General features: G+C 32.3%; 6 protein-coding genes across 10 annotated transcripts; 3 read left to right on the forward strand and 3 right to left on the reverse strand.

Moving 5' to 3' along the window:
* The first annotated feature begins 16,038 nt into the window (after positions 1-16,038).
* Positions 16,039-17,700, forward strand: LOC106775268. Its single transcript, XM_014662370.2, has 2 exons — positions 16,039-17,013; positions 17,212-17,700. The coding sequence occupies exon 1, from the start codon at positions 16,274-16,276 to the stop codon at positions 16,973-16,975; it is 702 nt and encodes a 233-aa protein (XP_014517856.1). The 5' UTR covers positions 16,039-16,273; the 3' UTR covers positions 16,976-17,013; positions 17,212-17,700.
* A 670-nt stretch (positions 17,701-18,370) lies between these two features.
* Positions 18,371-29,110, reverse strand: LOC106775118 (THO complex subunit 3). Its single transcript, XM_014662178.2, has 11 exons — positions 28,900-29,110; positions 28,641-28,736; positions 27,761-27,890; positions 27,329-27,420; positions 27,063-27,131; positions 22,915-22,972; positions 22,707-22,806; positions 22,420-22,506; positions 22,235-22,313; positions 18,621-18,753; positions 18,371-18,538 (listed from the first exon to the last, which is right to left on the reverse strand). Exons 1-11 carry the CDS (start codon positions 28,960-28,962, stop codon positions 18,504-18,506), a joined length of 942 nt encoding a protein of 313 aa, XP_014517664.1. The 5' UTR covers positions 28,963-29,110; the 3' UTR covers positions 18,371-18,503.
* A 4,217-nt stretch (positions 29,111-33,327) lies between these two features.
* LOC106774760 lies at positions 33,328-36,243 on the forward strand. The gene is made up of 6 exons (XM_022787240.1): positions 33,328-33,543; positions 33,656-33,727; positions 33,783-33,788; positions 33,899-34,081; positions 35,259-35,527; positions 35,973-36,243. The coding sequence occupies exons 1-6, from the start codon at positions 33,328-33,330 to the stop codon at positions 36,241-36,243; spliced, it is 1,017 nt and encodes a 338-aa protein (XP_022642961.1).
* Positions 36,244-37,750: 1,507 nt separating this feature from the next.
* Positions 37,751-38,664, reverse strand: LOC106775518. Its single transcript, XM_014662660.2, has 2 exons — positions 38,277-38,664; positions 37,751-38,071 (listed from the first exon to the last, which is right to left on the reverse strand). Exons 1-2 carry the CDS (start codon positions 38,563-38,565, stop codon positions 37,908-37,910), a joined length of 453 nt encoding a protein of 150 aa, XP_014518146.1. The 5' UTR covers positions 38,566-38,664; the 3' UTR covers positions 37,751-37,907.
* An 8,931-nt stretch (positions 38,665-47,595) lies between these two features.
* Positions 47,596-52,260, forward strand: LOC106774554. The gene is made up of 5 exons (XM_014661586.2): positions 47,596-47,746; positions 48,347-48,661; positions 49,954-50,155; positions 51,545-51,773; positions 51,909-52,260. The coding sequence occupies exons 1-5, from the start codon at positions 47,660-47,662 to the stop codon at positions 52,144-52,146; spliced, it is 1,071 nt and encodes a 356-aa protein (XP_014517072.1). The 5' UTR covers positions 47,596-47,659; the 3' UTR covers positions 52,147-52,260.
* A 1,068-nt stretch (positions 52,261-53,328) lies between these two features.
* On the reverse strand, positions 53,329-57,744 carry LOC106776012 (nuclear transcription factor Y subunit A-1). 5 transcript variants are annotated; one of them, XM_022786666.1, is made up of 8 exons: positions 57,513-57,744; positions 56,463-56,751; positions 56,026-56,138; positions 55,774-55,845; positions 55,355-55,519; positions 55,118-55,162; positions 54,099-54,219; positions 53,329-53,996 (listed from the first exon to the last, which is right to left on the reverse strand). In XM_022786666.1, exons 2-8 carry the CDS (start codon positions 56,737-56,739, stop codon positions 53,830-53,832), a joined length of 960 nt encoding a protein of 319 aa, XP_022642387.1. In that variant the 5' UTR covers positions 56,740-56,751; positions 57,513-57,744; the 3' UTR covers positions 53,329-53,829. The 5 variants fall into 5 exon arrangements, with proteins under 5 accessions (XP_022642387.1, XP_022642386.1, XP_022642384.1 ...); XM_022786665.1 differs by having other exon boundaries at positions 53,329-53,583; positions 53,853-54,219; positions 57,513-57,743; XM_022786663.1 differs by having other exon boundaries at positions 53,329-54,219; positions 57,513-57,742.
* Between the last annotated feature and the right edge of the window lie 6,935 nt (positions 57,745-64,679).

Here is a 64,679-nt window from a genome sequence, read left to right on the forward strand (position 1 = left end):
TATGTAATTTCACTAATGTCCAACCAAACATACTTAACCTATTATTAAAACGAAATTAAACACAACAGAATGAACTTCAAACATTAAACACGAAACAATAACTAAAATTGGAACGAAAATTGCAGAAGCAAATGGGGAAAACGAAAGTGAACTGCAAAACGAAATTGAACCTAAAATGAGTGTTGTGAACATAAACGAAAATTGAAACAAAATCGGAATGTCAAAGAACATCAAATAGAAACGAAATTCAATAGCAAAACAAAAATGAACTTGAAATGGATTGCAATGAAATTAGAAAACGAATTTAATACATAGAAAAGAAAGAAAACGAAAGTAAACCTAAACCCCCAAAAGGGGAGGAGAGGCTAGAAAACGTTTAAGAACTCCAAAATTAAGAAGAAAAAAAAAAGACGAAAGTGAGGAGAGGAAGAGAGTTTGAAATCTGATTCAAGGGTTTTAAAAGCCCCTTTTACAATTGGGTGTTTCATCCTACACCGAGGTGTAAGATGAAACACCCTTTACAATTTTGACCTTCATATGGACTTCTCCTATATGTGCCCAAAAAATGAGCCCAATTAAATTACAAACGGAAATTAAAAACAAATGTTGATGTGAAATAAAATAAATGATGTGACAGCGTTCTTGAAGTTCAAATATATAATTCCAAAATTATCCTGCAAATAATAATTGAAATAATTAAATTCAAATAATTAAAATTAATTAAAATAAAAATTACTAGTAAATTAAGTACAAATAGTAAAAATAAAAAAATAATTGATAATTAAATACAATTTGAAACGAAAAAGCCAAATAAATAATACAAAATAATGATTCATGAGTTAGGAACCAAATTGAAATCAAATACTTTTTAATTCAAAAATATTATTTAATTTTAAAAGTATTTCACTTTCGTTCTACTCATAAATTAATTTATATGCATAAAGAATCACATCAATATAATCTAATTTTTAGTTAAAAACTATGGTGTACTTTTCTATCTATTTTTACTAGATCTAATGAAATTTTCTGGCACACTCTTTAAACTTGAACCGTGTATCATGTACACAAATCCTACCCAAATATTCCCTCCCTATACCCTGAATTCATCCAATTCTCATTCTTTCACCTCTCAAATAATCACGTGCTGTAATCCAAAAACACATAAAAGAATATGAACAAACTATATTTTTTGCTTACATGGCACACAATTGTACTCATTACTAAACAATTTGGTTGCGACAGAATAAAAAAAAACATTTCAAAACGAATACTAACGTTGGATTCTTTCTTTATTAGATATGAATATGATCCTAAAGTTGAGGGGGATGAATACGATGTTGCTGCGTAGGTTTTCGTCTACAAAAGGTTGTTCTGTTTTTTATTTAATCTAAAAAAAAAGTACCTTTTTTGGGTCTAAAATGTAAACTACGTGGACGTCCCAAAAGAAAGTCAAAATGGTTAACCCACTTAACAAAGAGAAATTGAAATGGTTCCAAATGATTTTATAATTAATGTGCTGATAACATCGAGTCAATGGTGTTGATATAAAAGTGTGTATAAGGGAATACGAATACTTTTAGGTGCTTGGTTTGGATAAAGAAAAATCAGGTGTGTCTTTGAATACATTTAATTTAGCTCACATTAAGTTTAATTATGTTACACTTGTTTTGCTTTCTAAATTCATTAAAAAAACAAAAACCTCCTTTCAAAGTTTATGAACAAAAATTAAATATGTTTTTAGTTTCTTAACTTGTGAAAATTAGAATTAGTCCATTTTAGAAACTTTTATCAATTTAGTTTCTCATTTTTAGAATTATATGGATTTAATCTTTTTAATCAAATTTTATGAAGCTTATTTAAAGTTTTAAATGCGTTTCAAGATAGTATTTGAGTTATTTATATGGTTTAATACATTTTATGAGTTATTTATATGAAGGAATTGCCAATAATGTGATGAAGGAAGGTGAAGAGACACGACAGTGAAATGATAGTAAAAGGATGAATGCGAGAAAAAAAAGAATATTTTTTAAATTTTAAAATAATTAAATTCTGCGTGTCTGTCACATATCTTATATTTGCAAAGTCACTAGCCTACCTCAATGTAATTTTAACAATGTTATAACAAAATTAACGATAAAGTTTCAATTGATTTAATTTAAAAAATAGGAACTTAATTGAGATTAAAAAAAGTAAAAAAAAAAATCTATTTAAGACAATTATGCACAAATATAAACATCCAAAATTATTAAACTTTTTTTAACCTAGCTACTCAAGTGGATGTTGCATGGTTTACTCACGTGAAGGTTATCAATCACACCACATGAGATAAAAAAGAAGTACTTTTGCATTATAACCATTTGAAGAGTATAAAAAATAAATGTTGTGGAAAGCAATTTTATAATGATGGAATAAATACAGCTATGGATGAACGAAAAGCCAATATATGCCATCTATCTATTCATCTACAAATTTTATTTAATTATAAATAACCAACTACCTCCACATTTTGGTATCCATCTCTAAAAGTTTGAGAGGTTGAAAACTCATCACACCTTTATTTAATTAAATAAACATTAATACACCATAACCTTTTTCACTACTCATAAAAGAATAATATAGGGCTTCTTTAATAAAAGGGAATTATCTTTCATCAACCAAACTTTAAAAGATCTATATAATCATATAATATTAATATTTTTTTACTGAGAGAGGAGATCTACAATTGTTTATATTATAAATTAGGCTTAAATCTTTAATCGGTCCCTATGTTAAGAGAGAATTTTCAGTTTAGTAATCGGTTTTAAAAGTGTATACATTGGGTTTCCATGTTTTGCAATTTGTATCAATTTAGTCCTTTTTGAACCATCAATTTGGATTGAAAATTGCAAGTGGACAAGTCATTTTGAGTTGCAGCATGTTTATTAACTGTTTGAACGTTTGGACACCTTCCAATTGCAGTTACAAATTTGTTTGAAGTCATTTTGAGTTGCAGCATGTTTATTAACTGTTTGAACGTTTGGACACCTTCCAATTGCTGTTACAAACTTGTTTGAAGTGTCATTAATTCACTAAATTGACACAAATTGCAAAACATGGAGACTCAATGTATACACTTTTAAAAGCGGGTACTAAACTAAAAATTCCCTAAATTCCCTCCTAACATGAGGACTGATTAAGAATTTACTATTAAGGATTTAAGCCTATAAATTAATAATATGTATTACATTCCTTCGTATGACTTTCTTTTTAGTATAAAAACTAAACATTTGAAATAAGAGATTAAATATTTAAAATTTTCAACAGATTAAATAAGTTTATTCTGTTTTTGTCAATCTCTTGGTATTTGTAAAGTGGATTGTTCTTTGTTTGAAGTAATAGAAAGTGTGTATTTTCCTTTGAACCTAATTTATTTTGTATTTGAAGTGATATGAACCGTAATAAAAATTCCATGTGTCAGAAATCTCAATCACTTTTGTTAGTGTTGATAGGTAAACTATATTTGAAAAGACTTGAATGTTGCTAGCAGTCCATCAAAGGTAACATAAACTGTATGAATGACACATGATTAAAAAAATCCCTTCTCCTTTTTCATCACACTTTAATATATCAAGCAATTGTTCGTTCATCATGGGATGCCTCCATTAACAAACTTGCATAACTTTTGTACCAAAAGTGAAGCCTCATCATGTCCCCTACATATAGATTTACGTAAACTAATGTGCGACACAGATTTAAAGAGGACGAAGATGTTCCAATAAAATAAAATAAAATAAAAAGTGGTGAAGAACCCATGCAATAACATTAACATACACGTATTTTATTTTTCCATTTTTGTCATGGAACAAATAAAAGGACATGCAGAGTGAACACGATGAAATATGTATATTCTCTCATTTATGGCTATTGTTCTGTTCTTCTGTAATTTCATCCTTAGTTAAAGTCATGCTAGATAGCTAGGTTTAGTGCTTTGATTACAATGGATGGACAAGGACTAAAGGGGTGTCATACATCGTACACGGTTCATCATCAAGTTTTTAATTTTATTATAATATAAAGTTTTAATTGGTCAATGAGATGCTTACTTTATAAAACAAATATATGATGTTTATTATTTGTTGGAAGTCTCACGTCGACTAGTCAATTTAGTATATATAAATAAGTTTAAACTTCACTTTACAAACTGATTTTATAAAATTGAATTAGACTTAAAGTTCATTTTTAACATGGTATCAAAATCATCGTCACTTAAAGTCCACTTTTAACACTATTCTTGGTGTTTATAATAATTAAAAATTAAAATTGTACTAAAAGTGTTTCACGGTAACACAAAAATATTGTTACAGTTCAATCATTCTAGTGGCTAGCTACTATTAAGCTATTAACCCATTTTTATGCTTTAGCTACCTCAACTTAATTAGTTTTATGGCCTCAAAATTGGTAAACATTCAATGCCGGATTTGGTTTTTCTTTTTTGGTGTATTTTTAGTAATGCCTCTTTACGGTAGTTTGGCCTTCATCGGAAAGATATATTTTGGAAAATGAATTGAGTCTAAATTAATTTTGCAAAACAGATATAAGAAAATTTATTCCTATATATTATAATTTTGTTATATATAGTTTGTTTAAAGTTTTTTCTTCAAAGAATTTAACTTAAAGAATGTATTAATTGTATTAATATATGTTTTCCTATAATTTAATTGGATTAAAGAGGGTGAAGTTACTGATTCGATATTTAACTGTTTAATTATTGGAATTTTTTTCGGTACAATATCATTTGTTGGTAGAGTTCTATAATGGGGATGAAATTGTTAGAAAGTAAAAAAATAATTATATATACATGAGTATTTTTCATTATATATATTTACCAGTGAAGAAGCTCGTGTGTAAAAAATAATGTAGTAACATTTTTATAAATAAGTTATAGCAATTCATGTCATATTTTATAGTGTTTGACATAAATGATTTGTTTTACATCGGATAATAAGATGTCTCATATAAATTTCTTTTTATACATTATATTTAGAGTTTTCATTCTTAGTGTTTTTTACAGTGTAAAAATAATAAAAATGTTCTTTTGTTTTGTTCTATGGTGACGAAATGGTAGTAATTTAGGAATTAATTACGTTGATCTTGACTTTGCTTCGTCATTGAGATTTGTTTGCTAATCTTTCCATTTTCATTTGTGACCATGATTGTTTATTGAAGAACTCAATCATGGTTTTACATCAATATCTTCTTGTTTTATTTGTTGTGTTTGTTCATGAGAATATGTTGTAGGGGTAAAAAAATTGTGTTTTTTTTTTAACTTTCATGACATTTGAAATCAAAACCAAACCTTTGTTCTCACGGATCATTTCTACCACCTATAAAAAGAACTACAATGAAATAGATATTTATGAACTTGTTTCGATTTAGGGTGTCATGTATTAAAGAAAAGATTTTTGATAAAGTTGAAGAAAAATTAGAGAAGTCAAACTTATGACAAATACAAGTTCAGTGTTACTTTAAGGGTTACTAAATACCTTGGACTATGTATAACTTAATCTTCTTCCTATGTGAACCAACCTCTATTCTAAGTTTAATTTCTCTGTTCATCAACTCTACTTTAACTTTAACAAAATCATTCATTTAATATACAATACCTTAAATTGAAATAAACTCATAATTACTCATTTCATTGTAGAGTTTTTTATTGTTACGAATGACTTTTTTTTCTTATGTGTTTTTTATGCGATGTAAACTTATGTGTCCTAGAATAACATTGAACCTAACGTTGATGTAAAATGTCCAAAATAACTTACATAAAAGGCTTTCATTGTGTTAGTGATGGTATTTTTTGAAAAAAAAAATAAGGATATTCGTTTCCTTCTTTATGTCTTTCTTCATTAAATGGTTGTTCAACATTTCTAATTCATCATATATTGATATAAAAAAGTTAATTATTGATAACTTTAGAAATGCATAACAATATTTATATACTCATTCTTGTCTAATCCAAGGATTAAGGGATTAATATGTTTTGTATAAGGTACATGTTAAAGCAAATTTTACCATAATATCATCCTAGATAATAGTAATTTTCCAAAAACACATTGAAGCAAAATATCATCCTAGATAGTAGTAATTTTCCATCCATGTCAATCACCAAATTATCCAATGCAAGCTCATTCATATTAAATACAACTTTACCATTAAATTAGCTATACTGCACATCACTTAGTTATTTTTATTTCAAAATAATGTACATATTAAATCTAAGTTTAATATGTATTTTTTTTATAGTTTTGTTTATGTGCTTAAGAAACTAAGTATAAAACATAATTTTATGTATATTAGATCATGTTAGACACAATATCTAATTTATCCCAACAAAAACAAGTTGTCTGGTTGGACAAGTGCAAACAATATTTATATTGTGCTTCATTTGACAAATGCAAAATGTTNTGCACATATTTCATCTTCTAAACTTTTGTTTGAACAAATAATGAGTATACTTGGCTTAACACAAAAGTTTGAAACATTTCGAAATACATGTCAAACTTTAATAAATGTGTTTTCAAAGAAACCACACACATTCAATGTTAAGTTGGAACATTTAATTTGTCTCGAAACTTGAAAGCATGCTTAAATGCAAGAAAAACTAGCAACAATAGAAAATCCTCACTATGAATACAAAGGATGTGCAACTACTCTTTCCTTCATTTGCTCTACATACAAAATATTTCTTTGAAGAAAGAAAGTTCATAGAAGTCTTGCAACAAGAACAACCTCAAGTTTATCTTTAAGTTTATCTTTAACCTTTGCAGTTGTAAGAGGAAACATTGTTTGTGTTCTAGAGCAACCTAAAATAGTGGAATCATCTTGTATTTGTCATTAAACATAACATATGTTTTAGTGAGTAATCAAGTGATCTTTCTTAGATTACTTTCTTTGTAAATCTTTTAGTTTTTAGCCAAGAAGGGTTGTTCTCTATAGGTTAATTAAGAGTGCTTGAGTTCTAATTAATACTTAAGGTTTTAGTTAATAATGACTACAATCTAACTAATATTTGGAGTTTTAGTTAGGAGTGGTTGATATCCAAATAATAGTTGGATTTCACATCTCTACACATCATATCCAAGATACACAATATCATTCCAATGATATAGTAATTAACACAACGTTCTACTTCCAAAAAACTCTGCGTTGAATAGACTTATAGATTTTCCTCTTGTTATATGACCTCTTAGTAGATTATGACATAAAATTGAACTCTACTCAGTCTCGCGTCTTAGGAAGTAAATCCTTCTCATATAATATGTAAATTCCTTCTATCCGCGAGACATGATCCTTTTTCATACCACCCCTCCATATTGTAGGATCCTTCATCAAATTTCACCACTTAAATATCTTTCTCTATAAGTTTGATAATTAGTAGAGTTAGGATAATGTCTTTCAGAATCATCATTCAATATACATCGTATAATCATACAATATAATCATTCAAATTTAAACAATACACACATAAACAAGCAAACACACAAACTATTCAAAGTAAAGAGTAAGGATAAAGAAAATGCATGCAAAGAAATTATCCCGGTTCACCTCCACCTAAAGCACGTCTAGTCTCATACGCAATCTGCTTAGGAAATTCCATTAATCAATACCTTTGACTAACAACGAATATCACCAACTTCGGGCTACATGAGTTTCAACCTCTATAAGTACATGAGTACAAACCTCTTCAGGCTACATTGGTTGTCAATCTCCCTAGGTATCCTTCTCAATGTCTATGAGATCAAGAACTCTCAATTACAATGAAGAATCCAAAAGTACTATCACAATAGGAGTACACAATTCAGCTCACAGATTACAACTTCACTCAATGAAAGATTTACAATATGTAAGTTCTCAACCTAATTCATTAATCACTAATGATATAACAATTTCTCAACACTTTGATCTTCTTTTAATAAGCTTTGTTATCTTCTCATATGACTTTACATCCTTTATATAATTGTTGCATTTGATAGTCGTTGAGAATTCAAATTGTAGCGCTTCATCATAATCTTCTTGATATGGAATGACTTGGTTAATTTTGTAATTTGATTTTTAGCTTGAATCTTCAATGTCATTCTTCAAGACTACATTTTTGAATTTGTTGATGCTTTTCAAGATATCTTATTTCCTTTTATGATTAAACTCACACTTGATTTTAATTATGCCATTTTTTCAATGTTCACAATTGGCTCATTAAGGAAACTTTGTACAATATGCTTATGCTTTTGAATTATTAGATTTCCAATCAAACGACTTATCAATCATATAAAACATTTTATTAATGCTTATATTACTTTATCATTTGATTTCAAAACTTTCTTCTTCCAAAAGGTAAATTATCACAAGATAATTTTCTTGAACGTTATAACTCGTACAATTAATTTTTTGTTTCAAATAATCAAATCAATATATGATCAATAAAAAAAATGAATGATTTATCATAATATCAAAATGTGTTATAATTTGTTGTACTGTTTAGTTAATCTAACACTTTAGCCGTCTAATGTTTGTCTAGTCGTCTAACATCTTATGTTACTCAAAAGCAAAGGATTGGTCTAATTCTTAAACTTGTTGAATACCAATTGAGTACTCCTCTACCACCTTGACATGTCTATTGCATAGACTCATATAATGCTAAGACTTGACCTTTACATTTGCTAAACTTCTTGCTTTCACTAAAACATATGATAAATGAATATTAATTATTATCTTGATCTTCAAATCATATTGGTCAATTATTCAACCTCATTATATTTGTCAGACTTTTATTAGTCATCTATGTTGCTTCACTTCTAACTAGAGACTTACTTGTTTGTAGAGTGGTTGTTATCATTAAAACCTTATTGGTTAACAAGGCTCATATACTTTAAAAACACATCTCTCTTTCTCTCTCTCTCACACACACACATGCGTGCACACGCACACACACACGCGTGCGCGTGCACACGCACACATACACACACACATGCACACACACACAAACACACGCGCGCGCGCGTGCACACGCACACACACACGCGTGCGCGTGCACACGCACACATACACACACACATGCACACACACACAAACACACGCGCGCGCGCGTGCACACGCACACACACACGCGTCCACACACACTGATAACTCCTTATATTTGCATATTTTTCTTTTCTTAGAAGCTTTTGTTAGTCTATTTTAGTCTTTAATTTTCTAGAATTAGAATGATTTTAGAATTTTTCCTTATTTTTGTAGTTTTGTAAAATTATAGTTAAAATTTGGTTTTTAGATGTATTTTTTTTAGTCTTTGATAATAAATAGGGAATTCGTATTTTTGGAAAATTTTGATAAAAATCTTTTTCTTTATTTTGCTTAAATAGGTTTTTAATTTTTTTCCCTCTTTGACTTTAATTGCTCTTTTTGTTCGTAGTTGGATTGAGATTCCAGGATTGGTTTTTACATTGAAAAATTGGGCTGATTTGGTTGCATATATTTTCTGTGCAGGGATGTGTTTACAATTGGGCTGCTGCTGGAAATTTGAAGCCATAAGTTTGGGCTGAAGAATATTTGGGCCGCTGATGCTGATATGGCCTGCTGCCTTGACGCTGCACATGTGTTGCTGCTACAAGCATTGATTGGGCTGACAGATTGTAAACATTATTGGGCCACTGAGAAGCAAGCCTTGGGCTGACAAGCTGCTGCCATACAATGAGAAGCTGTTGTTATGCGTTTTGGGTTGGCACCAACTTAATTGGAACGGTGTCGCTTTGGAGAAGATTGGCAACTGCAGGGGGTCTTTGTGCGTACAGATCATTTGAGAAAAACACTCTTGTGCACATTCAATTTGCAAAGTTGCTCGAGCCATTCAATTTGAAGATTCACTTTAGAGGAAGCACCCAAAGCTAGGGCAGAGGAGAGCTGAAAAGAAGGAGCTCCACTGGTGCGGTTCTCTGCCCGGAGAAGAAGACCTGACCGGCGGGAAAATAAAGAGCTGATCGAAGGGCTGATAACGCAAGCTTGGAGTAAATGAACAGTGGCCATTGGATCAAGAGTTCGAAACGTCCAAGTGAAGCAAGGTTCCCCTTTCCCATATTTTTTTCGTTTTCTTCAGACCCTATATAAAGGGGTTTTGCTTCTGCCATGTATACAGACTTACTCTTAGACCGAAACACTTTTCACGTTACAGTTCTCTCTTCTCTAGTTTAGGGTTTTATTCGCTTTTCTTAGAGTAGGGTTTGTGTTCGTGATTCTGGATTTCGTTGATGAGATTCATGGAACCGTGAGCTTCTCATTCAGTGATCTCTGGTATAATGTCTGTAATTTTCCATTTTCATATTAATAAAATTTGATTTCTTGTTTTTCTCTATTCCTGTTTGCGTTAAGATTGTTCTGTGATGTTGATGTTTGTAATGCTTTTGTTTAGAAAATACTTTGGATTCTGTATCTTTGCATTCTATAATTCCTTTTGGAATTAAATGCCTCTGTAATGAGCATTATTCATCGAGATGTCTTCTCGAGTCAGAGAAGAGTCCATTAAAGATTCATCAGTGTTATATTTTTGCTTCTTGTGTTTTGTGCACTGATTGATTAATTGAGTGAGAATTTCCACTTTAAGTTCTGAAATATGAACTAAAAAGATCCCATAGAGAGCTTAACTTTCTCGGAATGTCTTTCTGAAGAGGAATTGAGACTCTTTCATTCAATCTATTGCACATTTATCTCTGTTTGATTTTTTCTAATATCGTTAGTTTGTTTCTTTCCTTTTTACATTTTTGTTGAATTGATGTTTAGTATATTATGTAATGTTCTGATTGGTTGGATATTAAGTGTTCATTTTGATTGAAGGTCATTTAGGTTCCTTTATTTTGCTTTTAATTGAAATAGATGTAGAAAGATTTAGGATTTATTTTGTTTAGTTACTGTTAGAATTTTATGCACTGTTAAGTTCTATCTTTTCATGACTGTAGTTTAGAGTAGATTTCATTTTTTTTACATTTTATTTCTTTAATTTCCTTTTAAACAAATTTTTCTTCTTTACTATTTTCTTATCAATTTCTTGGTTTTTAATTAGATTTATTTTCCCCACCTTGCATTAGAATAGTAAATAATTAGGTAGTAAGTAATACAAGATTCTAACCAAACACTTTGTACTTAATTTTAGTTGAGTCCTTGGATTGATACTTAGGTTGTCCCTATACTACATTAGTGTTCTGATTTTAGGCGACAAAAATCAGTTTAACACACACACGTGCACACACGCACACACACACGCGTGCACACGCACACATACATACACACACGTGCACACACACACGCGCGTGCACACGCACACACACACGCGTGCACGCACACACGTGCGCGTGCACACGCACACACACATAATCAACAAGTCTTAGTAGATTGTGACATAAGTCATGGCTCACTCGACCCCACGTATCTCTCAATAGTTATGATAGAGTAAATTCTTTTTATCTACAAGACATAACCCCTTCTCATATTGTCCCTCCAGATTATAGAAACCTTCATTAACTCTTACCATTTAAATATCATTTTCTATGTGAGTTTAATAATTAGATAATTAGCAAAATTAGGATAATCTCCTTCTAAATCACCATTCAATAAATATAATTAATCATACAACACAACATAGTATTTTCTCTTTAGAAATGACTGCATTCACATCATACACATACTTTCTTTTTATCTCTCTCACACACACATATAATTAATAAAAGTTCTTTGTAAATTATGACAAACTTTGACTCTACCTAACCTCACATACTAAATGAAAGGATTTCATCAATCAATAAATTATTTTTAATCATATAAGTATTTTACAATTTTGTTTTTATGGAAATGGTAGAAGTTGATTTTCATTATTTTAAAGTTTAAAAATTAAAAATATAAAAAATAATCCAAGATTATTTGAAAACTGTTTAAAAATAACACTTAATTAATATTTTGAAAAATATAAAGTTTTCTTAAAATGAATAGTGAATATCATAAAAATAAAACCTATCAAAAGTAAATATTTAACTCTCTTTTTTTTAATAAACTTCCTATACAATAGCATAAAAGAAGGAAAAGAATATTATGTTATGTTTGTAACACAAACTTTATAATAGAAACTCAATGAGTAAATTTGTTTGAGTATTACCAATTTTTCTTGTAAAGTTTATGTAAAATATGAAATATCATAACTATTCAAATAACAAAGTATAAAAGGGACTTAAAATTTTGGAGACAAAGAAGGGGACCAATGGACCCATGAGACTAGCAATCATTTGCTTATATTTGCTACTTCATCACCTGGCTAGGGTTCTTGTCCCAATTGTGTGGTCCACATGATGAAATGGAGATGAAATGTTTTCACTTTATCTATGGCTAATATGTTTTTAAATATGGACAAATATATAAATAAAATATCATATCCACATTTTTAATGGTTTGTAAATAATTTTAATGAATATAAAAGAAAATACTATAATATTTTATAAGAATATTATTATTATTATTATTATTATTATTATTGATATAATTATATTAAAGTTATTTTAAAAAATACAGTATGAACTAACATATGAGTTTAAAAATATGAATTTTAATTATTAAATTTATATTAAAAAATATAAATGTTTATAAATGCAATGTTAATGGAAGGAAATTTCAATAATTGAAATATATAAATGAAAACTTGAGCTGCAAATTGAGAAGTGAGAAATAAATATCTAATTTAAATTAAGCAATAATAAAATAATCAATCCAAACCATATATCAAAAGATTAATATAAACATGACGCTTGAGCACCATATCAAAAGATAAAATAAAATAAAATTTTGTTCATTTCCTTATTTAAGTTGTAAATATGCTACTTAACTGACAATTCATATCGATTGGACGAAATATTCTAAATAGAAAAACGAATAACTTTATGTAATTATAATTAATGTTAATTTTCTCCTCATAATTGATAATTATTTTTAAAAACTATTTTTTTAAGAAGTGTAACAAGAAAGATTATGAACATATTTTCTAAAATTCTATTTTCAACTATTTCACTTTTCACTCAGTTAAAATTATCGAGTTTTGTTGATACGAGAATAAAACTAATCTATAATTGCATATTTAAAAACACAAAATTAAAACACAAAATTAAAATTTTTTACTCTAAATTTTAATACTAGTAATTAAATTTTAAAAATAAATAAATATAATTTTTTTAATTTTACAATGTTAATTTTTTTACGTGTTAAATAGTAAAAAAATTATATCTATTCATTTTTCATATTTGAAACTAAATTGTATCAAATTTTAGAACATGAATAAATTTCAATTTTTCGTCAAAATTTAAGAATTAAAAATTAAATATAATCCTTTAAGTTAATGATTAAATAATAAAAAGAAACTTTACAAACTTATTTTACTAGCATTTTGAAATATAATATGTTTCGTTTACGGAAGTATGAGTATCAAATCTTACTAGGAATATATAAATGTGACCCAAAAAGAAAGTAACACTAAAATGGTTGATTTATACTAATACTACTACAAGTTAGGAATATGTATGTTTATATATATATATATATATATATATATATATATATATATATATATATATATATATATATATATATATATAAATACTAATACTCTATCATCCTATTTTTCACTCTTTTGCAAACAAAAATGAAATGGCTTTTTCTTTCTACACCTAATTTTTCTTTGTTGACATGGAGGTGTAATTAGTAATCATGGGATACAGGAAGAAAAATCTGAACAAAATTTGCTTAGGGAAACTCATAATCCAAAACCAGTAAAGCCCACTTATGTTCTCATTAGTCAAATAGTCAAATGTTTTATCTACCTCTATGATTTTCTTTCCACACCTCCATTACAATGCAATAACAAAATTGATATTTAAAAATGTTGATGGTTATTGAAAAATATAATCTTAAATGTATTAAACATCTTTTGATTGTATATTATTATAAAGGAATTTATTTCAAAATAAAGATTATAAAATACATTTGAAAATTTATAATCCAAAGTCAAATTTTAACTGTTTATAATTACTTTTTTTTTATTTATAAAATAACCTTACAAAAGACTTTAAAGTATATTCTAAATTGAATTCAAAATTTGTTACGATAAAAGTATCATAAAAGTCAATAATAAGTATGTTTTCTTGACGAAGCTTTTCTGATAAATCCAATAACTCAGTGAAGATATATTATTATAAAATTCTATAACCAACATTCTATAACATAATTTAAACCTTACTCTAGAATAATAAATTTGATTACAGATTTCAGAGCGCTAATGATAATTTTAATGATAAAATATTGTTAAAATATTAATCAAAATAATTCAAAATCACTTTGTATATTTTAAATTCTTTTATTTTGAAATATACATATTTTTTTGAAATTCAATTATGATAAATTATTGGTAGCGATAGAAAAAATATGGTTGAATATAAAAATTAAGAAAATCAAAGTCAATTTGAACTAAAAAATATAGTTAACTTAACTCAAGTTACGTTTTGGTGAGTTAAAAACTTTATATTCATTCCGAGGTGAATTAGTGGGTTGATTTACTTAATATTTTGTTTTTCGTAATTTATTTTATGTATTTATTGTAGTGCAAGTAGATTAATCTAATTATTTTTTATTAGAATGAAATTAAAAGGTTATTTTCTCAAATATCATTATAAAAATATTTTAAATCATTCAAATATTATTGAATAATATTAAAATATTTAAAAAAAAATCAAATTGTAAACTTATATAATTACTTAATAGGTTTAATAGGTTCGGAGTTCTCTATATTTGGAGTTTGTTTCAATTAGGTCCTCCAATTTTGAAAGTGATCAATTAGGTTTCTAATTTTGTCAATTTGAATCAATAAAAGTCTTTCTGTTAAATGTAGTTAACGCCGTGAAGTTTTTGAACACGTGGCACGCTGACTTTTCCAGGTAACACCGTTTCAAGTGCATAAGTGGATTATAAAATTAAGGACCTAATTGATCACTTTCAAAATTGGAGGACCCAATTGAAACAAACCTCCAAATATAGGGACCTTCAAACCTATTAAACCTACTTAATAAGAAACTTATAGGAAATGGTATAAAAATTGTTATTGATGGACTATTATGGGTCAACTGGTTAAAACTTGTTGCAAGGGTAGAATTAGTATATAATAAATAAGTAGAGACTATAAAATAAATGACTAAAAATTTTATAAATTAAAACTATTTTATATTTAAGCTTCTTCTAAATGATTTATAGAATACTAATTTTGATTTGCTTTATTATTTTTTTAAAAAGTTCTTATCAAAAAATTATTTGAATATACATGTGATAATGATAATATAAATAAATGTTTTATGTATCTTAGCTTTATTGATTTCACATTTTTGTTAAATTAAATTTTAATGGTATACTTTCATTTCTTTTTCTCTTCTAAATTTTTTCCATTTTTTCGAGTCTGATATTAATTCCTTTATAAGAGAATTTGGAATTTATTTTAAGTTTGAGTATATTTTGACTATAATTTTCTCGCTAAATCCTTCTTGAATTTCTTATCTTTATTACGATCATAACAAATAAAAATAAAAAATTAATTACTGTAATAAAATGCTTTAAAAATAAATTATCAATTTTGATAAGATTATAATGATATGGCAGAAACATTTGTAAATTTTTGTCAAGATAAAAAATGAATCACCATAAAATATTTATAAAGTATTTTTTTAAATCATGATTATAATTATGAAATGAAACACTTTCAATTTTTATGTGATAACAAAAACTTGGTTAATAAATATAAGAATATAATACATATATACATATATATTTATATATAGAATAGTTACAAAATTCAATTCCCAATATTAATTTGATATATTAATTAAAGTAATTTATATGGAACTAATTTATAAGAAAATGTAAGTGAACAGAAGTATCCGTTGAGATTAACAGTACTAGACTAAGAGAATAGTGAGCCCAAAAGGAGAGAGAAAGATCTTAAAGAGAAATGTTACCGTTGGAACCTTAAATGTAACGGTTGATAACCAAAATAATATATAACGTTACATTCATTCTCACATCACACTACTTCACTTTCATCTCTCTCTTTCTCTCTCTCTCTCTCTCAACTTTTCATTCCATTCTTCTCTCTTCTCCTTGTTCAAGAACAATCTACCATCTTTGTGTTATCACATTCTTCTCTTAGTTTTAATCTGTTATCATAACAACAATGGGTGAAACAAAAGATACCCATGTTGTAGAAATCCCAGTTGAGCAAGAACATCATCTGCATCCCAAGAATGTGTTGTGTTCCATGACAAGCAACATGATTGAGGCAATAGAGGATCACCCTTTGACAGAAATCTCAGAAAGTCCCGGTCACCTTTTGCTTCTGAAGCTATGGCAAAGAGAGGAAGAACTCTTTGCAAAACGCATTGCTCATAAGGAGACAAGGATGGACACCATCAAAGCTGAACTCTTTCAACTGTCGTCTTTCTTCTTCATCTTTCATGGCTTCTTCCTAACCCTATTGTTTACTTCCTGGGCCAGGGCCCAGAAAGAGGCCCAGCAGGCCCACCACAGTGTTTGCCACAAGTGGTGGCTTCCCTCCATGTTGTCCCTCTGCAGCTCCCTTGTGTTTGTGGTTCTTGTTCAGGTGAAGGTGCACAGGTATTGGAAGGTGTGGGGAGAGTTGCAGAGGGAGAGGAGTGATGGTAGGGCTGTGACAAGGTGCATTCAGGAATTGAGGATGAAAGGGGCTAGTTTTGATCTGTCCAAGGAGCCTAACAGTGGAAAGAGGATGAAGAGTTCCAGTGTTGAGATCAAGTGGGGACCATTCACTTGGTGTTCAAAGAACTTACTCACCATTTCTCTTGTTTGCTTTACAGGTTTCATGTTTCCTGCTTCCAAGTTGGTCCTCTGTGGTTTCTGATCATGGATCTGCCTCTCCTTTCTGAGGGACTTCTTGTGGTATAATTTTTGTTTTCCTCTTTCTCTACAATAGTTTACATACAAAATCCAATCTTTTATCCAAGTCTGATTTTACATAGTCCCTCTTTCTAAAGATGGCAACTTTAGTCTTCCAATCTTCTTTTACTTGGTAAAGTTTGTTCCTTCTTTTAATTTCAACCATTATATTTTGAGGAAAATACTGTTGCATTTGTTTAGTCTTTTGCTGGGGAATGAAGCAGATTTGGTCCGATGGAACCCTTTTGAACACAGGGGAACCTCATGTTTCAATGCAAAGCTCAAATTTTGCAAGAAGAGGGGGCTGGAGCATGTGAGATGCATGCATAGATGCACATACAGGACCACCTATGGGAGACAGGAGACACATTTTTTTAGTTGATTGTTTATTTTGAGAAGGTTTCACTTGATGGTTGTGTTGCTGATTGCTGGAAGTAACACCTCTTGTGTGCTCTTCACATCTACAGTGTTGGGAACTCTATCTACAATGCAGTTACCACTGCTTGCTGCTCCAATTTTGACTCATCCTATTCATCCAAACTGCAATTTCATATTTGGAACAATCTCTTGCAAATAAATCTAGCCAAGTGTGTGTATACAAGTGATCAAATTCTTTTACATTTCATTTCAATGTAACATTGTATTATTCTTATTTCACACAACGTTATATAAACAAATTCTTTTATTCAATTTTTAGCTCATGTTAGTGTAACATTGTATTATTCTTATTTCCCAGTTATAAAAAATATTCTGTCATTCTTTTTTTGGCTCATATTCTGTCAACCTTCCCTAATAAAGCTTTTTTGGTAGGTTGGCAGATAAGAAATCAATGCCATTCTGGTGTTGTTGTTGGCAGACAAGTGCATTTGGATCCATGCAATTACAAATAATGCCATTTTTTACTGTTACCAAAACTAATCCAAACGATTAATGAATTGATAGTCCCTTTTAATGCACTTATTAAGGAGATTACCAAATTACAAATACTTAAAAGCGGGTTACCATTAGTTACAAAGATTTAAAACGTATTAAATAAATTGAAACTCTAAACTGATTTAAAGGATTTAAAACGTATTAAATGATAAATTGAAAAATAACACTAATATCTAAAAAAAAAGTACCAAGTTTTTTGTCTGAGTACTGAGAATTTTTTTGTAGCATTTTACAATTGACAATCTGGTGACGAATTAATATTTATATCATTTAATGCACACTAATTTGTTTAGTAGATTACCAGAGTGATAGGAGAATTGTATCAACAATACTTTTAACTACATTAATAACTCTTTATCCTGTGGACAATTTGGTCACAACTTCTATAACATAAATAGTTAAAAAATATTAAAATTACTAAAAAATATGAAAAACAAAATTCCTTTTTCCAACATTCATATGCCTTGGTCTAAAAATCCAATCCATTCATAAAAATCCATTTGTCCATTTCCCTTTCTTTGCATGCTCAAATACCAATAAAAATATGCCTTTAACAAATCCTAGGCATTTTCAAAACCAAAAATGCGAAAAACACCTGCAAACAAAGTACACAAAGGTTAACAGTGTCATTGTGTTTCAATTAACACTTCACAGACAAAAAAAAATAAAAATGATACCTTCATCAGCCTGATACTTGTTTTTGTCATCACCAGCATATGCAAGTAAGTTGTACTTAGGATTCCACTCAACACTGTTCATAGCGGCTCTACAAGGAATTTGATGTACTGTTCTTCCAGTTTGAACATTGGACTGTTTCATAAAGTAGCAATTAAAAACGAAAGAACAATGCATGAAAGCAGCAAGAAAGCAAGCAAGAAAGGAAGCAAGAAAGGGATAGGTTTAGCATTGCATATAGCAGAAGAAAAAAATAAGTCTGTTGGGACACTTATGTGTATAATTGCAACAGACATTATAAATAGTCTGTTTTTTTAGGTGTGGGGGGTTATGTTATTGTTTTTCCGAGCTGGGTGAAATAAGCAGCTGAGGGTGAGGTCTCTCTAAACACCTCAATTGTAATTGATTGTTGGTCTAATCTCATGGAACATTGGTACGAGATAGACAATAGAGGAATACACATACAGTTTAATACATCTGTGTAATAATACTAGTCTTATCAACTGGTATAGGGAGCCGTGATCTTGGTTCTGTGGAGGGGTGGAAGATAGGGTATGGTGAATACAACAATGGAATCAAGAATGGATGGCCTGGAAAAGATAGTTCAAGAAATGGTTCAAGATCATGGCAAGACTGAAACGAACAGCATGAGTGACTCCAGAGGTTGGAGGATATGATCACAGGTCTCACCGTAGTAGTGGAAAAGCTGTCAGATGGAGAGAAAACTTCTGACAACATTTCTGTGGAAAACGAAAGAAATTGAAGGATTAAATTGCTTTAGAAGGAAAAGAATTAAATTGGTTTCATGGGAGCATAACCTCCCTGGATTGAGGGCATAACCCCTCTCTACAAGCAATAAGTCTGACTTTACAGAATACTCGATACCCCTCACCCATACCCACTAAGTCTTCTCTCCTGTATCCTAACATTACACCCCCTCTGCCAAACAACCTTGTCCTCAAGGTTGGAAACGGACACCCCTGGCTATGCTCTTCAGTTCACATCAGGCAGCTTGGGTGGTGGCAAAATCTTTTCTTCATCGGCTCCCGACTCGTCCTCTGCCAAAATTATCACGCTTTTCTCTGCACAATGGTGACCAGGGTCGGACGGTCCACCACAATGAAAACATCACCCCTCTTTCTTTGTCTTAAGGAATACTGGGTAAGGGAGATTTCTCACCACTCTTCCTCGATTGTCGGCCCCACCGTTCGTACTCCCTTCCGCGCTACTCGCCGGTGTAACTCCATCTCTCCTTACTGGCCCATTACCCTCCATTCCGCCCGACCAATTCAGGGACTGACGTTCGGTTTCGCCTCATAGCCCCGTCCCTGTTGCGCGCAACCCCGATGGGTTCGCCTTGAACCTGTTCCAACTTCTCCCTCTCGCTCTAGTCGTTGCGTCTTCCACATCCCGCGCGATCCTCATCACAACAATCAATTCTTGCGGACCTTGAATGCACACTTGCCCCTTTATGTCTTCTCGCAATCCGGCGAGAAAATACCCTAATATTTGTTCCTCCACTACCCCGTAAGCTTGGCCCACCAGCATCATCATCTTCTCCCTCAGCATCAAAGTCAACTGGATCATCCTTTGCTTCCTCCTCTTCCTTCTTCTTCTCGGCCTCTTTAAAGGATGCCTTTTCAGCATCCTTGTGGCCCTCTCTCCGTCAGGTGGCAGCCCCACAGGTTCACAAAACACCACATCATGCTTGTCCAATAAAAACTCCATCTCCCTCTTTTGTTTGTCGATGAGGCCCAAACCATTCGGGCTGCTTTTTCTGGACTCAAATGAGCCCAATTCCCATACCATTAGCCCCGCTGCCACTTCATCCATTTTTACTAAAGCCCTGAGGCCCACCACTCTTCTTTCCAAAGTGGGGTTCCTCTGTACTGTTATCTCCATCATCGTCAACTTTCTCCAATCCACCGACACCTTCCCGAGCTTCGCTAGCCACTCCACGCCAAGGATGACCGCTACTCCTCCGTGCTCAAAAATCATACCCGTTCGGTCCCCAATCTCCCCGTTCGGCTTCATCATTTGTGGCTGAGTGAAACCTCCAGCAGACAAAGCGGACCTCTCCCCTTGTTTCCGGTCTATTTCGGTCTTAACTTCCTCCGTCTCCACCTCTTCATCCTCTGACTGCTCGGTATCTTTCAATCGGCATGGATTACAACACTCGGTCTCGGATTGTTCGGCAATCATTCCTCGTCCCTCATAAGACTCGTCCACCGTCCCCTTCCGTTCGAAAGCTGTCAACCGCTCCACGACGGTTCCGAACCTTATCACCAGAGCTTCCTTCAACCCCTCCCAAGAGCGATCCCTGGCTTTCTCCTTCCAGGCTCTGAACCAGTAGCCAGTGCTTCCCTCCATGCTCACAAACACTAATTGTACCTTCTCCTCTTCTGCTACTCCTTGAATTTCGAAGAATCGCTCCGCCCAATTGATCCAATTCAATGGATTTATCCCTTCGAACACGGGCAACTCCAGCCTCTTCCTCCAATTGAACCGCTCACCTTCTCCGCCCCTAATTTCGCCCTCGCATCTCGTACTCCTATTGGCGTTCATAGGCGCCTGACTGTCATCATACGGTTCCCCCTTTCGTCATCGCTCTCGTTCCTCCCCCAAGCATTCCCTTCTCCTTCTCTGATTCTCGTTAACAGTATGTTGATCATCTACAGACCCCGGACTGCCTTCTAATCCCTTTTTCTGGTTCCACACCTTTCCTCCAGGAACTCGTAAGAGTTCTCTGGTTTCCTGTTGCATTTCTTGCATATTTCTTTTCCATTCTGCTAGCTCCCTTTTCTGTTCGCTGATCCTCCTTTCCCAAGAATTGTCTCTTCCTTCCATGCTTCCTCCTTTTCTTGACCACTTCTTGATTCGTTCTTGACCCCTCTCCTAAAGATATCCGGCAGGTCGGACCACTTGATAGGTTCTTAATTATTGAACCTAATCGTTCTCACTCTCACAACAGTATGAACAATATAGAAGATGATGAAAGAACTGTATTATTCAGAAAAAAAATGGATCTGTACAAGGACATGGGAGCATAACCTCCCTGGATTTAGGGCATAACCCCTCTCTACAAGCAATAAGCCTGACTTTATAGAATACTCGATACCCCCTGACCCATAATCGGGTCTTATTTATACTATTTCTTCCACCTTCTATTCTAAACCCATTACCCACTAAGTCCTCTCCCCTATATCCTAACAGAATGCAAGCAAGAAAGCAAGTAAGAAAGAAACCACGAAAGAAGTAAGAAATCAAGAAAGAAAGAAAGGAAACAAGAAAGATAGGAAACAAGAAAGCAGGCAAGCAAGTAAGAAATAAAGCATGAAAGAAGCAAGAAAGAAAGCGAGAAAGCAAGAAAGAAAGCAAGCAAGAAAGAAAGAAAGCATAAAAGAAGGAAAGCAAGAACGAAAGTAAACAAGAAAGAAAGAAAGCAAGCAAGATAGAAAGCAAGAAAGATGAAAGCAAGAAAGAAAGCAAAAAAGCAAGCAAGAAAACAAGAAAGCAAGCAAGAAAGAAAGTCATGTAACTTACTATGTCTATGAACAAGTCTTCATTTGCAGAAGCATTTAAGAAAGAAACCAAGAAAGAGAGTCATGTAACTTACTATATCAATGAACAAGTCTTCACTTGCAGAAGCAATTAAATGCCCAGTATAATTGAAGCCAATTGTCCGGACAGGCCACCTAAGAAACAAGCATTCCATATTTGTCACAAAAACAATAAAAACAATCAATATAGCTTAAAGAATGAAAGCTGAATACACAAACATTAAAGCCAATGAAAACTCACTCCAGCTTTGTGAAGGTACGCACACAGAGCATCTCTGAGATGTTCCACAGGCTGACAAGGGAATCAGCACTTCCAACAGCAAAATATCTGCCATAATAACATGGCATTATTTATTTGTTATGTCCTTTTGCAGAAACTTTTTCTATGCAAAGGATACTCAATTGAAGGAAATGATGACAACAAATTAACAATTTAGAGTCAGATATATGGTTGTATATTTGTATATCTAACTTTCTAACTAAAATGAAATCAGTGAGACCAGAAATAACGAACATTTGGAAACATACCTTCCTACTGGGTCAATTGCAATGCAATAACAACCAGCTGTATGAGCCATGAGAGTGTCAAGAGGCCGAAGAGATGGGTAAGACAGTACTTCCACAGTCCCTGAGAGGGCAAGAAGTAATAATAAAAATATAAGAAAGTTCTCTACTTTATAAAAGCCAAAATTTAGATTCATGTTTTAGAAAGTACCAAGTCAGTCAATGATCTTACCATTTCCTGTTGTTAGAAAGAACATCTCCCCTGTCATGTTCCAAGCAATCTCATTTACCTAGAAAAAGAAAAGGAGAATCAACAATGAGTTCAATGGAATCAATTCTTCTTGATAGAGTTATGTTTCCCTTTGTGATAAACAGAAAGGATGTACACTTTTTAAGTATTCTGTGTATATCATAGATAGACGAGTATGAACTCCCAAAATATAAGTTTGGTGTGATTGAGAAAAATAATGATAATGAAGGAGTTAGAACTTCAGGTGAGATGAATGCAAAAAGAGAAGAACTCAAGAGCTAGGAACCAAAAAAACACAGGTAGTTCAGAAAGTGAGGGTATGTTATGGGAAGCAGAAGCATTATGGTATTCGTTTATATAGTAATCCACGCTATTTTCCATATAGGGTGAATCCTTAAAGACTTACACTTAGAGTTCTCAACTTGACTCATGATTCAAGGGCTAGCCCTAGCCCACCCTTGAAAAAACCACTTTTAGGAGGTCCCCTCAAGTAGGGGCAAAAAAAAGCTCCATTCCCCAAAGTCCCTCTCAAGTGGATTAGGATCAAGGTTAAGGTGAATTTGGCCAACTACAAGAATTTAGTTAACTCTTAAAAACAATATCATTTATGTACACATGTAAAATTATATATTTTATTAGATAGTCTAATATATTGTAATTTTATTATATTTGAATTAATACTTTTACATCATACTTATTATGTTATTAAATAAAATATATAATATATAGTTTAATACAGATATTGACTATAATCTATTTATCAATTTTATCAATTTCTTAGAGAAGAGATCTTATAGCTTTTAATAAAGAAGTATGTAATACATTGTGATACTAGAGATTGAAACTGTAAAATAATTCTCGAGGACTTGATTAATCCCTCTCATAATCTTCTATTTATAAGAATAATTGATACAAAAGTATATGATAAATAGGGTAACCCTTGACACAATATATTCACATTCTAAGGTCTGGAGACCACTAAGTTTAGGACACATCTTTTTTAATTTAGACAAATAATGATGGCCAAGTCGATCATGTAGCACTTTAGGATTAGGAGAAGCAACACATGACACCCTTGGACGAGATCCAAAATGGTATAATCCGCCAGTTTCTTATCCTTCTCCAATTTGTCTCTCCAAACTACGCTCATGTGTAACAAAAGATTTGTGATCAAAGGTTATTGAATAATTTAACATTTTGGTCAACTGGCTTAGGGAAATTAAATTAAAAGGACAATTAGTGACAAAAAGGACAGAGTTGAGATTGAGGGAGGGAGGCAAGGAAACATGACTGACTCCTTTGGAGGAAGTTTTAGATCCATTTACAAGGGTTATGAAATGAGGTTTTTCTCGAAAAGAAATAAATGAGAACAAAGAGGTATTACCAAAATTGTGATCAGAAGCACTTGAGTCAATTACCTACGAATTTTGACCTTCCATGGATTGAGAAATGCAGGTTGTTGATGTACTGGAAGATTGAGATGGTTGTGCCAAGCTGTTAGACTTTAACCTTAGATACTCTTGATATTCATCCTCGGTAAACTTAGAAGTGGAAGTTTCAGGCTTCGAAGTGGAAGTTTCAGTCTTCGAAATATTGGCGGTCATGCGCTTCCTGAGTTTGAGGTATCGAGATACAAAAAAGGCGAGTGGTCAATGTTTCCATGAGACCTCATGATTAGTCAGAAGTTGATCTCTGAGATGATCAAAATCAGGATGTAGGGCATGAAGGATCAACACCATGTAAAATTTGTCTAGTTTCTTCTTGATATCCTTTAATGGGTCCGCTTCCAAAAAATCTTGAGTTCTTCAACAGCAGATTAGGCTTCAGCCATAAAGCACACCATATCATGGTCTGCAATTTTAAGAGATTCAAACTTGTTTGCAGTGTCATAAAGACGTTGAATATTGTTGGCATAGATGCTTTGAGCTTTCTTCCAAAATGAGTGACAAATTTTGAAAGCCCTCAGAGATATAAGAAGTTTGGGTTCCACTGATTGCCATAACAGGGCACACAACTGGAAATCTATTTATTTCCACTGATCAGTTTTTTCAGCAAGCACAAGGCTTCCATCTTGCTCAAGGTGTTCATAATGCCCTTGGTCAAGGAACCACATTTCAATGGCAGCAGACCATGATAGACAATTTTTTCCATTTAGCTTCTCGGAGGTAATTGATGGACTTCCAGAGAAGGAAAAAGTACTACCAGACGCCATCTCTAAAGAAGACGAATCGCACCAGTAAGGAACAAGAAAACCCTAAGAGTTTAGATGGACGGAACTATGACGGCGGCAGCCGGCGTCGGACGGTAGCAGCACCGGATAGATGCTACGAGTCAGAAACCAGAGCGGGATCAACTTACCGCTCTTATACCAATTTGAGATTGAAACTGTGAAATAATTCTTGAGGGCTTAATTAATCCCTCTCATAATCTTCTATTTATAGTAATAAATTGATACAAGAGTACATCCTTGACACAATATAATCATGATAAATAGGAAAACCCTTGACACAAATAGGGTAAATATCCTAAGAGTGATAAAATGCCAAACACGACAAGAGAAACATGGAGTCTAACCAAAATATGAGAATATTGAATTAATTTTAATAAAATTTACACTAAAGTTTTTTTATAATTACTAAATAAATATTTATTATATACATACATACATATAAATATATATATATATATATATATATATATTGATTATTAAAGAGAAATAAATAATTGGTAGAATTTAAGTATAAATTTAAGTCATACATTAGAAAAAGAAAAAAATAAACAACATATAATAAAAAAACCATAAACTTATTATTCATAAATTCATTATTTTAAACTTTCAAATTAAGATATCTTATTTAGTTTTGATTCACATCCAGGTGAATTTTTCGCACTAAATGACTCTTATTTATACTTTAAAAATATGTTTATCAAGTCAAAGAAAATTAAACATGTTTAGCCAAGGAAGGATTTCAACATCCTACGTTGCTACTTAATTTTCCTATATAAACAAGCAACCAAGTTTGATAAAACCTTTTACAAAATTTATGTTAGTCTGATTAAAATGTTTATATATAATTCTTTGACAAATTAAAAACACTTAGATTTGCGATAAATTAGTAGTTAATTACATTTCTTCTTCTATTCAAAATGAATATCTTTTCTAAAAAGAAGGCTCATGGGCTGATCCTAGTCCATAGGTTTTTTGGAGATATTTTGATCCCGTGGGCTTTTTTTCAATGAAGGGATTTTTGTTCTTATGAGGTTTTTTTAGTCCAGCCCATGTGAATCAAGACCAAACCATGTGAGGAGGCCAAATTGACAGGTCTAACACTTGTGTGGATATAGTGAAAAAACAACAGTATGTATATTTTAAAAGACTCGTCAGGTTTCATCCGAAGCTAGGAATTGAAAGTCAAGCCCTTTATCGGACTGCAAATTTCAATTCCTATTCCTCATCATGGTTGGATGGTCTAAAAGAGAAGATAATCAGATTAACATGTAGAAACTGAATTATATTCACTTAAATGAAAAATAAGAGTACAAGGATATACTTATACACAAAATATACTAATGAGCTTCTGAGCCTAATATCAGAGTGCAGAACAACAAAGTATCATTTTTAGCAAATTTCCTTATCCTTCTTCACATCTTCAAGCTTAGTGTAGAGTTCATTCTTCAATCCTTGTCCAACACACCACTTCTCAACAGCCTTGGACCACAAAACATAAATGGATAAACCCCATACTTTCTCTGTTGCAATGGCTGGAGTAGAAGTGAAAGCAGAGAAAAGGCACTGACGGGGAAGAGGATGAACTAGACATCTTTTTAATAATAAAGGGAAGAAAAAACCTCGGTCTAAAAGCATGAAGAAACTTAACTGTATTCACTTAAAATAAAAATAAAGGGATATATTTATATAAAATATATACTAATGGGCTTATGGGCTCAATAGTTCAAGAATACACAAACCTAGCATATGTACTTTACCAATTAAACTGGTAAAGGCTAATTAAAGACAAGTTACTCATAATTTTCAAGTTCCAGCATCATTTGTTATCCTCAAAAACAGGCTTTAACAAATTGAAAGAAACAGACCCAACAACATGAATGAAGTATAAACTAGATTATACCTCATAATTGAACTTGCGCCTGTGAATTGGTTTGAACTTCCGAACATCCAGTATTGTTAATTCATCATCCTATTAAACACAAAACAAGGAATAACTTTACCACGCCAAAAAACAGCATGAGAACCATAGACATATTCAATTTAATAACTACAGATCTAATGATTCTAGAGCAAGAAACAATTCAAGCAAAACAGCCTATAGTCGGTACTGATATCCAATCACCACAAATGCATTTCAGAGCTTAAAGCAAATGGATTGTCACATACCCTGTTACCAACAGCTACATGAGTCCCATCAGGTTTGTAAGTGATGTTGATATTCTCCCCACTAAGTTCTGCCTGTTGTGAGCATTTTCCACCTGCAGAAACCAAACATCATAAACCTTTTTCCAAGCCCCCTCCCTGGTCCTCAATCAAAACGGTAAATAATCTGTTTACATCTTTTTAGACTTCCGTGGAGCTAACTCAATTAGCACTTTTTCCAGCTATTAATAAGAAAAGCATGTATCTTACCTACAGAAATATTTTCAAGTAAAAAAAAACAATTATTTGTGCATTATGGTATAGGTTTGTATTGGATCAAGAAAATATAACCATATAATGCACTATAGATCTCCCAAATTATAAAAAGCCATAATAAATCTCCTCCCTCATGATATCACAAACTAAAATAATTTGTGTATCTGAATAATCACTTACTTCGAGCATCCCACAAGCGAACAGTCTTGTCACCTGATGCAGTTGCAATCAAATCAGCATGTTTGGGGTCCCAGCATAGCTGATCCACACTATCAGTGTGACCTTTCAGTTCGATATCTTTGACCTTGCCCTACAATAAACATAATGTTTCATTTACCGAACGAGACTGGAAAAATAAACAGTTGACCTAAAGCTTTAGTAAGGATTTCCTTTCAGACTATGCATAGTTCACAATGTCATTATTGATTTGATCAAACAAGATCGAATTCTAATAGAAACATCCTCTCTGACATTACCGTCGTTTTGGATCACAGAAGGTAATCAATAGGTGGTGATCCTTTGTGCCCTCGTCCACTGATTCCAACAGAACCTAGTCCTTTCCCTGCTCTAGATACACTTCAACATTAAGTTTAACTCTTCCTTCGGCTAACATACTTCAAGGATTAACCCTTGATTAAATCTCTAAACCCAAATCCTTTAGAGGTAATCTTATCTAATCCCGAGAAAGTAAAAAGGTTCCCAAAGTAATTTCAAAGTGAAAATTATTAAACAAGATATCAACACTTGGGTATTCAATTTTTTCACAAACAGCACACCTACTACATTTCTTTGTAAGCACTAACTTATTCTTTCTCCAATCAAATGACAGCATCTCTACGTGAATAATGACAATTTTATTCCGTAGCCCTCAAGCCATAATCAGGTATAACAACTTACAACTAGGTCCGGACCGAAGGCTAATATAATTTAATCAATGAAATTAAAAAGATAACATGTCTCATTCTTCAGACAGCTATTACGAGAAAAATATATCGATGCAAAATTAAAATTTGGGCCACAAACACAAAAACTAGAGGGGAGCAATGAGGAGTAATCTCACATGCCCATGTGGTTCAATATGCCATATTCGCGCAGTTTGGTCCACAGAGCCAGAAGCAAGTTTTGTGCCAATGCAATTCCACGCCACAGAGTGCACCTATTGGAGAAAAAACAAAAAACACCCATTTCATAATTGGAGCAGTAAAATTGTAAAAGGGTTTGTTTTCCACACAAACCGAAGGTTTCAAGCATAAGAGACACGAAAGTGATGAGCTTTGAACGCGTTTACCATGAATGAGAAAGAGGGAGCAAAAGGGTACCTTCTTCTTGTGACCCGAATACTCTCGGCTATGGAGATTCTTAAACGGGATTTGTTCCTCCATGGTGAAAGCAACGAATCTGAGAAGCACTTTTCTGAAGCTTGAGTAGAAAGATTCGCAGTAACGGTGATTATTGTGAACAGTGTCTGATGATTGTAGTGGAAACTCACGCACAGGTGGGAACAACAGGGACGAAGAAATTTGTAGAAATATTGAGCTTAAATATTTTGCTGATTAATATATATAATTTGCTCTAATAAAACTGTTTTAAAAATAATTCTGGAAATATAATTGTTTTTATTTTTAAATATGTGAATAGTTTATGTTTACTCTTTTAAATTTTTCTAAAGGGATTAAAAATAAACACTAAAAATGAAATAAATGACTGAAATTAACAAAATAGACAAAAACAAAATAGAGATTGAAAAAATGGAAAGAGTACAAATATTGAAGATGACTAAAATAAATGAAAAGATAAAAAAGCTTAGTTAAACTTTAGAATCCTTTATATTTTAGCTATAGTGAAGAATTTACAACTTGAAATTTTAGAGATGAAATATTGCGTATTGTAATTGTAATTGTATTTACATTTGAGAGATAAATGAATATGGGCTTAATACGTGGAAATAAATCATGGTATGAAATGTGTATTTTTTATGATTTTGGTAGGTTAAATGGATAGATTAAATTTTAACATTTTATGAAAATTACTTTTAAGAGAGGTTGGTTTAGGTTATGAGTAATGTTTTTATTCCTTCGCATTATTGAATTATAATAGAATTATATTATTAACTCAATTGTTGCATTATGATTTAGTTTTCAATAATAGAAATAATAAATGAAAACTTAAAAAATTTGTTTTGAACAATAGTTTAGCTCGGCTCCAACACAATTTATCTCTTTTAGAATAATTATTAAATTTATGTATAGTCATTAAGTCTAAGTAAGTAGGAAATAGAGTACTTGAAATATTTATCGGTTATACCTAATTTTATACTTAACTTAGTTTTATACTTAAGTGTTTAATGTAGATTTAAAGTTTTCTATGCTCTCTTGTATCATATATTTTATTATAAATAGAACATAAGAATAGTATCATATATTTTATTATAAATAGAACATAAGAATAGGATCATTTCTCTCCAAATATATTTTTTCTTTATTATAATCTTAGGTTGATATTGGGTCAATCTTATTTTGTTTGTTTCTGTTTGTCTTTTTTATTGTTGTTCGATATTATCCATTATTGTCAATTGTTGTTTAACATTTTTTACTATTAATCATCATTGTCTATAGTTATTTGTTGTTGTTTGACATTATTCAAAATTGTTAGTCGTTGTTCGTCGCTAACCACCATTGTTGTAGTTAACAATCGTCATAGTTTCCTTTGACAATCATTGAATCTCAATCATCTTCTAAGTAATGACCAACCCCAGCAGTCTTGGTAGCTTGTTTGTCGTCACACGTTATCACACATCGCTCTTCTATCCATTGTAGTCAAACACATGTCACCTACGCATTGTCTTCCCATCGTTGGAACTTCATCGCTGAAGCTTCCTCTCTTTGTTTGGACCATTGGAACTTCATTTCGTCAAGGTCCAAGAGTCATCCTTGCAAAAGCCTCATAGGGTTTTCCTTTCCCAAGCTGATAAAATAAATTTCCACTAGAGTTATTGTCTCATTCTTTGAAAGTTTTTTCATTACTTTCGAGAAATTAAATAGAATAAATTATCTTTCTTGGTATGCATATGTGGAAATATTGTTCCTTGGTCAAAGTTATCATAATCACCTTGCTTTTATAAAAGGTACTCGTTCAACTCAAAACTTATATCTTTTTTATAATTTTTTTAGTTATCATCACTTGCCACCTTTTTATTGTTCTTTTTTATCCTTAGTGTCTTTCATTACCATTCCCAAAAATGTGAAGGAAACATTTGATGATCCTAGATGGCGACAAGCCATGATTATAGAAATACAGGCTCTGAACTAGAGTAATACTAAAGAGTTAGTTTCTCTTCCACTTCGAAAAAAGGTAGTTGGGTGTCAATGGTTTATATTATTAAAGTTTGTCGTAATGGTGAAGTTGATCGTCTCAAGGTATGATTAGATGCAAAAAGGTACAATCAAGTTTATAGCCTCGATTGTAGTGATATTTTCTCTATGTCTAACATGACTATTATTCACTTCTTTTTTTCTAAGGCAACAATTTGTCATTGGTCTCTCCATTAATCAAATATCAAAAATGTTTTTCTACATGGTGATCTTGCATAAGAAGTATACATGGAGCAACCTCCTACTTTAGTTGCTTAGAAGAGTTTAGTAAGGTTTGTAAGTCTGTAAGTTGTGTCATTCTCTCTATGGCCTTAAGCAATCACCACGTGCTTGGTATTGTAAATTCAACTCTATTATTCAAACATGTGGGTTAAAACACAATGAAACAAAACATTTAATGTAATATTGTAATACCCATTCTAGCCAAAATTTGCTTTACTTGAGTGACACATTATGGCCTAAGCGACATATTACACCTAAAGGAGAATGATGTTACAAATTAACCCAACTTTTACCAAATTCTCTCCTAAGTGACAAATATTGTTGCTCAAGCAAGTAAATTTTTGCTTAGGGGACATCCCATTTTTTGGTTTGGAGTCATATCAAGAAAACTAATATTCCCCCTCCGTTAACTGTAAAATCGAGTTGAAATTTTTAAAATTGGTCCACCCCATTTTCTGCTTTGAGCAATCTCGGGAAAATTAACATTCCTACTACATTAATCGTTAGTTTAAGTTGGAATTTTGAAAGTTGGTCTTATACATATTGTTCTTTGTGTGTGTGTGTGTGCGCGCGCATTTGTATGAGTGTGTCTGTGTGTTTGTGTGCGTATGCATGTATACGTGTGTGCATGTGTGTCTGCATTTGTGCTTGTGTGTGTGTTTGTAGGAGTGGGTGTGGTTGTGTGTATGTTTAACTGTATGTTTGTGTTTGTGATTGCGTGTGTGTTTATGAGTGTTTATGTGTGTGCTTCTCTATATGTCTTTTTGTGTATTTGTGTGTCTATCTTCATTTGTGTGTGTGTGTGTGTGTTTGTGTAATTGTGGGTGAGTGTTTGTGTCTACGTGTTTATGTGTATATGTGTGTCTTTGAGTTTGTGTGTAGGTGCGTGTCTTTGTGTGTGTGTGGTTGTGGTTGTATGTCCACGTGTGTGTGTGTCTACTTGTCTGTGTCTTTGTGTGAGTTTGTGTGTGTTTATTTATGTGTCTCTATGTGTATGTGTTTGTTTGTTTGTCTGTATAACTTTATGTTTTTGTGTCTGTGTTTTTGTGTATGTTTCTCTGTTTGTGTGTCTTTATGGGTGTGTATTTATGTGTGTATGTGTTTGTTTATGTGTGGTTGCGTGTTTTTGTGTGTTTGCGTGTGTACGTGTTTGTGTGTGTATATGTGCTTGCGTGTTTCTGCGTGTATATGTGTGTTTGTTTGACTGTTCGTGTCTATGTGTGTGGGTGGGTGTGTTTCTTGTGTCTGTGTGTGATTTTGTCTACCTGTGTTATCTTTGTGTATGTGTGTCTGTTTTTATGTTTTTGTTTGTGTGTTTGTGTGTATCTTTGTCTGGGTGTGTATGGGTGTTTGTGTTAGTGTATGTGTGTGTGTCTACCTCTCTGATTCTCTGTGTGTTTGTGTTTGTATGTGTGTGTGCGTGTACTTTTTTGTGTGATCTTTATTTTTGTGTGTGCACTTTACCTATGTGTGTGTGCTTTATGTGTGTGTTTGTGTGTGTACTTTATCTGAAAGGTGTGATGTGAAATGACAATAATGCATGTTGCTTATGTAGTAAATGATGAATGGTTTGTGGAACAATGTTGCTGTCTGTTTTGGGGTGAAGGGTTGATTTGCATGGTAATATTGGATGTATTCATGATTAAAAAGTTAGGTTTAATCATTTAGGATGTCCCTATTTATGTAGGGTTTTCTCAATTAGGTTCTAGTTTTTTAAAACGTCTCAATTATGTCCTTGAATATGAAAAATTGAATCAATTAAGGGATTGCCGTTAAATTGGGTGGATGGTGTTAAAATTGAGTTTGCGTGGCACGGTGACTTGGCTGACTTCGCTGACATGGAGTTAAAACCTACGTTTTGACTCTAGAACGTTACAGAAGAAAAGGAATGTTATTTCACTTTGTGCGAAAGCAAGGTTGGGGTCTGCCTCCTTGGAACGCCTTATGTCGTCGCCTCCCATCTCCGCCGGCGACCACTGCTGGCCACGGCGTTTAACCATTCCCGGCTCCTCTCTGCGTGCAAGAAGAAGGCGCCTTTGCTGTTCGTGATGTGCCCAGTCGTCGCCGACATGAGCCGCCACCACAGATCTCCCTCAAGCCCTAGAATCGCTTCGCCTGCCTTCATCGCCAGCGTCGCCCCGATCGCCTACTGCCATGGCCGTCGCAATGACGCCTTCGTCCTCTCCATCACCGTCGCGATCTCGCATCGTTCGTATTCGCACAGTTGTGGCCACCGTCAAGCGCATCTCCTTCGTCGTCTCCACCATTGCACCACCCCACGAGTTAAACCCTCTCCGACCTACCTTCTCCGTTCCCGAGATCACGACTTCCAAAACCATGCCGCTTCGCCTTTTCTCAACTTTCGCCTTCGTCTTGGCCATCCAGGAAGAGAGAATTACTTGGCAGTGATTTGGAGTTTGTGATTTGTGCGTGTTATGGGTGGCTTTGGGTTTATGATTTTGTGCGTGTTATCCCTGTGCAGGATAGACAGTGGAGGTGTTGGAAGAAGAATGATGAATTTGAGTGTCTCGCTACCGAGATCACTGGGGAAAGGGTGAGGGGTTTGGGCTGGAATATTGGTTGGTTCTGTGTTTGTTTATTTGTGGCAGGAAACTGTGAGCATGATGTATCAATAAGGAGGAAGATGGAGATATTAACGAAGAGAGTTTGATTAAAGGTGAAGTGTATTCATGCATTGAGATGTTCAAGAAGATTTTGGATCAAGGACAACCGGGTGACAATGTTGGTCTTCTTCTCCGTGGTGAAGGATGAGGGTGGCCGACACACCGCTGTGTTTGGATTGATTTCAGCAGTTCCACTTGAAGCAGGACAAAGATTTGCCTTGAGAGAGGGTGGCAGAAAAGTTGGTGGTGGTGTGTATCATGAGGCATCGTGTGGGCGGTTACGGGTATGATGATCGAGGAATATGGAGGGTGAAGGTGATATTTGATTAATGAATGGAGGAGTACCAATAGTATGTCACTCCATGATGGTTGGTGAGAAAATGGAGGAGGATTCGGCAGGGACTCGAAGATGAGGTTGGGTGAGAGTCAAAACGCGAGTTTTAATTTCTTAAGTCGTGTTTTATTTAAACGTTGTGTTTTGTATGATTTAATTTCAATAAAATTTAATTCCAAAATGATACAAAACCAACTCAGCTCAGTATACATTGCCATGTCAACCAAGTCACATTGTCACACATACCCAATTTTAACGTCGTCCATCAAAGTTAACGGCAAGCCCTTAATTGATTCAATTTTGCAAAAACAGGGACTAAATTGAGACGTTTTAAAATATTGGGACCTAATTGAGAAAACCCAATATAAATAGGGACAATCTAAATGATTAAACCAAAAAGTTATTTTGGCACTTGATGGAATTCCATGGAAAGTTCCATTGGTTGCGTAGCGTATGCATTTATATGGGAGTTCAGGGCCTTTATATGGGAGTCCAGGATTAGAGGTTATCCTAATATTTTACTAACCATTCAACTTCTATAAAAAATAAGGTTTAAATCCTTTTTTGGTCCCTAAGTTAAGTGTTGATGTTCAGTTTAGTCCCCACTTTTAAAAGTGTAAACCTTTGGTCCCTATGTTATCAAATTTGTTTGACTTCAGTCCTATCCATCTAACGGTGTTAAAATTGTTAACGGTGAAATTACTGTGGAATTTATCTGTCAAAAAAATATTGATGTGGCATTTAATGTAAGGAAGGGAGGGAGGTCGACGCAACTTCTCGATTCAGGTTCATTTCACGTAAGGAAGGGAGGCCGACACAACTTCTCTTTGCAGCGTGACGATCCTCGTTCGTGGGGGTGGCAGCAGTGGCATCACCGCAAGGTTTCGACTCTGGCGACTTCACAGTACAGGGGTTTGTGCTCGTTATTGGTGCGTCTTACGATTTAGGGTTCCATTTGAAGATTTGGGGGTTTTCGATTCTGATTTTGGGACTGAGTTTTCTCTGTTTTCCTCTGTAGGTGGTGGCACAGTGATTTTGGATAGGTTTCTATGGGGATAAACGATCTATTGTCCTTTGATTTTATGGATTCGCTTTCACCTCAGACGCTTGTTTCTGTTATGTAGTAGCTTTACAGTCTTGGAGAATTGGATGAAGAGGGCTTGTTAACCAAACTGGGGAAGAAAATGGCAGAATTTCCTTTGGATCCACCGTTGTCCAAGATTCTACTTGTCAGTGTGGATCTTGGATGCAGTGATGAGATTTTGACCATAATTGCCATGATTCAAACCGGAAATAATTTTTACAGGCCAAGGGAAAAGCAAGGCCTAGCAAATTGGAAGAGGGCAAAGTTTTTTAGCCAGAGGGTGAACATCTTACTCTACTTACTGTTTATGAGGTTTGGAAAGCTAAGAACTTTTCAGGGTCGTGCTGTTTTGAGAACTTTGTTCAATCTCGATCGTTGAGAAGAGTCCAGGATGTCAAGAAACAACTTCTCACTATCATGGATAGGTATAAATTAGATGTTGCGAGTGTTGGAATTAACTTCCTCTGCAGGTGGTGGCGCAATGATTTTGGATAGGTTTCTATGGGGATAAACGATCTATTGTTCTTTGATTTTATGGATTCACTTTCACCTCAGACGCTTGTTTCTGTTACGTAGCAACTTTATAGTCTTGGAGAATTGGATGAAGAGGGCTTGTTAACCAAACTGGGGAGGAAAATGGCAGAATTTCCTTTGGATCCACCGTTGTCCAAGATTCTACTTGTTAGTGTGGATCTTGATGCAATGATGAGATTTTGACCATAATTGCCATGATTCAAACCGGAAATATTTTTTACAGGCCAAGGGAAAAGCAAGGCCGAGCAGATCGGAAGAGGGTAAAGTTTTTCCAGCCAGAGGGTGACCATCTTACTCTACTTATTGTTTATGAGGTTTGGAAAGCTAAGAACTTTTCAGGGTCGTGGTGTTTTGAGAACTTTGTTCAATCTCGATCGTTGAGAATAGTCCAGGATGTCAGGAAACAGCTTCTCACTATCATGGATAGGTACAAATTAGATGTTGCGAGTGTTGGAATTAACTTCACCAAAGTGACGAAGGCTATCACAACATGATTCTTTTTCCCGATTTACATACACGTAACCCAAATTTGACTGCCACGTAAATTGATTTTATGTAAACTAAATGCCACGTCAACATTTTTTTTACAGATCAATTCCAAAGTAATTTAACTGTTAACAATTTTAACACCGTTAGACGGATAAGACTGAAATTAAACAAATTTGATGACATAGGGACCAAAGGTTTACACTTTTGAAAATGGGGACTAAACTGAAAATCAACACTTAACTTAGGGATCAAAAAAGGATTTAAACCAAAAAATAATGGTTAAAGGGTTGAGATTGATAGGAGATCCTGGTCTAAAAAACAATGTCGTTCTTATGATAGTATATAATTAACCTTATGAGTGGAAGATATCCATAACAAGTGTCAAACTTTTATGAGATTTAACATCAATGTTTATATTCGAATAATTGATTCTTTTATAATATTTTCTGTGTGTATTTGATGAATGACTTGTAAAATTTTATGACTTGAAATATATATTTTCTATATATATGATGTTCTTTTTATAAACTAATTTACATTCGCGTTGTTTGTGATTTATGTTGTTTGTATTCTCTTATTTTACAATGATCACTATTTTTTAGTGAATTAAAGATATTTCAAGAGAGAGATGATGAAGCAGTTTTTAGACGTTAGTATAGAAGTTCTTGTTTTGTATTTAAAAAAAAAACTATTGAATTGATCTATGTTTTATTTTAGTGAATGGTCTATTTGCTTATATTTAGGGATGATAACGGGTCGGGTCGGATATGGATAGTGCCTACCCGCAACCTGACCCATTGGATAAAATTGTATCCGCTACTCGACTCGCTACCTGCGCAAGTACCTATTTAGAAAATACCCGCGAATATTTTAAAACTCACAAGTATCCACGTATACCCGCAATTTTTTTGTTTTTACATTTTTAAAATAAAATTTAAATAAAATTACAAATATATATATATATATATTAAAATTTAATTTTAATTAAATTTAACCTAATAAAATATTATTTTATTTTATTTTTAATTAAATTAAATTTAAAAATATATAATTTTTTTTTTTTGTAGATAACGAATACTTGCGAATCGGATAATATACTACCTGCAGACCTGTTTAGAAACAGGTATTAAAATACCCACTACTTATTATCCACGGGTAATAAATATCCTCGGATAATAACTACTCGTCACCGATTTTACCCGCGGTTACCCCACGAATTTTATTCATCCTACTTATATTATTATATATTTGTAATATTTTGTTTTAGTAAATATACTTAATTAAAATGTGATGTTATATTAACGATCTTAGAGATATTATTTTGACGATCTTATCTGAATTGACTTTGAAACGAAATCTGCACTTTATATTTATTTTCTGGAACATTTTTCTAAAACTCCAAAAGAATGCTATTTTGTGAAATGTTTCTGTGCCAACCACTTGATAACTACCAATAAATATATAGGATAAATATCTAACTTGAGGCTTAGAACATGGTGTGTAAATGCTGTAGAAAACTCAAAGTGATACAGTCCAACTCTGCACTTCATATACATATACATATACATATATATAATGAAATGAGGTTCTTATGCTATAAAAGGTTTATCCTTTTCTCTTCTACTTTTTCTATGTATACACACACCAGCACCAGCCATGCATGGACATATCATGAACCATCAATGGAAGGCTTAATTACTGTATAAAATAGTACATTATAGAATATAGTGAAGAGAATCAGAACACCAGCTACACTTCCAAGAAATGAATCTGAAATTTCTAGCTTGTCTTTGTCAATGCGCTGCTGCTCTGTGGGAAGCTTCATTTCTGAAACTGCAAAAGGTTGAATAAAAAATATGCAGGTTAAGAATCAGAAAAATTACAGCCTAAAAACATTGTAAAATCACTTAAATTTCAAAACTTTCTCTCATGGGGTCACCGGAAATAGTATAATATATATAATCAATCACTGAAAATTCCAAAGCAGAAAAAAAATCATGGATTGAGGATAAAGAAGAAAATAAGTGAGAGAGAGTACTCTTGTTGAGTTTTGAAGCATTGGAGGGTTGTTTTTTACTAGAGAGAGATTGCATTTGTTCATCAAGCTTTCTGAGTGCTTCTCTGGCTTTTTCTGGCTCTACCTCATATTGCTGTGACTGTGAATCTTCCTTCAGTGATGCACGAACAATCCCAAAACAAGAAGAGGAAGAAAAAGAAGGGTTTCTGATGAACCTCTTGTCATTGAAAATGTCTCCATTTTTGTGCACAACAAAAAGCGATGATGGTGGCTGCTGGTAGAAGCAAAGAAGTTGCATGGATGGAAGCATTTGAAATTGAAAATGGGAAATGGAAATTGGAACTGCTTCTTCACTCACCTCAAATATCTAACACACAACACAACCATTGAAATTGAAGATAATGTTGTGTCTTTTACCTTCAGTGTTCATGACACTGATGTTTTTTTAATATTATGCAGTTTTGTTTGTCACAGAGTACTTTTTTATAAGGTAAAATGTAATCAAATAAAATTTTACTAATTCGATGGCATATTAAATTATTTAAATATTTAAATATTAAATAGTATTTCTTTTAGAGGAAAGTATAATATAGATATTTTAAAATTATATAATTTACCAGAAAAATAGATTAGTCCAACTCAATTCATCTAAAGATATTTTTGTTGGAATGAAGAATGGATTTATTTTATTCCGATTTAGTCCAATCCAATCTTCCATGTGTATAACCTAAAAATATATAGATATCCTAAGGGTATTTTGGTCTTCAATCATCACATCAAGATAATTTTGATATATTGTGGATATAAATTTTATATTATTAATTAATTAATTAAGAAATATTTACATGTAACTTTAAAATAATAAAATATCATATTTAATATTTATAATTAAATAAAAATGTATATAGTATTGCTGTATTGTAAAAATTCTATTCAGTGTTTATTTTAACGTTTTTTACAATTATATTAAGGTTGAAACATAATTGAAGTTACATTTGACTATAGTTTGCAGTTATTATATATCTTCCATTGAGAAAATGTATCAGAATTAGTGCAAATTAAAATAAAATAAAAAAATACTGTTACTACTTCTGTTTGTTCTTTTATGATTAAATACATTTTGATTTTGTAAAGTGAACGAGATTTATGTTATTAAATGGTGTATACATACATTCATTTTAGTTCAATGATTTTTTTAACTCCAATAAAAATAATTAGACTATGAATCAACTATAAAAAATGTAAATGTTGAATAGATTGACAATGTTAAAACATTATTATAACGTTACATATAACTTTATTATTAAGTAGACAGATTAACTTGAGTGATTGGTCATCTTTTCGGATATTTCAATTCAATCCAACATTAACAACAAATATAAGTCAATTATTCAAATTTAGAAGAAAAAAATATCTCATGAAAAATAAATAATAGAAGAAATAATATAAAAAACAACGTCATAAAAATATTACTAACCTTCTTGATTAAAAATATAACAGTCTAGAAAATGCACCAAATAGAAATATTTTTAAGTAAATAAGAATAAATTGTTGTCATTTGGTTTAAGAAATTTAAACAAAAATAATATCAAGGTTTTGCACCTATTCTATTTTATTATGTTTCACATATTTCTGTATATCTTTTATTTCTCATTAATCATCCATTTTTTTTAGTAATATAACAGCCTTAAAATTTTACTATCTACATATACATGTAATTAATATATGATAAGTTTTGATATAAAGATATATAATTCAACACCGTCAATTAAAATTATTATAAATCAATAGTCATAAAGGTTTATAAGTTTTTCAGAAGATGGAATTTCTTTTAGTTACATTCAGTCTAAAAGACTAGAAAGACTTATAATTAACAAGTACGTCTTAATCTTCAAAACTTTGATCTCGTTCTAGAACTACTAGTCCATCTGTATCTACCACTACTCGCGTATTAATATACAATTATAGTGATAACGAGCAAAAACAATATATAAAAGAGGAGTAGAGAAAAAGAGTAAAAAAAAAGTAAGAAGGGTTAAGGAAGAATTTAAAATGTTAAACATATATTTAAATAAATAACTTAAAACAATAAATTTGAAGCATATCATACTATAAATATTTAGAATAGATATGTAACTATATATAATTATCAACACGGAATAGTAGTGTATTAAATATACTCATGAAATTTGTATATGTCATGTTTGTTCATAATTTTTACATTGATGTTTCAATATACCGAGTCAATATTTCCAAACCAAGTGATGTGAGGACTAATCTTATTACAACTCTAAGTGTGATCCTATTTCACATCATACTATGCATCATGTGGAGCCTCCTTCAACTCACATTACCTATATGTCTTACTTCACACTAGTTTGTACATACGCAAACTCTAGAAGGGGGAGGGGGGAAATCAATGTTTAATTTACTTTGCATGGGTTAGATGGTCTGCAACAATTGTTAAACACTTAAGTTTATAAAAAACATTTAGGGAAAACCCTCGAAAAAAAAAACTATAAGGCACACTTCTTTTTATATTGGTTCGCTCCAAACTGAACTATGTTCAATTCTTCTTTAAATACCTATAAGGGGTTCTACTAGTCACAAAGGATTACGAGTTTAACCACTCTTGGTATATAGCTAATCTACTAGTTAAAATGAGTACAATCGCTCCTAATTTTAACTAGTCTAACTGACTAGAAAATTTAATTCCATTGAGTTAACCTTAAAAGTTTCGTACTTCACTTATGAACAAAAACAACAAAATATTTTGCAAAGATTACAAGAAGAAAATATGTAACACTCTTAGAGAGCATTTGAAATCAATGTAAAAAAAATTTGGAAAGCTTGTAAAGAATTTTTCTTTTCAAAGAACAAGTCTAAAAGGTAGAGCTTAAAGAGAAAGGCAGTGTGAGCATTTTTAATAAAAATAATTCTTGTTCTATTCTCTTCATGCAATCTTATTTATATAGACTTTTTTGAAAAATGTCTATTACTCAAAGCTTTTAGTTTCTTCTAGAGGTGTAGCCTTTATGATATTTAGTCATAAGCTATATTGCGGCTTGACAAAGTAACTGTGTTGAGTGTACAAAAAGGACAAGCAGAAAGCATGAAGAAAACATTCCTTGAATATCTTCCTACCTCTTAACATTATTTTGATCTTGAGCAGACTTTTAAAAAAGGTACTGATTTTCACAAAAAGAAGAAAGCACAACACAACAAACAAAGAAATACTAGAACTACTTGCTTTAAAGCATTAGATAGTTTACGCATAATACATGTACTATCATTTAAGAGTTGTTTGTTTAAGTAACTTACATAATTTAAGACAATTTTAATAAGTAGCATTTAACACTCTTTACTTTTATCCTAGATGGTTTAATCTTTTGTTAGACGTTATTTAGATTAGACACTTTATTAAAGTTCCTAATAACGTTTAAGGTATTTAAGCTTTAATGTTTAGTGCTTTTTATCCTAGACGATTCAAGTGATTATACGTTATTTCGTTGAGATGTTCTATTAAACTTCAAAATAATGCTTGCTCAGATGATCTTGTCTTAAAATAGTTGAGTCAAGATATCTCACCATCCTAAAAGTCTTCTTCAATACACTCTGACACCCTAGGTAATAATATTTTTCCATGAAAATAGCTAATGGAACTCAATCACACATCACTACTTCAAGCAAAACTTTAACTTAACCATTTAATGCCCTTCTTTAAATCTAAGTTTTTCCAACTCAAGTTTAAGCAATAAAACACCACAACATATAATAACAACACACATGACATCCTTTCACAAAGATTTCATCACCAATTATGTTGGTTCACAATAATAAGTTAGCATACAACTCACTCACAACACCTTTCTTTGTCCTCACTATGTTTAATTCTCATTTCTCCCATTCACAACAAACTAAACACATAACAAATAGACACCATAATCATTCAACATTATCATATATTTCCAGTCCTATTGATCAATTCATCCATACTCGTATCCAGACACACTCCAAAACACAAAATTTCCAAATATAATCTAAAAAAGACTCAACATTTCAAGAAATAAAAGCTTTTAAAAGATTATCTCCTTTCATGAAACTTAAACCACATCTACATTATAATACATTAAGATAAACACATAAAGATACATATCATGATAACATATCAACTATCTTCTATCATCATTTTAATCTTTAGTCCAAACCTCTTACTATTTGCATCTTACTAGAAATTAGAATTTTTTTTATTTGTCTATCTATTAGCTTTAACCTCAAAATCCCACATTTTCAATACTTAGAATAATATAAACTATCATGCTGTTTAAAATACAATTGCATAATGTTGATTCATTTTACTACAATTTCTATAACTCGCATCTTAATTACCTTACCATCCTCCAGTTCTTCAAATACCATAAACAATTTCATAATTCACTACCACACAAAACATAAAAATTTGAACTTTTAAATTCAATCCCAACTCCTAAAAAATTCATATTTGTTTGCCTTTAAAATTAAAAAACGAGAATAACTAATCAAATGATTAGTTTCCCTTACATTAAAAGAGGAGCTCACCAACATTATTCCTTGAGCACCACCACCACACAACTCATGCTTGACCTATATGCAAAACAAGATCCCTAATAACGATCGAATTGTAATTTCATGACCATAATAATGTGAGGATTCACCTAGAACATTGCCTATAAATTTTGCATATGTAAAAAATCATAGTGATTACTAGAAATGGAAAGATTTCACTCACCTAGAGAAGAATGACGAAAATAGATTGTAAGGCCCATTGGAGAACTTGCTTTTATTGCCTTCATCTTCAAAAGATGATGAAAGGTTAGATTTTTAGAAGGAGCGGAGAAGAGGGAAAGAATGACTCGTGAATGAGAGGAGATAACACTATTTTCTTCTAATTTTTTTCTTTTAGAAGCCGAAGTCTAAATTTTTTAACTTTTCATTCCTTTTGAAAAAAAAATGTCTTCTTTAATATTATAAAGATTATATTTTATTTTATAATCCTTTATTTTTTTTTCTTCCTCCACTTCCTTCACCTCCCACCAAACAAAGTGGATGAAAAGCTTTGATATGCTCTTTATTTCTCTTCCAACTAAATTCATAAGGTTCTTCTTTTCTAATTTCCCTTGTGTAGTGTATGTAGTGAGAGGATAGCCAACCAATCGGGCTCAAGGCATGAAGGCCGCCCGATTGAGGTCTGGGAGGTCTAGTCGTAGGGCCGAACAACAAAAGAATATAGAAGGTAACGTTGAAAGGTAATTAATGTCATTAATTGATGAATATTATATAAAGGGAAATAGGAGATGCGATATTTACGAGCAGTTAATGCTGATTGCTGGGCTTGATGCCTATAAATACGAACTTAACAACCAGGTACCTCACTTTTGGTCTGATTACATTCACTTTAATCTCCTTGTGACCTAGCTAACTTGAGCGTCAGAGTGTTTCCTTGCAGGTCACCACCGTTCGGCCTTTCAGTGGAAACCTTTGACATGTGTTAGACGATCGGGAAATTGAAAGAAAGCTTGGAGTGTTCAATCTCGGATCCCATAACCGAAACACCTTGTTATGCTCCATTTTACATTGAAAAGTTTATATTTTTTGAAGTCAATTCTTACATGGGGTGGACACTAGTACAAATATGTGAAATTGCTATGCAGATAAACTAGGTTATAAAAAAAATCTATATTGAAATAGTGACATTTTCTAGATTACTAGTAAAAAGAGACTATGGGTTAGTTTAAACCGTAGTGTATCTCACTATATAGTATGATTTTAATTGAACCATATTTTATAGTGTCCTGAAAAATTTTAACTTCTTCATTTTGTCGTTGCTTGCTAAAATCATTGTTATCTCCCGCTATTATTGAACACAAATTTTTCCTTCTCTGCCACTAAAGACAATATATTCTTATTTTTGCATTGACCTCCATTAAGGTCTATGTTTCCTTTATTATCATTTTCTTTCACCTTTGTTTTTATCCTCCTTCTTGTTCCTAAATCCTATACCCTTGTTCATTTTTGCCTATTTGTGTCGTAAACTACCCATATCATTGTTATCCTTCTACGGAACTGTGTTGCTATCCACATTATTAACATTCTTGTTCAAGCATATTCTTAAGTTTGTATTTCTCTCTTCACCTATTTTAATATGTTTATTATTTAAATTCTTATGTGTGTTATATGCATTATTCATTGTTTGAACATGTTGTTTAGTATAACTTGTCTATATTGGTTTATTATATGCACAAAGTTCGTTTGTTTGATGTTGAAATTAAGTTGTTGTTGCATGGAGTGAACCACACATATTGGTTCTAGTTTTTATTTTTTTCATATTAAAAAAGGTTTGAAAGGATAGTAGATTATGATTACAAGGAGAACATTAGTGTATAAGATATAATAAACTAAGATTTTGAAATAATTGTAGTTTATAAGTGATAATAAACTATAGTTATTGAAAGAATTGTACTCTATACGTTATAATAAATCACGATTATTAGAAGAATTGTGGTCTATAATTATAGTATGATTTCAACTGCAGTTTAAAATGTTTGTTTTATATTACAGTTTGATAAATTATAATTTTATAATTGTCAAGTAAACCTTAAAATAATCATACTTTATGATCGAGTAAGGAATATTTAAAACTTTGAATTAAAATAATATCCAAGGATAATAGATTCCCTCTTGTGTTTTTATAATTTTATGAGAAGGAAATGAAATGAAGTGGAGGAAGGTAGAAAAAGAAAAAAAAATCATAAAAATTGTAAGATAAAAGATAACTCACATCTTAGCATGTACACTTTTCAAACCATGAGTTTAACGGATTGAGTCTTAAAAACAAAATTTAATTAATTAAAAAATATATAAGAAATAAAACGAATCAAAACCTAAACATAAATATCATATATATATATATATATATATATATATATATATATATATATATATATATATATATATATGTGGGATTTGTTAACGCGCAGTTTTTAACCATACGTACCGAATTATAGTAGACAAAAATACTCTGGTATATTATGGATTCTAAGTTTTAAAGTCAAGGATATTTAAATAACTTTCATAACTAAAAAAAAAAATCCAAACCTTTACTCACTTCTCTCATTTCTCTTAATCCTTTCTCTTTCATCTCTCTCATCTCTCTCACTCCAACCTTTTTTCTATCATCCTATGGTAACTGAAAAAAATTTAGAAATACTCATCGTTAAAGGCAAAGGTTCATTCAAGATCTCTTCAATTTCATCATCTTCACTAACCTCTTCAATTTCATCATCTGCAGATGTTGAATAGTCATCTCTTAAAAAACCACCAATTCCTTCTAATGTCATTATGATATAAAATTAGATAAGACAAGTTATAAAATGAAAACTTATTATAAAATCATTTTTGTAAGAAATTGTTTAATAGCGAGTGTTTCTGATTTTTTTCCAGACGAATTACCAATTCCTTCCTATGTCATTATAATTGTGAAAATTAGATAAGACAAAAATTATAAAATGAAAACTCATTATAAAGTCATTTTTTTGTAAGAAATTGCTTAACCGCTTGTGTTTCTGATTTTTTTAATTGGGGCTACAGTAGAGATAGCAGAGAAAAGGTTGGAGTGAGAGAGATGAAAGAGAAAGGATTGAGAGGAATGAGAATGGTGAATAAGGGTTCAGAGATTTCTTCTTTTTTTTAATTTTGAGAATGAAAATTATTTAAATATCTTTGACTTTAAAACTTAGAATCCATAATATATGAGGGTATTTTTATCTACTATAATCCTGTTCACATTATAAAAATATACAAACTGAAAAACAGGCGTACGCTTGTTAACAAATCCATATATATATATATATATATATATATATATATATATATATATATATATATATATATATATTAAGATATATTAGTATTTGTATATGTGAAATTTTCGAAAGGTTAATAGTTCACTGTATAGTTAAGTTTTTTTAGCCAATAATTTAACAACTCTTTGTTCTTGTCGGTGCAATAATGGGTCAAATATTTTCATGCTATTTGTAAGATGCTAATTATAAAAATATATATATATTAAAAATTATACAATGCACTCCCTTTAGGTGTACATCCTTTAGAAATAAAAGTCTAATATAATAACATAAATAAAATCTTAAATTATATGTGCTACTCTATTTATTACTTTATTAATTTAATGTTAAAGTATTTTAGGAGACCCATCATATATCTTATTTTGAACACAGGTTACGGATCTTGTAAAAACAAGACATATATGTAAGAATATATTATTTTAAACATGTTCTAATACTTTAAGATTAAAGTCTATTATTCTTAGTCAAAGAAATATCATAATCAACATGAAAATGATAATGTAAATATATTTTTATTTCAAACATAGAAATGAGAAAGTGAACCCTCACCATCTCACCTTACTTCGTTATAATCCCCTCAATAGAACATAATTTGTTCTTAGCATTAGAGTTCAAATGGATTTTGAGACATTCATAATTCTCTATTGAAAGTTTTACATCAACTAAAATAAGGTCCAATTATAATATATAAGTAAGGTCCAATTATAATATATAAGTAAGGTGTTTCAAGCCGGTTTTGTGGAATGAATTAGGTTTAAATTTCATTTCTTAATATGGTATCAGAATCATGTTTAGAGTCTATCCTAGCGATATTTTTTCTTTTTTGGACATTTCTATTCCATTCACTATTATACTGTTATCGGACCACCTATTAATTCTACTCTCACACACTAAGTGGATACAAACCTGACCATACAATATATAAGTAAAGTATAAACTTGAACTGATTTTGTAGAGTTGAGTTAAACTTAAATTCCACTTCTTAATAATATGAGTGAACTTTTTTGAATTGGATTAATTTTACTTAATAATAAATAAAATCCTACATTACCAAGAACATTTATAATGATTGTGTTACTGACAATTTTTCAAGTATTTATTAAATATTTTTTTATAAAAAATATAAAAATAAACAAATAAAACATAATATTATCAAACATTTAAAAAAAGTACAATTTTTTCTTCATTATTAAATTTTAAATTTTAAAATAAAATATTAAAAGAACTAATGGAAATTCAACGCGATTTATTCCACTCCTAATTTAAAAATGTTCAATATTAGTTATATGAAAATATCCAATTAATTGAAATGTAATTTTATTCACATCCTTGTAAATAAATAAATAGGAGTTTATTTGTCAATATATTTAGATAAATTACACTTGAATTTTAAGATATTATTTTTGGACATGTATAACTTGAATCTAAAGATTCACAAGAGTTGTGAATAAAATGTTAGAAAAATAGGAGAGAGAGAAAGAGTAGGGTAACAGAGACAAGAAAATGAAGAAGTCTTCGGGAGGCGCAGGTGACAAGAAGAGGCCCCGACGCTCCTCCGCACCAGATCCCGCCTCCGACGTCCCTCCTAGGGTTAGGGTTTCCATTTACCATCTTCAATTTTCCACTTCCAATTCCCTGTATCTGCTATATTTCTCTCATTCTTAATCTCACTCTACGCCTTTTCTTCTCATTTTCGTTCCCACCAAAACACATCTGATCAAATTTTGGGTTTCAATTTGTTTTGGTGGTTTGAATTTCGGTAATGTGCTGATTGTAACCGCGGAATAACGATAAGCACTATACTATTCGGCGAGAGTGTGTGTGATAGTACCATGTTTTCAGCTCAATTTTTTCTTTAATTTCTCCAAAGAGGGTTTTTGTTGTGATTGTAACATTTTTTGCCATTTTCAATTTCACTAGTGTTTTTGATGGAGAAAGAGAATTTGGGAAGCAAGGTTGGGTTTTTATTAACATTTGATCTGGTGTGTGTAGTTTGGTTCGTTGATTTATGCTTCGATATATGCTGAAATGTCTATTTTTTCTTTCTGTTCCCGTTTGTAGAATGTCATTGTGCGGGTCATGTTCAATTGAACCATGAATTTGAGTTATGCTATTTTGCCTCTTTTATTTACTGATAAAAGAGCTGTTTCTGTTATTTTTGTGACTGAGTTGGGGTTTCTTTGTTTTCAGAAACAAGCTGTCAAGAAAGATGTGTTCCAGGTGTTTGCTGAGAAGGTTAGAGACCACAAGGAATTGGTTTCGAGATGGGCTGTTCTACAGGAGACTCGTGTTGAGTATTTTAGAGGGAAGGATTTTGTGAGCTTCTTGAAAAACAATCCGGAGCTCAAGGATATTCTAGAATCAGATAGGAATTTAGAGACAGAGGAGATTGCCAACATTCTACTTGGGAAAAATCTTTTAGTGCGCTGTGATCGTGTTGTAAAAACGGTTCGTCCTGGGAAGAAAAAGTTGTCTACCTGGCCTGCGCATTTGGAAATTTTCCCTGTTAGTCTTTTTTACTCTTGGTTTGAGCTTTATTTCTGCAATTATTGATATGTAATGATTATATCAGAAAGTTCAACATGTATGTACTTGAATGTAGTCTGTCAATATCTCAGAAATTTCTGGCTCTGCATTATTGAACTGTTGCATGTTTCTTTTTACCCCCACAAGCTGTTCACCGAACCCTATTATTTTATAGCTACCCGGGCAGGTGGGTGGGTGGGTTAGGTTTTCAAGTCTTGATGTTAAAGTTCTCATATCACTTCTACAGAATGAGGGGTGGAACTGAGAATGATTTATGGAAAGAGTCTAAGATAAATTGATTTAAGGCTTTTAAGAGAACTACATTTGGTAAGTAGTCGAATGTAAAAAGGGTAAACTAATGAGGAAACTTTCCATGTTGGAAAATTTTGGTCATTCTAAATGGACCTTTGGTTTGCCTATGTCTGATATGGTTACTTCTGTTATGTTGAGAAATCGGTAGCTTGATAAATTCATACTATTATTAATATTGGTGCTATAGGGCTGTTGTGCTGCTACTAAAAAACAGAAGAATTTTTAGCCTCCTTCCAGTGTCATTTTTGGGTTTTTAGGGGGCCAAATAAGGTTTAACTCCTTTTTCCACCTTAGATGAAAGCTAGGTCTTTTCTGGTTTCCCACTCTCAGTTTTGGAACACTCACAGAGCTCAGAAGGATGTCCTCTCACTGTTATTAGGGGCCTCTTCTCTGACAGTTTTTGGGTGGCTGTAATTTTTTTTCCTGTGAGTGCGGCATTTTCTTCTCTTGCTTGCTAAATTCCGTTTGTTTCGTGCCACATTCTATACTGCTACAATATTTTTGGGGTTAGCTGCGATGTGCTATTGTACTGGATTGATAACTATGTTGCAGATTGAATCATTCAATTTTTTGAGGTGTTGATATTCATTTTGGTTTTATCTGTAGAATAAGTTTGTTTGCATTAGTGGGTGTCTATTATTCAATTTCTATGTAATAAACTGGTGGTGCATTCATAGATAAGTATATTGTTTTGCTACCTATATGTGTATTCATGGAACAATTGTATTTTCATTCTACATATTTTTGTAATTCAGGATATTTTCAATCTTGAAAAAATAAATAAAACAACTCCAGGGAAGAAATATATGAACATTGTAAGGTATTCATGGAGTTTAAGTGCATTTTCTATGTTAAATTATCACAATGTAAGGTATTCATGGAGTTTAATTTGGCCACAGTTTATGTGACTGGGTTTATTTTTGTGCTTGAATTTAACAAAATTTGGTTGTCTTTTGCAGGAACAAGTATTTTCTGAAAATGATGCTTTCTTTGCATGGACGTTTGCAAAACGCCATCCGCTTTGGCAGACACTCCTCTCATTTTTCTGGCCCGTGTTAACGTTGGCTATATGCTTATTCCCTGTGTACCCTCATCGCTGCAAGCTATTGATACTTTACTCATGTGCTGGGATCCTTTTCCTCATCCTCTCTGTACTTTTGAGTAAGTTTTTCTTTCCTTTAATAGTTGATTTTTTTTTTTGCTAGTTTCTTCATGTAGTTTAATTTATTTAGTGTCTGTGTTGCATGAGGTAGCTATAGTACTGTAACTGTGCAAAATAGCACAATTTTTAAAATTTAAAGATGTTGGAGATTCTCAATTAGAGATATGACCAAATTATAGGTTTGAATTAGATTTGAGGTTCACTTTCTGAGATAGTATTTGAGCTTATCTTAACGAAATATTTTGGGACTATCATGTCACCTACTGAGTCACCCACAAATATTTAGTCACACGATTGTGATGTTTAATTCTCAACATGAATGGTGATTGGAAATGTCACATCTACTAGAGATATAACCAAACTATAGTATATAAATAGGTACAAATTTCATCTAATAAGACATTAGTGTGAGATTGAGTTAGAGTAAAAGTCCACTTTCTACGAGAAAATATGAACGTGTTAAAATAACTTTTAAACAATGAGTTAGTGAAGAAGCTTTCATTAGGAAACTACAAATCAATCTGATAACAATGAAAGCCTTTTATGGTAGGTGATTGAAAGTCGATCTATCATGACTATAATTCAGGAGGTTTAATCTTCAAATGAGGAAGAGAAAATTGGATGCTTAGATGAAATTTGAATTGTGTAAAGAATATAATAATAAAAATTGGAAAAATAGGATTCATTGTATGATTTTATCTTCATCTCAACAATAAAGACATTCTAGAGTATCAGTATTGCAATATCTCATGAGTTTCTCATGAAAAGGGGAGGTTTGTGATTGTGATAAGTTACTAAAATCTGGGAGATATTACATTTTAGTAATAGGTTTCTGTTTTTTTGAACTTCGAATGGGTTTTTGTAAGTTTGGATGTTTGTGAAATTAAAGGCGATGTAAGGAAGGTTTGAGTTTTTGAATGCTAAACTGATACAAGAGGAGGTCTTTTTTCAATAATAATGGAGATATGTGTGGAAAAATACATTTGCTGCAGGGAATTTTTATATTATTGAATAATTTTTGCCCCGTGCAGAAAAATATATGTTCCCTTCTATGAGTTATACAGCTTGAGAGCCGGATGCTTTAGACCTGTGAAATACGAGGATCCATCGCATGCACCTTTATTTCGCTTGGTTTTGGGTTTTGACAAGCGTTTTCAAACTTTTACTTTAAGTTGTTTTGTTTATGCATATCGTAACTTGTTGACTTTGTAACAGTTCTTAGATGCTCATGAAATAAGATATATTTCTTTTAACTTCTTGTGCTCTTGGCAGTCGTAATTGTTTTCATTAGAAGTGGATTATTGTCTGAAATATGCTTTATTAAGTGCACGACATTCTGGTTCAGTGCTTCCCTGGGCCTCATGAGTTGTTTTTTTTTAATGTTGTAGTAAGAGGTGCAATATTTGGCGCTTTATATATCACTCTTGGAAAGCGAATCTGGTTTTTCCCTAACATCCTTGCCGAGGAAGCAACACTTCGGGAGTTGTTTAGATTCTGGCCTAAGAAAGATGAAGAGGAGAAGCCCAAGTGGACAACGCGGATTTTCTATGCTGGGGTAGCTGTGCTGTTCATATTATTGCTGAGGCATCATGCACCTGATGAAGCTGCCAGAGCAAGGTACGGCCTAAACACTAACACAATGGATGAAATGATTATATTATATCCTTTTCAGTTGCATCTATAAACAAATCCATAAAATGGAAAAACAAAACTATTTATTGTTGGTCTTTTCTAACTGCTTTGGTTTTGCAGGTACCACAAGAGGGTATCTAACATCATTGACGATGTTCTTGAATGGTCCCCAACTCTAGCCTTGTCTGGGATGATGGATAAGCAACAAAATGTGGCTAATGCCACGGGGTCTGCTGATACTAGCAAAACTGGAGCAGAGCATGCAGCTGATAGTGATGATGAAAATAGTTTCATGGAACAATATAATAATACCGAAGAAGTGATAGAGGATGTGGGTGATGATAAACATCATGATTAAAGGTTAATCATATATACCTAAATGAAATATATGTAGTGACTAGTTCACAATTTTCCTTTTGAGTGTAAAAGTACCATGTATGAAATAATAACATAAAAGTGGTTCGCTTTCAAATCGATGCACTTAACCGATGATTTTTCTCTGCTTCTCATGCGCGCGGTCAAGTTAAAAATGGCAGAGGTTAGTTTTTGTCTGATAGGTAAGAAATGTTTTAAATAAATTTAAAATAAAGATTACATTTTACAAGTGAAGTAGATTAATTATTTTATTTTATAGCACAAACTATCACGAGGACTCAGTTATTGTGGTACGGAAAACATCTGTTAATAAATATTGGAAAATGTCATCATAATCTTGCAATGTAGCCGAAAAAACATTTTTTAAGTGGTTTGTCGTTTACTAATAAATTGTTTTCCAAAGTAACATTTTAATGTTACTTTTATCCTTCAATAGTCTGATATGATTCCTAGAAGTCTGTGCATGTACTTTAGTTTCTGAAATTATTAAATTTCTAGTAAATTAGTCCTTTGAATTTGACCAGATTTTGTTAACCAAGTTGTTACGACCTAATTCTGTATAAGATCTATCGTTAACTACATTATTTAGCAAAAAGGTAATGCCCCAAACTTTTAAAAACTATCTTTAGAGAAGTTGGTTGTTCTATGAGAAGCTTATCTGTCCATATATTTTTTTTAGAATTTATTTTAAGAACTAAAACATTTTTTTATGTTATTGTGTTTCTAATAATTTCAAGTGTTAAAGAATGTGAATCCATGTTTTAGCTTTTCCTTCACTAATCTAATGCATGCGTTTTTACCATGTTACACCCAAAATAAACTACACGAAGCTGGAAGTGGAGAAATCAGAACGAACAGCCTTATTAAAGAGGCCAATACTTTACTTCAGTAATAAAACATGGGAATGATACTTATTGATAACTTTAAAACTCATTACATAACATTTTAAATCAAGCGCCTCTTATTTTAATATTTGAAAAAAAACATATACACATATTTGTCCTACAAGCTAAGTGACCAAGGAATCACATGAACTTCAAGTTTAGATAAAAGAACCTTTATTCTCCCCCCTTTGAACATACTCCTACTTATATTATAATGTACAAGAATAATCAGATGAGGAAATCTTGCTCACTTCTACAAAGACCAAACTTACGTTTGAAGATGCCAGAAATATTACTTTTTCATTCATGAAAAATTAATTTTCTGTAGAACAATGACAAGCGAAACATTAAAACAAAGGCCAATAAATGGTGTAGTAACTAACAGCATGTTCATTATCCTATGACGTCTAACAGCCAGTTGAACTACACAATAAACCAGTCAAACAGAGTGTTGGTACATCAAGAGTTTGTTTCTTCTAACCTGATCATCATCCACCCAAGTTGGTTGAAGTTGGAGTTGACTAACCACTATAAAACTGTACAAAATTAAAACGAGAAAAGAATGAAGGATTGATTGACCGACTTCAACAGAAATCACAAATATCAATAATCAATCATTCTTTTCCCTCCCCCATAATAGAATTCACACCATAAACACAAGAACAAAGCCAAGAATGATTTGCCGCTTGGCACATATATTGCCAAGAATGTTTACAGATAACCAAGGTATTCACCAATATGTCTCTAGGATACAAACCAACCTCGGCCTCTAAACCCCCCCATCAATTGTGGTTTAGTTGCTGACCTGAACGGTCCCCTTCCTCCACTCTTTCACCTGAGGATGAATGATACACCGAAGATTGCAAACTGTGATGATTATTGTAAGAGCCACTGCCATTTTGGAAACCAGGTGCTTCGAACCTGTTCTGTACTTTTGCTGCTCTTGCATCTTGTTGCATGTTAGGAGAATTCCAGGTTTCCGCAGAGTCAGAATGCAAAGGTTCAGAACCAGATGAACTAATTGATTGTGATGATAGGACAGAATCAGTACCATTATCCTTTTCCTTGCCTGAGTTGTTTGAACCCTCAGCATCGGATTTCTTTGCAAATCGTCCTCCAGTACCCCTCGCCCGTCTCATAGCATGCTGGTGCCGAGACTCGTGAAGATATGGCTGTGAGACACAGATCTTAGCACAGCTCAATAGTGCAATAGTGATCCAGAAAAGATCAAACACAACAGTGGCACAAGTAGAACTAAATTCCATGTCCCATAAAAACATTATTTTCAACATGTTAAGTAAACAGAATACGCTACTTAATTCCTGTTTTGATTCTCAGTTTCAAACATATTACTGTTTGCATAAAGTTAACGGCATATGATGTTTACAACTGTAAGCAAAATTAGAGAGGAGTCCAAGAAGTTAATATAGCAAAATCATTATAGGAGATACTAGGTTGTTACGAGAGAAATCAGAGATTGGAATGAAAACCGTGAAGAAAGTTTATATAGAATCATTCATTACATTCATTATGCATGAATACAGAATATTTTATTTCCTCTACTAAAAAATTTATGTCAACAATAAATACAGAATATAATATTCTGGTTTTCAACATAGGTTATAATAAGGTTGTTAACGTTTATTCACAGTGTTTTCCGCTGCCTGCATTGCAATGCTATTTATTTTACCACACCTGACTTCCTTGAGACTACAATAACAGATCCTAGCAAAAAATATATTGGAAGTTGTTCTTATTTACATTTATTTTGATTCAGCCTATTACGCAACAGATGTTCATTTCATAAATATTTTCACAGTTCCAACTTCCAATTTGGAATAAAGGAGAACTAATTTGTCACAACATCTTTAATTCAGCAGTCATGGACATTACTGCAATGGATATTGATGCACAAGCATCTCGACCTACACACATTGTAATATGGTCATGCTGTACAATGGTACAACATGACAACAGGAATCTCACATTCCACTAGCTTTTTTTTTTCATCTAAACATGGTCAGTTTTCATGATTATATTACACCTTTCGGCAAACAGAATTACACTCACGAGGTAGGCTTCTTTTTTACTTCCGTTGCATCTTTGGTAGAAAACCTTCACACATAGATTAGATAAAATTAATCCATGTCCCAATGATTTTCCTTTTTAGATCAGCAGAGAGTTATAAGTTTTAGTACACAAGTACAGTAAAAGGAGACATGGCTTAAAAAAAAATCTCACCTAAAATGTGGTTAGATATCACTTGTTCAAATAGTAGTTAAAATAACAAAGACAACACATTTGTACCTTTCTAGATTTTATTAGCTTCCTTTCAAGTTCTGCTTTAGCACGGGCTTGTCTTCGCCTCAGAATTCCTTGGTACTGTTTGGCATTCACATATACAGGCTCTTGAGCCATCTCAAGGGGCAAAGGCATTCTGGCATGAGGCATTCCTATAAAAGGAGCATATCCCTAATGGTAAAAGAATATTATTTGGTTACTTATCTGCTATCCAAATATGACCAATGCTTTAAACAAAAAAATAGATCAAACAGAATGAAACAAATTTACAGTTATTACAAGAACATATCTGTTCAGGATTATATGCTAACCATATTTCTTATTACACTAATTTGAGGAAATTGCAAATCAGTAACTGCTATACTATGACCTGTATATGCAATCATAACCTTTGATAAAGTATGTGCACAAGATTAATTACATACCAACTGCTGGTGACCATAAGCTGCCATCATGCCCCCATAATACGGATCTTGATAAGGATTTGTAGCACATGCCTGTATCAAAAAATTTAAAGAGTCCAATCCATTCCACAAAACATGCAGCAATAAAATCTACTACATATTTTCTATAAAATGATATGCATGAGTCAGCAAGAATTTATGCTATTAATGTACTCTATATTTGGACCATGTTTAAATGTTAAAAAAATGATGAGACCAAAGGAAAAGACTAACAATTGAATGACCAACGAGTTCCAGCTGCGGTGTCTGAGTAAGGCATTCTTCACGCATGGATGGTGCAGATGATGCAGTATGCTGCGTCCCTTGTTGTTCTTGCCCATAATTTCCTGCAAAGTAAAAAATACAACGTATTAATAGTTGGAAGAATGAAAAAGTTACAAAGTACTGTTAAATATATTATCTTTATCTTTTATCTTTATTAGTTAGTTTGTTGTTATTTCTTATTTAGTTTGTTGTTATTTGTTATTTGTATTTTGGACTTAGTCCATATTTATTCTATTATAAATAAAGGACCCTGTGTGTATTGAATACAAAGGAGTTTTCACTCTATTCAACTAGTACAAAATTAAAAAGTACCAATTCATTTGATTATGTTCCCTAATTTCATTTCCATCATGTGTCTTTAAATGGTTAAATGATACTCTAAGCACCTGGTTCGTTAGGAGCAGCAGGCTGCGGTTCTTTAGTGGCATCATCATCTTCCTCATTCCTCCCGCTATTGGACAAAGACTGGCCTTCTTCATTGGACTCAGAATCACCATTAGGGCACTCAAGAGATGACGAATTGGATGCATTTGCCCCAGCCATTGTTTGGGCCAAGGGATTGTAACCAATACCACGCCACCAAGGCTCGGAATAAACACTTCCAGGTTGAAAGGAATGAGGATCTGACCTCAGTCGATTTGCAGTTTCAGACTTGGACTGCATGTCTACAGATCCCTACAAAAGCAACACAGTGATGCATAAAATCATATTCCTTACACTAAGACAAAGCCAACTGATAATAAAACAAAACTGATAACCTTTATAAGAATAAATTCAATCTCAGGGGGAGGGGGAATGATAAAAATCAACCAACCCACACAGAAATTGATCATGATTCATCATAAAATCAAACAAGCCTTTTTAACCAGCTAAAAGTAATAAAGCTGGAATTCATTCATTTTGTGTGCAATAGACAACATCTATCAAATGATAGTTACATCTACAGATATAAAGCAGGGGAACAAAAACTCAAACACTATCTTAAATTTTTAAAGCCGTATTAGTCAAACAGACAACCGAACAGAAGCACAGGAAAACCATAGCATACATCAACAGCATATGCTATCCAACTGTCGGTCAGTGCCAGACAACCAACCGCACACTACCAACGAAGCTCAGCCTCGCCAAATTTCAACAAATTTGTCACTTTACACCACCCCAAAACCCTCAATTCTCCCCACATTCACACACAACCCTAGCTCAGCTAAATTCCCCTTCCCGCCACGAAAAAATAAATATTTCGTGATTCCATTAAAGAATTCCAACATCACAGCTCAATCAGTCAACAAATTCTCCTACCAATCTTCAAACAATTCACACAGGAAGAACGAAGCCGAAAACCCTAATCCCCAAAAGACTCTGACAGAAACGAATCACGAAATTAAACGAAACCCCCAAATCAATCGAGTGAAAAGAATACCAGAGTACTCACTTACCAAGAGAAAGAACAGAAAACCCTAGATTTTGGGTCCTCAGATTCTGATAGAAAATTCAAAAGGCGCTATCTTGATTCCTCTCTCTCTCTCTCTCTGTCTCTCACACATACACTCTCAAATTAGCACCAGAAATTAATTAATAGCAGCAACACCAATTACAATAGAGAAAGTTTAAATAAATAAATAAAAAAAAAAAGATAAGAAAATTTGTAAAATAACAAACTTAACACTCTCACAAAGTCTTTGGGTCTTAGTCTTTTTAAGTCTTCAGTCCTCAAACTGCATTTTCCTTTATTTAATCAATTAATTAATTTTTTTTTCTTCAACAAAGAAGGTAATGATGACGTCACCTACCTGTGGGGTCATGAAGGACACGTGGACGAGGGGAACCGGCAGTGCAGGTGGCAAGAGAGGGTGCGTCGTGTGAGACGGAGGTGAAGCGTGACCGGGGATAGTGGGTTGGGATTGAGGGTGAGGTTATCAGGGCCCTTGAGAGGAACCCAACAAAAGAAAACTGTGGCCCACGTTACACGCACTTGAGAAGCACAAGTCCGCGAAACGCGTGGCCTCTGTGTGGGGACCACATCGTTCCAGCGCTGACAGCAACCTCAGACACGTGTTTGAGACGAATTCAATTAGTTTTTTACACTTTAATTTTAGTCCGTTTTTATGATTTGGACCACTAACTTTAATTTTTCTTTTAATATAAAAGGAATTAATTAAAAATTGAGTAAAGATAATTAAAATTTTTGTGATTGTTTTTAGAAAAAAATTAATGAATCCCTTCTCTCTCATAAGATAAAGATACCTTTGTTATTAGTAGTAAAGGTTAACTTTTTTCACAAAGGAAAAATATTAATTATATTTATTTTTATTCAATTTTATATAAATATATTAAAAATACAATCTAGCAAGATTTATTAAACATGTTTATATTGAAATAGTCAAAATCTATTTATGTTGAAATAATATTTACCTATTATAACTAATTTTAACAGTTTATTATTTATAATAGGATATTATTTTATTGTTATTAATTATTTGTTATTATTATTCAAATTATAACATAATAAGTTGATCTTATAATAAATTATTATTCTTAAAAAATAATTAAACTCTCTTAATGATTATAACGTTTGAAGAATTTTAGTGACTCAACTTTAACACATACCTTTTCTGGATATTTATAAACAATATATATATATATATCATATAAAATTATTCTAGAAATAATGAGTTTTACCAATGATAATTTTGCAATCTTATATTTTAAAATACAAGATTGTTTTAGTAGTTTTAGGATTTTTATATGAGTTTAATTAGTAATTTCATTTTGATATCTTTAATTTGTTTTGGATAAGTTTTTATACAGGAAGAAAGTTTGAAAGATGTAACACCAATAACCTTTGAGTTCATGTAAGATAATTATATTACTTTCAACTTAAAATTTTAAAAGAATGATTTATTGGTCTTTATACTTATATTCGCTTAATTTTCTCATGTTTATTTAAGACTAGAGTTCAAGACACGATTACCTAAAACTCTTGTGAGAAAAAATTTCATATTGTTCTTGTATGAGTCGGTTACAAAAAATAACTATTAACTTTGATACCATTATAGAGTCTATATCAAGGAAGAATGTAACACTCCAATTTTAGAGATATCACGAATTATTACAAAATCAGTAAAATTCAAAATTTCTCATAGCACGCAGAAAGGTACTTTTAAAAAACCTTAACCTTTAAACGTTCAAATTTATTTTAATCATAACAGTTCTGAAAACCTTATCCAATTACATTATTAAAAATAATGAAAATAACGAAGTAAGTAAAATAACTCCAATTATATTGTCTTAACTTTTAAAATAAATAACTTTAATTGAAATCTCAAGTTTGTCCCTCGTTCTCTCTCGACTTTATCATGTCTCTTGAACATCTGTAACATCATTTGCTCACATGTAATGCATTATATGATTATCGCCAATAATTTCATTCACAAACACACAAACACAAACATGTATGGGATAAGTTACCGATAAAACAATTATAACAACAATATATACCTACTGATTATATCAACCATAATAAAACACATATCAAGATACATACCCACTGATTATATCAATCATAATCAAACACCCCATACATATAGGTAATAACAACAGGATTCCTAATCCTTTAAACACAACAAATCAATCATATCTGATTACTTGCTTCTTGAGTCTCAGTACTCCATCCTCGATCCTTTATCTTCCATGTCATTATCAAGATACAAACCCACTGATTACTACCAACCTAGTATTCCCTTAATGCTCCATCATCACTATATTCATCAACATGTGTACCTCCATCATGATTAACCCCATTATGATCACCACCATGACCCTCCTCAATACCACAAACATCATAGTGGAAAAAATCACTCATGTACCCTACCTCACCAATTGTAGCCTCTCCTATAACCCAATCAACAGTCTCCCTTACAAATATACTTGAGTAGTCTCACAATCCAACTATGGAACATGTCTTCCTGCCACACAAGGACAAGGAAACCACCTTCAATCCCACACAAGGAAGGTTTAATACCCAAACAACCACACCTATCTGCAGATAAAAATAAGATTTACTAGGTACAACAAGTAGACCTATCTCCCACTCTTCTGCTTACCAATCACACACACATAAATAAATCCCAACAATCACTTATGCTCTAATCTCAAACACAAGTCAACCTAACCCTAAACATAGCCACTAATCTCATTCTCTGATTATCATCATGTTCTACAACTTTTTAGGCTTAGTCCATGTTCATTCTTCATCAAAACACACTTTTCCCAATAAAATTACACTAGGATAATTGATTATCATAAATGACAATCGATTATTCCAAAACATTCACATTTACACAAAATATAATGTGATAATCGATTATCACTTAAGATAATCCATTATCTCCATGATTCTACACAACCAATTACCAAAATACATCAGTCATGAAATGATAATCGATTATCATCCCAGATAATCGATTATTTTTGAAACCATACTCAAACTCAATGCAATAATCGATTATGACTAATGATAATGGATTATTGTCGAATCAAATCACATCCTAAACAAAATTTTAGTGTTCAAAACACACATACAACAATCTAAATCATGAGAAAACATACTCAATACATCATGCATGCATCTAAGTCTCTCGTACCCTTATGAACAGACCCTAATACATATATTACATTACTTGAATCATCCAAAATCCATCATTATGCAGATTATAACCCAACAAACCTAATATTCTACATATGATTATCATATCAGCTTAATAACACATATTTGTATGGTAAAACCCCTAATTATCATAATTTTGTTCCCACTTAGCATCAAACTCTATTATGGGATAACACAATGAAATCATACATACATTCATAGGAAAAACTCATCATAAATATTATATAAACCCTATCTCCATGCATACACAAAACCTTACCTAACAATAACCACATATAACCATAATCATAATCATGTATGCATACATCAAAACAATGATTATCAATCAAGATAATGAAGAACATATAACATACAACAACAAAGAAACAAAGGTATATTTCCCTATACCTTGACCAATACTAGGATTTTATCTACAACTCTAAAACACCACCAATCTTCCTTTGCACTAAGGATTTATTCTGCTCTTTCTCTTTTTCTCCCAAAACGTCTTTCTCTCCCTATCTCACTTTCTTTCACGTTTTAGATTTAGGTGTAAAATATGCATACCCTATTTCCTTTTCTCCTTTTTATCTTTCTCCACTTTATCTCTATCTTTTTTGTTTTAATAAAATCTTTCCCTGAATCTCTAAAACCCATTCAAGATCATATTTCTTATTTTCTTTCAACTACTTTTTAAAATATATTAACAACTAACTCCTCCAAAAAGATTCACGTAATTTTTAACTTTAAGATTTTTAGTTAATTTAATTTGCACGCTTTTACTTCTTACACCCCCTTAATTAATTTTTGCACTAATTAATTTAAGGTAGAAGACTATTTTGCCCTTAAGAAAATACAAATAAAACAAAGGTTTCCCTTCACTCTCTTTCTTCATAGAATTGAACCCATACACATTCAATCCTAAACCACCCACCCTTCTACCAACAGGCCAACACATTACATTGGTAATATCACACACATACAAATTACCAATTTAACAACATATCAATCACGTTGTTGGAAACAGGATGACTTAGTTTCAACACCAAGAGGAGGGGGGGTGGGGGGGTTGAATTGGTGAGGTTAAAAAATCAGAGTCTTTTAAAATCTTTTTCGCAAAGTGTAAAGCTTTACAAAGTTTCTTGAATCGCAAGGAATAAGAAGTTTAAGTGCAGCGGAAAAATAAAGTTGATTGTGCAAAATGTAAAGTTGACTTAAAGTAAAGAGTATAGGAAAAGAGAAAGCAAACACAGAGTTTTTATATTGGTTCGGCCTCAATGCCTACATCTAGTGTCCTTCCACAACCAGGAAGCCAATGCATTATATTAGTCAAGGTTTTTACACAAGATTTCTATGGAGACCTCCACGTCAAAATATAGACAATCTTTCTAACCCTCTAACTAAAAGTATAGGCAACAACACATAACAATACATGTCTTATTAATAATATGTTGTCATCATCAAAAACCAGAACACTGTGAGATTAAGGTTTAGCTAAACCAGTGTTTCCCTTATCAACAATCTTAAAAATCTCTCCCTTTTTTTATGATGCACAACCATGATTAATAAGCAACCATGTTTGTACATTTACAACACATAGAATCAATCATGTAATCACACTATATCAGAGCTTATATAAGCACACAATAAGAACAAGTGATTAAATGATTTTTTCCAATATATCAGAGCAAGAAAAAGTTGATTTCAAAACATTTCAGAACATTTACTCTGAATAAACAATATCAAGCATTCAAGTATCAAGCAAATAAGCAATCAAACTTTTCTCACCCTTTGTGCATTAGCAAAAAAGGTATGCTATAAGATAATGATATGCTGATAAAATGAAATACCATAAATGCATTAATGTAAATAGATTAATCTTTCAAAGGTGCTCCCCCTGTCACAGATATTCACATGATAGAGAAAATCTCCCCCTAAAATGTAGGCATGTGAAAAATCTAAGTAATCATGTAATGCTCCCCCTGTCATTATGCATGTTTTGAAATCAAAGCCCAGATGCATAATGCAGTTTGTACAAGTATTAGAGCATAAAATAATATGTATCAAAATTGTATCAAAATTTTAAATAATTCAATCAAGCATATATACAATCATCAACAATCTCACAATATATTCTCACAGATATATCAATCAAATAAAAACAGAGATATATTGAAGATAACCAATATAAAATGATCAAACAACAGAATAATCAAATTCCAATAAATGGAATTTATAACCTTTGTAAGTGATAGTTGATTGATCCATTGTTCAAGTCGATTTCATTGCTTTTTCATTAAGTAGTAACTCCAGTAGTAAGTTCAGAAGCAAAATTTCATGCAAAACCTTTTAGGATCTTTTGAAAATCAAGCAATTTAGAATCACAGTAATGCAAGAAATTATACAATTAAGAAGTGAGTATGCAAAAGAATTAATGTAATAGTAAACATGTGCATAATCAACTTCAACAATATCACAGTCGATTTAATATTGATTAGAACAGATTCAATCAAGAAATTTAAAGAAAATGGAATTAAACCATAACGAATGATTTTATTGATAGTTCAAAACAATATTACAACCAGATATATCAAAAGATAATGGCTTATAATGCCATCTTACAGGAACTTTTAAGGACAGACAACCAACATAATACATTATCAAACTACAATATTAGTCATTCTTTTTCTTTTTGTTTAAGAAATCTCCAAGAATCATATCACTATTACTGTCATCAATATTTCCTTCCTCAGCACTCTCATCTACACTCATCTTGGTAGATTCCTCTGGAGTGCTTGCTTCTTCTTTGGATTCTTCTTCATTTCCAGCATTCATCTCTTGAGTCTGTGACAGTGACCTTTCTTTCACCTCCAAAACAATGTTTCTGGTTTCCAAACACATCATTTTGATAGCCTTTACTTTCCTTAGCATTGTTCTTTCAAACTCAGACCTTGCTCTATAAGGAATTTTAGAAGAAGATCCTGCTTCATTTTCATTTTCTACAGCTTCATTTTTAAACACCCAACCTTCAAGTGTCTTATGCATCTACATCATGTGCAAGGCTGATTGATTTATCATACTTGTCATGTTATAGGATTCGCTGGACTCACCAATACAGTCCACTCCAAAATGGACAAGAATCTTTGAAATGAAGACGCAATAAGGCAATTTTGCAGATTCCAGCTTTGTGACTTTCAACATGTTATCCGAAATTGCTGCAGGCCAATCTACTTGAATATTTTCCTTTAATGCCTTTAGCAGAAATAAGTCATCGGTGGTGGCTTGAGCATGGTTGCCTCCTCTCGGCATTAAGATCCAGGAAATAACGAAAACAACTAGCCGATCATCCTTTTTCATTCCATCGGTCTTGTAACTGGAGTAATCTTGGCAATCATCAAGGTTTCTCAGACTATCCTGATATTCCAAAAACTTGTGAAATCCTTCAATGCCTAAATGACATCTTTCACCGCCTATTTTGAGTCCAGCAAGTTCAGTCCATACTTCGTCTGTTACTTTGATGTCAACGCCTTTCACCCTGGAATAGAGAGTGTCATCTTCAATTTTTAAGTTGCAGTAGAATACCTTCACTAGATCAGGATACCACGGGTCAACCATTTCAACAATTTTTTTCAATCCTTGGCGTCTTAATGATGAAGGTTGAAAAACAGTTATTTTCATATGTCAATTTGGACCAAATTACACCCTTTACTACTCGGAATGAGTTTATAATCAAGCAAAACTCAATAAATGAGTCTGAAGAGAGTCAAAAGCCGTTTTTAGCGATTTCATGCTTGTTTTGCATTATTTTGAAGCTAATTTGAGAAAAGTAGAGAATGAAGTTAAAGATACAGGTTGTTGACTCAAGAAAAGAGCAGAAAAATGAAGATTTGAAGAGTCGACGCACCGCCCGGCGGCACACTTAAACCGCCGGGCGGTCCAGGACGAGGAGAAGGCATGG

This window comes from Vigna radiata, chromosome 10 (assembly GCF_000741045.1).
Source record: "Vigna radiata var. radiata cultivar VC1973A chromosome 10, Vradiata_ver6, whole genome shotgun sequence".
Lineage (NCBI taxonomy): Eukaryota > Viridiplantae > Streptophyta > Magnoliopsida > Fabales > Fabaceae > Vigna > Vigna radiata.

Bases quoted from the DNA above. Each gene is read 5' to 3' on its own strand.
- LOC106775268 (XM_014662370.2), top strand. From the start codon at position 16,274: ATGGGTGAAACAAAAGATACCCATGTTGTAGAAATCCCAGTTGAGCAA.
- LOC106775118 (XM_014662178.2), bottom strand. From the start codon at position 28,962: ATGGAGGAACAAATCCCGTTTAAGAATCTCCATAGCCGAGAGTATTCG. The intron at 28,737-28,899 runs GTACCCTTTTGC...TTTCTCCAATAG, and splicing joins ATTCGGGTCACAAGAAGAAG to GTGCACTCTGTGGCGTGGAA. The intron at 18,754-22,234 runs GTAAGTTACATG...TTTATGAAACAG, and splicing joins AAGACTTGTTCATTGATATA to TCCAATGTTCAAACTGGAAG.
- LOC106774760 (XM_022787240.1), top strand. From the start codon at position 33,328: ATGGCCGTCGCAATGACGCCTTCGTCCTCTCCATCACCGTCGCGATCT. The intron at 33,544-33,655 runs GTCTTGGCCATC...ATCCCTGTGCAG, and splicing joins TTTTCTCAACTTTCGCCTTC to GATAGACAGTGGAGGTGTTG. The intron at 35,528-35,972 runs GTTTGGAAAGCT...TATTTTTTACAG, and splicing joins CTCTACTTACTGTTTATGAG to GCCAAGGGAAAAGCAAGGCC.
- LOC106775518 (XM_014662660.2), bottom strand. From the start codon at position 38,565: ATGCTTCCATCCATGCAACTTCTTTGCTTCTACCAGCAGCCACCATCA. The intron at 38,072-38,276 runs GTACTCTCTCTC...AACCTTTTGCAG, and splicing joins TGCTTCAAAACTCAACAAGA to TTTCAGAAATGAAGCTTCCC.
- LOC106774554 (XM_014661586.2), top strand. From the start codon at position 47,660: ATGAAGAAGTCTTCGGGAGGCGCAGGTGACAAGAAGAGGCCCCGACGC. The intron at 47,747-48,346 runs GTTAGGGTTTCC...CTTTGTTTTCAG, and splicing joins CCTCCGACGTCCCTCCTAGG to AAACAAGCTGTCAAGAAAGA. The intron at 48,662-49,953 runs GTTAGTCTTTTT...TGTCTTTTGCAG, and splicing joins CGCATTTGGAAATTTTCCCT to GAACAAGTATTTTCTGAAAA.
- LOC106776012 (XM_022786663.1), bottom strand. From the start codon at position 56,739: ATGCAGTCCAAGTCTGAAACTGCAAATCGACTGAGGTCAGATCCTCAT. The intron at 56,139-56,462 runs GTGCTTAGAGTA...TTTACTTTGCAG, and splicing joins TGCTGCTCCTAACGAACCAG to GAAATTATGGGCAAGAACAA. The intron at 54,220-55,117 runs GTGAGTGTAATT...TGTGTCTCACAG, and splicing joins GTAAAAAAGAAGCCTACCTC to CCATATCTTCACGAGTCTCG.